Raw genomic sequence first — 72,089 nt, 5'->3', positions numbered from 1 at the left:
ACACTGCTCAAAAAAATAAAGGGAACACTTAAACAACACAATGTAACTCCAAGTCAATCACACTTCTGTGAAATCAAACTGTCCACTTAGGAAGCAACACTGATTGACAATACATTTCACATGCTGTTGTGCAAATGGAATAGACAAAAGGGGGAAATTATAGGCAATTAGCAAGACACCCCCCAAAACAGGAGTGATTCTGCAGGTGGTGACCACAGACCACTTCTCAGTTCCTATGCTTCCTGGCTGATGTTTTGGTCACTTTTGAATGCTGGCGGTGCTCTCACTCTAGTGGTAGCATGAGACGGAGTCTACAACCCACACAAGTGGCTCAGGTAGTGCAGTTCATCCAGGATGGCACATCAATGCGAACTGTGGCAAAAAGGTTTGCTGTGTCTGTCAGCGTAGTGTCCAGAGCATGCAGGCGCTACCAGGAGACAGGCCAGTACATCAGGAGACGTGGAGGAGGCCGTAGGAGGGCAACAACCAAGCAGCAGGACCGCTACCTCCGCCTTTGTGCAAGGAGGTGCACCGCTAGCGCCCTGCAAAATGACCTCCAGCAGGCCACAAATGTGCATGTGTCAGCATATGGTCTCACAAGGGGTCTTTTTTTTAATCCTGTGTATCTTATTTTCCATAATTAGCTATTAATATTTGTAGTAATGTAGGCAATTTATACAAAGGATTTTACCTCTCACCAGTCTCGCCATTACCAAAGTTACATTGTTGCAGGAAATCATTATATTAGCAAACAAATATTGTGAATAATCCTATATTGTCCCTAACATCCTATACTACCTCGCAACAGTTGTGAGATACACCCACACACTCATACACACTCAAACCCTTTCCCACACACAACCATAGGCTCACATTCTCAACAGTTGCACCATCCCAGAGCCCAACTCAAGAAAGGTCTTGATTTACGAATGCATATACAGTTGCAGCTGAATGAGAAGGCATGCAAAATTGTGCAAAAATAGGGAGATTTTATTAACCATTGGCACGTCCTAGATGATGGAGGTCAGATGTACCCCTTTCCCCTGAAACACCCACAATATGGTCCCCCGTGTTGACCATATTCCCAAGCATCTCCATGCAGTCAGACCTTTCATTTTGTGCCACCAGGGCCACAATAATATACCCCCTCTCTGAATGTCCGAGTGTGACCCCCTCCCCATGGGTTACTGCAGCTAGTGTTGCCAGCACTGTCACTGCCTGGGTGTGGGCACTCCACCGGAATCCCCACCGGCTAGGTACAAGGTCGTCATGGTTCTCATTAGCAGCTTTGAGAATTTCCTTGTATATTATGCTCTCCCTTTACGGGGCTTTGGCTTTGCAGGACCAACCCTGCCAAGCAGGCTCAGGATCTTGAGGGGGCAGTGCTGCTCTAGGTCTCTGACTGCATTTCGCTGCATACAGACTGCTTACAGCAGGCCCATAAAACAGTTAGGGACTTCTCCTTAGTATCTGAGTCATTCAGGTGGGTGTCTAGGGTATAGGGTTGTGGACCGTTTCATCAATATAGGATCATAAATTAAATAAATTAGATGTATAATTAATTTTAAAAATGTAGTTCCCCATGATAGGACAATAAAAAAATGATATGTATAATTTAATTGTAAAACGCTCTTCCACCATGATAAGACAGTAAATAAATAAATAAGATGTTTAATTCATTATAAAAAAGTATATCCATCATCTGAACAATATTGAAAGCTCTCACAACCCCTGCTCACAGCAATACATTGGTTCTGCGATATGCAACCATTTCCTTTCTCACTCAACACCAAGCACCAAAAAACACACACCACACCAACACATACTGTGCCTTCTGTTTACTGAGTTTTTATCTTCACCATGTTGAATTAGTGCTTTTGTATTCCAATTTGTTATATTTGAAGATATATAGAAAAGCTATATTTTTTGTTGTATTATTACTATCCATAACCGGGCTAGAATTGTGTTTTTCATTATTTTCCTCGTCTATAAGAACTTTGTAATTTTTAAAATAGCCATGGAGTAGTCTTTGTGTCTCTGAACAACTGGTTATCAATATACAGTTTTTCGACGACGAGAGATACTCGTTTCCCTTTTAATCTATTTTCTTTGAAAATTGGATACAGAACTTTACGCCGTTCTGCAATTTCCTTCGGGAACTGATTATTCATGCCAATTTTCATGCCAGAAAGTATTTTACCCAGGCTTTTAACCATTATTTTATCTTTAAAGAAAGCAAATTTGGCAACGATTGGGTGTTCATATCTTTTCCCTCTCTGTCCAAAGCGGTGTACACGTTCGAGTTGGATTTTGTCGATAGCTTCGCATGGAATCTGAAGCGCTGTAAGGAGGAACTCTAACTACAGATTCAGGAACTTCTCCTTTCTCTTGGATCCCTGTAAGTACGAGATTCTCTTTCATGGATCTAGTCTATATGTCAAGTAAGGCTCATTAACTTCGGTTTCAATCTTATTGACTGTCCCTTTAAGCTTGTTTGTGTCTGTCTCCAATGTCGCAGCTTTTTCCTCACTCATCTCGAGGCTTGCCTTCAACTCTTTTATATCCTTACTGGCTAGTTCAAGTATACCCAGCTTGTCGTTTTTTGATTTTAACCGATTGGTTTTGACCTTTACCATTCCCGGTGGTGAAAATATTTAATTAAATTTAGTTTTGAAATCGGTTCCCCTGTCTTACTCTCCGTCTTGTTTGGGTGTTGCTTGATTTCGTAATATTTGTCGATACATTTCTCTAGTCTTAAGATTTGTTTTGTGTTGTTATCCAGATTGATTGTTATCACCCACCAGATTGTGTAGTGTTAATATTTAGTCTAACTTACCGATATTGAATATTACGTTTTTATCTTGAGGTGCTCTACATAACTACGTTCAGTCCGCCATCTTCCTTCCTGGTGTTGCAACTGCCAACTGGAATGAACATTTAATAAATAACTGACAGTAAACAAACAAGGACAGAGTCTGGACTGTGGAAACATAACAACAATAATGCTGACACGGGGATCAAACTGAGGAACAGACAGATATAGGAGGGGCAATCAACAAAGTAATGGAGTCCAGGTGAGTCCAAAGAAGCACTGGTGCGCGTAACAATGGTGACAGGTGTGCATAATGATGTGCTGCCCTCGAGCACCAGAGAGGAGGATCGGGAGCAGGCGTGACATTTGTAGGTCTATTTTTTATCTGCAGAATAACTACATTACCCATAATGCTCACTGGACATTCCAAATCACCATGGAAATTATGCATCACAATAGTAATATTAATTTATGCAGCATTCCAGAGCGAGGGTATAGAAGTTACTGTATCAACTACACTGCTGCGCGTGTAGTCTATGGGCCTGTGCATAAAATCTTCAATGGCATATCGCATAGCCTGGCCTTTCGCAATATTTCAAAATACAATGGCGGAGGAAAACACTTAAAAAGCAAAGGGCTACTGTTGAAACGAGAAGACTTTAATATGTCTGCAGTTAGGCTAACAAAATATTGTATCAACTCCCAATATTGAGCGAGCAGCATTATTTTACAACGTATTTTGAGAGATAGGCTATTGACACTCACATCTGCCAACAGAAGTGAGTGCGCATATTCAATATTTTCATAATTGGGTGATTCTGCTAGGTAAAGTCCCGCCTTATCTCTGCTTGCTGGTCACCATAGCAGTACCCACCCATAGCACGTGTTCCAGCAGGTATATCTCACTTGTCACCCCTTAAAGCCAATTCCTCCTTTGGCCTCCTCTCCTTCCAGTTCTCTGCTGCCATTGACTGGAACGAACTACAAAATCTCTGAAACTGGAAACACTTATCTCCCTCACTAGCTTTAAGCACCAGCTGTCAGAGCAGCTCACAGATCACTGCACCTGTACATAGCCCATCTATAAATAGCACCAAACAACTACCTCTTCCCTTACTGTATTTATTGATTTATTGATTTATTTAGCTCCTTTGCACTCCAGTATTTCTACTTTGCACATTCATCTACTGTCAAATCTTCCATTCCAGTGTTTTAATTGCTATATTGTATGTATTTCGCCACCGTGGCCTAGTTATTGCCTTTACCTCCCTTATCTCACCTAATTTGCTTACATTGTATATAGACTTATTTTTCTACTGTATTATTGACTGTATGTTTGTTTTACTCCATGTGTAACTCTGTGTTGTTATACGTGTCGAACTGCTTTGCTTTATCTTGGCCAGGTCGCAGTTGTAAATGAGAACTTGTTCTCAACTTGCCTACCTGGTTAAATAAAGGTGAAATAAAAAAGTCAGTGTCACTGGAATGCTTTGTAGGGCTAAACATCCTCATCATATTGTACAATCTGTGTGTGTCAGTGTGCCTTTAGGCCTACAGTTTTTTTAATACACTGAGTTTACCAAATATTAAGACCCCCCCCTCATCCGTTTCTTGCCCTCAGAACAACCTCAATTCGTCGGGGCACTCTACAAGGTGTCGAAAGCGTTCAACATTGATGCTGGCCAACGTTGACTCCAATGTCATGGAAAGAGCAGGTGTTCTTAGTGTTTTGTATACTCATGTATACTCAAGTGTATGTGTAAGGTGTGGATATAAAGATGAGATGAACAAGTTCTGTCTTCAATTACTAATATTTAGTTTCCAACTGCTAGTTCCACATAGAACATGTCATACATTGAAAGGCTAGTTCAAAGACAACCCGGGAACATGTATGAAACCCAGTAAGTATTCCATAGGGTGATTCTGCCCTCTCCTGGCAAGGAGTGATTAACAGTACATCACTTTCTACAGTATGTACCATCCCTGCTCAAAAAAGAAACATCCCCGTTTTACAGTTACTTATAAATGTAGAAGTAAAAAGACCGTAAAGCATGAGAAGAACATGTTACCTTAGCACAGTTAGTTGTTAGAGGATAGAACATGAGAGTAATCCACATTGTCACTAGACTGTGACTAGAATGTCAACACAGAACACTTTCAAATAATTCAGACCAACAGAATAGAGATGTTTTTCACACCCCTTTCACTTTTTTTTGTGACCAGACAGGGAGATATACACTGCTCAAAAAAATAAAGGGAACACTTAAACAACACAATGTAACTCCAAGTCAATCACACTTCTGTGAAATCAAACTGTCCACTTAGGAAGCAACACTGATTGACAATAAATTTCACATGCTGTTGTGCAAATGGAATAGACAAAAGGTGGAAATTATAGGCAATTAGCAAGACACCCCCCAAAACAGGAGTGATTCTGCAGGTGGTGACCACAGACCACTTCTCAGTTCCTATGCTTCCTGGCTGATGTTTTGGTCACTTTTGAATGCTGGCGGTGCTCTCACTCTAGTGGTAGCATGAGACGGAGTCTACAACCCACACAAGTGGCTCAGGTAGTGCAGTTCATCCAGGATGGCACATCAATGCGAACTGTGGCAAAAAGGTTTGCTGTGTCTGTCAGCGTAGTGTCCAGAGCATGTAGGCGCTACCAGGAGACAGGCCAGTACATCAGGAGACGTGGAGGAGGCCGTAGGAGGGCAACAACCCAGCAGCAGGACCGGTACCTTCGCCTTAGTGCAAGGAGGTGCACTGCCAGAGCACTGCAAAATGACCTCCAGCAGGCCACAAATTTGCATGTGTCAGCATATGGTCTCTCAAGGGGTCTGAGGATCTCATCTCGGTACCTAATGGCAGTCAGGCTACCTCTGGCGAGCACATGGAGGGCTGTGCGGCCCCACAAAGAAATGCCACCCCACACCATGACTGACCCATCGCCAAACCGGTCATGCTGGAGGATGTTGCAGGCAGCAGAACGTTCTCCACGGCGTCTCCAGACTCTGTCACGTCTGTCACATGTGCTCATGTGCTCAGTGTGAACCTGCTTTCATCTGTGAAGAGCACAGGGCGCCAGTGGCGAATTGGCCAATCTTGGTGTTCTCTGGCAAATGCCAAACGTCCTGCACGGTGTTGGGCTGTAAGCACAACCCCCACCTGTGGACGTCGGGCCCTCATACCACCCTCATGGAGTCTGTTTCTGACCGTTTGAGCAGACACATGCACATTTGTGGCCTGCTGGAGGTCATTTTGCAGGGCGCTGGCAGTGCACCTCCTTGCACAAAGGTGGAGGTAGCGGTCCTGCTGCTGGGTTGTTGCCCTCCTACGGCCTCCTCCACGTCTCCTGATGTACTGGCCTGTCTCCTGGTAGCGCCTGCATGCTCTGGACACTACGCTGACAGACACAGCAAACCTTTTTGCCACAGTTCGCATTGATGTGCCATCCTGGATGAACTGCACTACCTGAGCCACTTGTGTGGGTTGTAGACTCCGTCTCATGCTACCACTAGAGTGAGAGCACCGCCAGCATTCAAAAGTGACCAAAACATCAGCCAGGAAGCATAGGAACTGAGAAGTGGTCTGTGGTCACCACCTGCAGAATCACTCCTGTTTTGGGGGGTGTCTTGCTAATTGCCTATAATTTCCACCTTTTGTCTATTCCATTTGCACAACAGCATGTGAAATTTATTGTCAATCAGTGTTGCTTCCTAAGTGGACAGTTTGATTTCACAGAAGTGTGATTGACTTGGAGTTACATTGTGTTGTTTAAGTGTTCCCTTTATTTTTTTGAGCAGTGTATTTATATTTTACCATAGGTAGTTTTATTTATTTTTTCATTTCCCCCCCTTTTGTCATTAAGCAGTCATAGTCTATGAGCCACCGGGACTTCGGTATAGCGCGGCCCCTGCGGGTCGTGTAAGGTGCAGCAACAGTGGCACTGCACGGACTGTCCTGAGCAATATCCACGAGCGTTGCAGCCTGATGCAAAGGGGAACGGGCAGGAGTATCAGGGGCAGGACGAAGGGGCAAGGTCCGGTGCCCTGGGGGAACTCTGGGGGAGTGCTTGAACTCTCACATGAGTAGCTAACAGTGGGGTTGCCTGTCTCAAACCATGTCCGTGAGATAGTGGGTAACGGAATGGTATTGCCCCTGAGATGGCAGTGAGTGGGGGCGTATGGGAAGGTACAGAACCTTGCTGACTCTTGTGGCTGCCTACGGGAGGTGTGAGATGCTCTGCGTTGTCCCCATAGAGTGGTTTCAATCTATTGTGATGGATATCTTTTGGGGTAGTTTGAGGTGATTTCAAGTCCAGTACCCTATATGTGACACCAGGCTGTCTATCTGTGTCAAACCAATGAAGGATTTTGCATGGGCCCTTCCAATGTGGGGCTAGTTTACAGTGCAGCTTGGATAGATCTTTCATGAAAACCAGATCACCATCTTCAAATGGTTTGAAAACTGTTCCCATGTCGTATTGCTCCTTCTGTTCTGTCCGAGCTAGCTGTAACTGGGAGTTGGCATCAAAGGCCAACAGTAGTCTGGGTTGTACAGAGGAGGCACACTGTGATAGGGACTTTGAGGAGATGTCAGTCAGGTTCCCTCTCACCTCCGAACAGTACATTCGCAGGCAGTCTTGGCTCTCGTCCGTGGACAAGAAGGAAAGGTGTGTAACCTGCATGGTTGAAAAATACATTTATAATAAAAATAGATATTTTAAACACAATAAAGAAAATCAATTATAGGTCAACATCTAAATATTGATCCCAGCGTTGATCAAAACTCAGAACACTTATGTTCTTGATCTGACTGAGTTCTAATCGCGCCTGCCTCTTTGCGAATGAGTGGAATTATGAACAGTGGTTTGTCCATTATGTTCCCCGCGTCCCCCGGATTTGCCTCCTGGATTTGCCTTTTTAGCAGCACCTTCGCCACCTTCTCAAACGGCTAACTCTGCCCTCTCGCAGCACAGGCCAAGGGCCTGAGACGTGAAACAAACTACCCCAGCTCAGAGTCATAGGCAAAACTAGAGACAGTGTTTGCGAGATGCTGGACAACCACTAAACAAACAAAAAACGACTCTGGTTGTCGCTTATAGATACTGTATGTCAGTCAGTCAGTCAGGTGGCTAGCTGCTGACAGAGACTTCTATTGCAGTAGCGTTGAAGGGCTCTGACTAGTATTACTTAGCCAGCTAGGAGGGTGATGTAAGAAGCTAACGTTAAAACAGAGACTACCCCAGCAGGAGCAAAAAAAAAGCTACTAAGTTCTCATAGCTTTGCTTTACAGAGAGTAGGGTGCTGAGACAGACAGTGATGTGGCATTCAGAGGTGAGGCTGAAATGCATGCAAGAGGAAGAGAGCGAGAGCGAGAGAAAGCAGAGAGAAAGCAGAGAGAGTGGTTCCAAAAGCTTGGGGTCCAATATAAACATGACATGGCCTATCATCCTTATAGGCCTACATTAAAATGCAATCCAAATGCAAACAAAACAGTTCTAAAAATGTCATAGATTTTGTTTATAGGGGTGGATGTTCGTCTTATCCATTACCCACCTTTTTTACCACTACATCACTGATATTAATACATAATCATAAGTAATATTCTAATAATTCATGTTAACGTGATAATACGATCGTCTGTGTGCTCAATTGATGTCTGTTTGTGCAGAGCTTGATTACTAATGCTTAGAAATACAAATAAGAACGCCATGTCAAAAAATTGAATCAAATGTTATTTGTCACATACACATGGTTAGCAGATGTTAAAAACTTCTTATGGCTGCAATCCCGTTAACGGGATGATATGACAACAGCCAGTGAAAGTGCTGGGCGCCAAATTCAAACAACAGAAATCTCATAATTAAAATTCCTCAAACATACATGTATCTTATATCATTTTAAAGGTACTCATGTTGTTAATCCCACCAAAGTGTCCTATTTCAAATAGGCTTTACAGCGAAAGCACCACAAACGATTATGTTAGGTCACCGCAAAATCACAGAAAAACACAGTAATTTTCCCAGCCAAAGACAGGAGTCACAAAAAGCAGAAAAAGAGATAAAATTAATCACTAACCTTTGATGATCTTCATCTGATGATACTCATAGGACTCAGAATGTTTTCTATCCAATATTAATAATAATATGCATATATTAGCAACTGGAACTGAGGAGCAGGCAGTTTACTATGGGCACTCTGGGCACCTTTCATACAAGCTACTCAATACTGCCCCTGCAGCCATAAGAAGTTAATGCGAGATGCTTGTGCTTCTGGTTCCGACAGTGCAGTAATATCTAACAAGTAATCTAACAATTCCCCAACAACTACCTAATACACACAAATCTAAAAAGGGGTGAATGACAATATGTACATAAAAAATATATGGATGAGCGATGGCTGAGCGGCATAGGCAAGGTGCAATAAATGGTATTTGATACAATATATACATGTGATATGAGTAATGTAAGATATGTAAACATTATTAAAGTGGCATTGTATAAAGTGACTAGTGATCCATTTGTTAAAGTGGCAGTGATTGGGTCTCCATTTAGGCAGCAGCCTCTCTGAGTTAGTAATTGCTGTTTAGCAGTCTGATGGCCTTGAGATAGAAGCTGCTCTTCAGTCTCTCGGTCCCAGCTTAGATGCACCTGTACTGACTGTACTTCTGGATGGATGGTAGTGGTTTGGAAAGGCAGTGGCTCGGGTGGTTGATGTCTTTGATGATCTTTTTCGCCTTCCTGGAACATCGGGTGCTATAGGTGTCATGGTGGGCAGGTAGTTTGCCCCCGGTGATGCATTGTGCAGACTGCACCACCCTCTTTAGAGCCTTGCGGTTTAGGGCGGAGCAGTTGCCGTACCAGGCTGTGATACAGCCCGACAGGATGCTCTCGATTGTGGATCTGTAAAAGTTAGTCAGAGTTTTGGATGACAAGCCACATTTCTTCAGCCTCCTGAGGTTGCTGTTGCGCTTACTTCACCACACTGTCTGCATAGGTGGACCATTTCAGTTTGTCGTTGATTTGTACGCCGATAGACATTCCACTTTCTCCACTGCTGTCCCTTCGATGTGGATAGGGGGGGGTTTTCTCTTCTGTTTCCTGAAGTCCACGATCATCTCCTTTGTTTTGTTGATGTTGAGTAACAGGTTGTTTTCTTGACACCACACTCCGAGTGTCCTCACCTCCTCCCTGTAGGCTGTCTCGTTGTTGTTGGTAATCAAGCCCACTGCTGTTGTGTCATCTGCAAACTTGATGATTGAGTTGGAGGCGTGCATGAACACACAGTCGTGGGTGAACAGGGAGTACAGGAGGGGGCTGACCATGCACCCTTGTGGGGTCCAAGTGTTGAGGGTCAGCGAAGTGGAGATGTCGTTTCCTACCTTCACCACCGGGGGGGGGGGGGGGGGGGGGGGGGGGGTCAGAAAGTCCAGGACCCATTGCACAGGGCGGGGTTGAGGCCCAGGGCTTCCGGCTTGATGGTGAGCTTGGACAGTACTATGGTGTTGAATGCTGAGCTGTAGTCACTGAACAGCATTCTCACATAGGTATTCCTCCTGTCTAGATGGGATAGGGCAGTGTGCAGTGTGATGGCGATTGCATCGTCTGTGGACCTGTTAGGCAGGTATGCAAACTGAAGTGGGTCTAGGGTGGCCAGTAAGGTGGAGGTGATATGATACTTGACTAGTCTCTCAAAGCACTTCATGATGACAGAAGTGAGTGCTACGGGGCGGTAGTCATTTAGTTCAGTTATCTTTGCCTTCTTGGGTACAGGAACAATAGTAGCCATCTTGAAACATATGGGGACAGCAGACTGGGATAGGGAGCGATTGAATATGTCCGTAAACACACCAGCCAGCCGGTCTACGCATGCTAGGCCTTGCTAGGGTTAACACATTTAAATGTTTTACTCACGTCGGCCACGGAGAAGGGGGGGGGGGGGTACAGTTCTTGGACACAGAAAATCAGGATACCTGATGGCACTCTGATAAATGCAGAAAATAACTAATCGAAATAAACGTTTTACCACAGCAATCATGTTATTTTTAGTAAGCATATTTGATTCTGAGTTCGGTCATTATAACGTTTGTATGTGAAAACTACTTCTGAGACGCGTACATTCAGTTGTTCTGAAATTACCTCACGTTAAAGAGGGAGGTTCGATCGGCTGGTGCTAGCACATGCGCAGATCATATACACAGCTGGAACACCGATTAAGGTGTTCGAAAGATTGCTTAGAAAACCAGATATTTTAATAGGTGTAACAGTATAACTTGAGTCCGTCACCCTCGCCCCGCCCCGGGCGCGAACCAGGGACCCTCTGCACACTTCAACAACAGTCACCCACGAAGCATCGTTACCCATCGCTCCACAAAAGCCGCGGCCTTTGCAGAGCAAGGGGAACCACTACTTCAAGGTCTCAGAGCAAGTGACGTCACCGATTGAAACGCTATTAGCGCGCACCACCGCTAACTAGCTAGCCATTTCACATCGGTTACATAGGTGTATGTTCACTTTGATTTTGACCTAAGATAAACAGAGTACGGTGTTTACATGACTATTGCATAATCTGCCTACTGCCATAATCAGTTTCATATCGAATTATTACTGTGCACGTAAACATACTCAGTTTGAATAATTTCTCATATTTGAATTGGTTTCTCATATAACATTACAATTGTAAAGCTAATAGGCTATACAGTATGTTTGTAGATCGACTGAGCCAAAGTGATAATGGCTGGGGTCAGTTTTGCTTGTTTTTTCTGTTCTCCAAATAGCATTTTATGTAGGCCTTATTTTGTTGTTGTATGGAAATGCAGTAAATTAGCTTCATTAAAAAAGAATAATCATGCTAATCATGCTAATTTTGGGGGGGGAATTATATTTGTGTGTCTAACTTTCTCACTCATCACGATTCATTCAGGATTATCCGTAATCATGGTAGCATCCACATTAATGTAGAAGTGTTTAGATACATATTCTATTCTTATTTACAATAAAAAAGTGACTCCAGACCACAGCTCGTCTCATCAGAGGAACCGCTCCCCTAGCCGCCCTAGGTACATAGAACAACGTCATTCACCCCAACCATATGGTGTGTCCAGGGCTCGGAGGTCTGTTGTAGCCATAGCTGCTGAAGGCCCATTCCTGACGTCCGCCATTGTTATAACCTCCACCAGGAGAGGGAGAGCACCGTCTGTAGCCTTGGGAAGGTTTACCATAGCCAAAACATTGTCCACCATAGCTATCACATTGTCCATATGGTTGGGGTGAATGACGTTGTTCTATGTACCTAGGGCGGCTAGGGGAGCGGTTCCTCTGATGAGACGAGCTGTGGTCTGGAGTAGGTGAGCAACCTGCTCTGCCTGCAGAGTAAGAAGAAACCTGTCAACTTGGACTGCCTTTTGAATCATGGTGTGGATCATCCTGCCTCTGTCTTTGCATGGACAATCCCCGTTCCATCACCTGTTGTTCTTTACGTAGTCCGGAGAAAGTCACTTCGCACTGCTTACATGACGGTTGTAAGGTCCTCTATTATTTTCATGAGCCGTTCATCACATTAAGTGGTGTGTGTGGTTGCAGCACCTGCGTCTGGCACGAGGGGTTAGATGTGGCAGACATGTTAACCATTAGACTTGGGGGGTTCAAATGCATTTTCTTCTGTGCTCGCTCCCATTGGCTAGCAATTACAAATGCCTGTGTCAGAGTAGCAGCCCCATGTTCATGGCATGTAGCCTGAAGCACTGGGTCCAGTCCAGCTTCAAAACTTCTAAAACGTTTAATTTGGATGGCAGCATCATTGTAGGCTGGAAAAGCTTCCTGAGTTAGACGTGTGATTTCAGCTGCTTCATATTTCATTTCCAATTGCTAGTTCCACATAAAACATCAAAAGGCTAGATCAAAGACAACCTGGGAACATGCATGAACTCCAATAACCTTTTCCCAAGACAAGTATTCTATGAAATTATTACATCCTCTCCTGGCAAGTAGACATTAACCATATACATCACTTTCTACATTGAGATAACATGGTTTCATGGTTGGCCTAGCAAAACATTGAATTTTAAATGCTCCGGAGTTGAGAATATTGCTAGCCTATATTCAGAGGCCAAAAAGTTTAACAGGTTAACTGTAAAGATATTTTATCAAGGTTTAAGATAAATGATTAAATAATTCTACCCAGAAACTTAACCATTAGGATTAGAGGTTATGTAGCATGGACAAGGGGTAATTAAAAATGATAACCATTGTGGAAGAAAGGAATGTATGTGTGTGCCGATAGGAAAGCAAAGAGACTCGTTAACCTATGTTTGAACCGACCCAGCTATAACTCTGTGGAGATAAAATAAGACAGCGAGAGCCCCTCCAGGTTTTCCGTATCTGGGGGGGACTGGAACTGTCAGCTGAGTGGTAATAAACTGTGGTGAGACTTCAGGGGATTATCCAAATGTAGTGTGTAATGTATGTGCGTTAGTTTAAGAGAAGGGATAAAAAGTATGGTTTTGTATATGCACGTCAGAGCTCTCGAGAATAAACGCTATTGATTAATTTGGTGGCTGGTCTCTGTCCATTTTATGCAAATAAGAACCTTACAAATTCTTAGAAACGGACAGAGTGTTTGCTTTGTTTTAATTGAATTGGTTAACGAACACATAGGAAGTAAATTCCTCTATCAAACACATTTTACATTTTCAGGAGGGGGAATTGCACTAAATCAAACGATAAATTAACAATATTTCACAATATTACTGTATAGTTTTATCGACTTCATTGTAAACCTCAACACACACTATGTCCCTTCACTCAAACATTATCACTATATCACCATTAACAATATCACTGTGAAGGTTGATCTACTTCATTGTACACCTCAACACACACTATGTCCCTTACATTTTTACATTTTAGTCATTTAGCAGACGCTCTTATCCAAAGCGACTTACAGTAGAGTGCATACATTTTATTACATTTTACATACTGAGACAAGGATATCCCTACCGGCCAAACCCTCCATAACCCGGGCGACGCTATGCCAATTGTGCGTCGCCCCACGGACCTCCCGGTTGCGGCCGGCTGCGACAGAGCCTGGGCGCGAACCCAGAGACTCTGGTGGCGCAGCTAGCACTGCGATGCAGTGCCCTAGACCACTGCGCCACCCGGGAGGCCTATCACTATATCACCATTAACAATATCACTGTAAAGGTTGATCTACTTCATTGTACACCTCAACACACACTATGTCCCTTCACTCAAACATTATCACTATATCACCATTAACAATATCACTGTGAAGGTTGATCTACTTCATTGTACACCTCAACACACACTATGTCCCTTCACTCAAACATTATCACTATATCACCATTAACAATATCACTGTGAAGGTTGATCTACTTCATTGTAAACCTCAACACACACTATGTCCCTTCACTCAAACATTATCACTATATCACCATTAACAATATCACTGTGAAGGTTGATCTACTTCCTTGTACACCTCAACACACACTCTACATGGTCTCTTCAGTCATATGCTGATTATTTTGTAACCGCACAGACCCAAGCCTGGGTTTGCCATAGAGACAGATTGGTCCTATATCAGTGTTGTGACAGTCAGGAGGACAGAGAGCAGCAGGGTCACCAGGGAGCCAATCTGACCTGGGGCGCCACTCACTCTCTCTGGTATTGGAATCCACATATCTGAGGAGAAATCAAAACAGATCAGAGATCAGTTAGTCCAAAAAAGAATAGTACTGAACAAAATAGTAATAATAATAATACATTTAATTTGTATAGCGCTTTTCATTACATAGTTATCTCAAAGCTCTACTGAGGAAAAAAAAAGAATAATATAGAATAAAAACAAATACATTTAGAATCAAGGCAAGTAAAATAGCAATAGTGAGCTTGGTGCTAAATACATTTAAGGGTGGGTTAAGGCCCGTTATAAAAGTCCGGAGTGATGGAGAGAATCTCAGACGGTCAGGTGAGGGGCAAGGGAGCAGAAGGCTCGGTCCCCCATAGTTTGGAGACATGTCTTCGGGACTTGAAATAGTAGAGAGTGGCTGGAGCGGAGAGTGTGAGGTGGCTCGCTGATTGAGATGAGGTCACTGATGTAGTGAGGCTCAATCCATTTGAGGCTTTAAATACAAGCATGATCATTTTTAAGTTGATCCTGTAGTTGACTGGTATCCAGTGGAGTTGGGCGAGGATCGGGGGGTGTGGTCTGACTTCTTGGCACTGGTCAGGAACCTGGCAGCACTGTTCTTGATTAGTTTGAGCCTCTAAAAATTTGGCTGGGGGGGCACCTAAACAGCGCATTGCCGTAGTCGATCCGGGAGACGATGTACACTACCGTTCAAAAGTTTGGGGTCACTTAGAAATGTCCTTGTTTTTGAAAGAGCACATTTTTTGTCCATTAAAATGACATCAAATTAATCAGAAATACAGTGTAGACATTGTTAATGTTGTAAATGACTATTGTAGCTGGAAACGGCAGATTTTTAATGGAATATCTACATAGGCGTAAAGAGGCCCATTATCAGCAACCATCACTCCTGTGTTCCACTTTGTGTTAGCTAATCCAAGTTTATCATTTTAATATGCTAATTGATCATTAGAAAGCCCTTTTGAAATTATGTTAGCACAGCTGAAAACTGTAGTTCTGATTAAAAAAGCTATAAAACTGGCCTTCTTTAGACTAGTTGAGTATCTGGAGCTTCAGCATTTGTGGGTTCCATTGCAGGCTCAAAATGGCCAGAAACAAAGACCTTTCTACTGAAACTCGTCAGTCTATTCTTGTTCTGAGAAATGAAGGCTATTCCATGTGAGAAACTGCCAAGAAACTGAAGATCTACTCCCTTCACACAACAGTGCAAACTGGCTCTAACCAGAATAGAAAGAGGAGTGGGATGCCCCGGTGCACAACTGAGCAAGAGGACAAGTACATTAGAGTGTCTAGTTTGAGAAACAGACGCCTCACAAGTCCTCAACTGGCAGCTTCATTAAATAGTACCCGCAAAACACCAGTCTCAACGTCAACAGTGAAGAGGCGACTCCGGGACGCTAGCCTTCTAGGCAGAGGTCCTCTGTCCAGTGTCTGTGTTCTTTTGCCCATCTTAATCTTTTCTTTTTATTGGCCAGTCTGAGATATGGCTTTTTCTTTGCAACTCTGCCTAGAAGGCCAGACTGATGTTTTGTGTGTATTATTTAATTAAGCTGCCAGTTGAGGACTTGTGAGGCGTCTGTTTCTCAAACTAGACACTCTAATTAGAATGGTAGTGTAGGTGTGGATGAATTCCTCTGCATCTGGATGGGAGAGTGATGGTATGACCCAATTATGTTTTTTACATTTTTTAAATGTGTGCATCGATGGACAGAGACGGATCAAACTTGACTCCTAAGTTGGAGATGACAGAGGACAGGTGGATGGCCTGGTCGTTGATTGTAAGGGAGATGTTTCCAGTACTGGTGACCTGCTTGGGTGTCCCAATAAGCATAGCCTCAGTCTTGCTACTGTTCAACTGGAGGGGGTTCTGTTTCATCCATGCCCTGATGTCCTTTAGGCAGCTGCTGAGACTTGCTAGGGTCAGAGATGGTGTCTAGTTTTGTGTTGTAAACCTTGTTTCGTCACTGTAGCAGTGGAAGTTGATGTTATAATATCTGAGGATTTGGCCAAGAGGGAGCATGTAAATTATAAACAGGATAGGGACCAGCACTGACCCCTGTGACTCTAGACTCCTCTGATCTGGACTCTCTAAAATATATGTATTGTTTCCTATTGGAGAGGTAGGAGGAGAACCAGTTCAGAACTGTTCCAGAGACAGTAGTATGCTCTCTGATAAGCCGCAGGAGGATGATGTGGTCTACGGTGTCAAAAGCAGCACTGAGATCTAAGAGGAGGAGGATGCTGATCCATAATCATCAGTAGGTCGTTGGTAACTTTATCCAAAGCTGTTTCAGTGCTGTGCAAGGGCCGGAAGCCAGACTGGAAAACTTTGTACAACTGGTTAGATGACAGATGTGATTGAAGCTGGTTTGCAACCACTTTCTCCAGTACTTTTGATAGGAAGAGGAGGTTGGAGATGGACCTGTAGTTGGATAGGATGTCCTGGTCAAGGTTGGGTTTCTTCAGTAAGGGGGTGACAACAGCTGTTTTGAAAATCGATGGTACTTCTCCGGTCAGCAGGGACTTGATGATCAGGGTGGTGACAAACATAAGCAGGCTAGATGAGCAGTTTGAGTAGGGGTGTAGGGAAAGGGTCAAGGGTCAAGTGAGCAAGTGGTGGCCTTCATTTTTGAGATGATTGAATGCACAGCAGCAAATGTGACTTTTGTAAAGTTGCTGACGGGAGGGGCAGTCTGTTTTGGTGACTCGGGACATGGGGTGTAGGCCGTCTTTGACACCATCAAATATAATGGCCTCTATCTTTTTCTTGAAAAAAATCTCAGAAGCGATTGCACTGCTCAGAGGAGGCTGCACGAGAGCATGAGTTTGCAGGGTTGAAAAGGCGGTTAATGGTAGGGTTAACTTTGTCATTGTCGATCGTGGCAGAGTAGAAGGCTGATCGTGCTGTTTTTAAGGCAGCAGAGTAGCTTGCCTTGTGGTCTTTATAGGCCAGTAGGTGGACAGTGAGGCCATCCTTCCTCAGATGTCTCTCAAGCTTACTGCCATGAGTCTTCATTCTGTGCAGTTCATAAGTGAACCAAGGAGACGAGCGTTAGAATGTTACTTCACATGTTTTTTCAGGGGCAAGGATGTTCCTAATATTACTCAGTGTGCTGTTATACAGATTGACAATGTCATCGAGGGCCAGCTCACTGCAGTCAGACTCAAAGGTGGGCTGGATGTGTTCCTGAAAGAGGGATGGGTTAAGTTTCCTCAGGTTGCAGAATTGAATGGTCCTCTTTAGGCGGTAGAGAAGTGTTGGAGCGGTTAGAGACAGTGTCACAGCATTGTGGTCAGAGATGCCTAGCTCGATGACATCCAAGTCAGAGCCAGGGACATCGCATTTTCATTGCATTTTGGTTGGTCCACTGTGCTCTGTATGGACTGTATTGGCTTGGAGTGGGCGACGCAATTGCCTGAGGGTCAGCCTGCAGAACTGGCAAGTGATCTTTATTGTCCAACTCCATTGTGCATGCTGTACTGCTCGCACTGCGAGTGCACACAATAGACCTTAATTTGTGGATCAATTTCCTATGGCCTTGTCGTCCTCGCCGTCTGCATGTTTTCCAAAGGATCCCGTATTGCATAAGGCTGTTCTTGAGCTCCTTGCACAGAGTTGTTTTAATCTGTTCAAAACTGTGTAAAATGGAGGAAAGTTTCTGCCATTTCTTAATATTTGATCCTGCCATGCACGATGGCAACGTTCTTATCCCTTGCTTGCTAGTTAGCCAACTAGCCAGGGCTAACACAGTCACGGCCTCTGCAGAATAACAGCAAAGTACTTCCATTTACGTTTGTTTAAAACCTCTAAAAGTGTAAGCTGTTGGGAGTGTACTAACATATGGAATTGTTTTAAGATGGTCATGGATTATTTAGCTATTTGATTTTTGAATTTTAGGACTGCTTGAATTGAATAAGACATTCATAAACGGAAAAAAATACAGCAAAAAAAGAAATCATAAGGAATAAGGTTTTGAAGTGTCTGTCCTATATCTAGGAGATACTGTATATAAAAGCTCAGGAAATATACAGTACCAGTCAAAGGTTTGGACACACCTACTCATTCCAGGGTTTTTCTTTATTTTTACTATTTTCAACATAAAGTGAAGATATCAAAACTATGAAATAATGCGTATTGAATAATGTAGTAAGCAGAAAAGTGTTAAACAAATCAAAATATGTTTTATATTTGAGATTCTTCAAAGTAGCCACCCTTTGCATTGATGAAGGCTTTGCACACTCTTGGCATTCTCTCAACCAGCTTCATGAGGTACTGTAGTCACCTGGAAGTAATTTAATTTAACTATTGTGCCTTGTTTGAAGTTAATTTGTGGAATTCCTTAATGCGTTTGAACCATTCAGTTGTGTTGTGACAAGATAGGGGTGGTATACAGAAGATAGCCCTATTTGGTAAAATACCAAGTCCTTATTATGGCAAGAACTGTTCAAATAAGCAAAGAGAAACAACAGTCCATCATTACTTTTAGACATGTCGGTCAGTCAAGAACTTTGAAAGTTTCTTCAAGTGCAGTCACAAAAACCATCAAGCGCTATGTTGAAACTGGCTCTCATGAGGACCACCACAGGAAAGGAAGACCCAGAGTTACAGTTGAAGTCGGAAGTTTACATACACCTTAGCCAAATACATTTAAACTCAGTTTTTCACGATTCCTGACATTTAATCCTTGTAATAATTCCCTGTCTTAGGTCAGTTAGGGTCACCACTTTATTTTAAGAATGTGAAATGTCAGAATAATAGTAGAGATAATGATTAATTTCAGCTTTTATTTCTTTCATCACATTCCCAGTGGGTCAGAAGTTTAAATACACTCAATTAGTTTTTGGTAGCATTGCCTTTAAATTGTTTAACTTGGGTCAAATGTTTTGGGTAGCCTTCCACAAGCTTCCTAAAATAAGTTGGGTGAATTTTGGCCCATTCCTGCTGACAGAGCTGGTGTAATTGAGTCAGGTTTGTAGGTCTCCTAGCTCGCACACAGTTTTTCAGTTCTGCCCACAAATGTTCTATGTGATTGAGGTCAGGGCTTTGTGATGGCCACTCCAATACCTAGACTTTGTTGTCTTTAAGCCATTTTGCCACAACTTTGGAAGTATGCTTGAGGTCATTGTCCATTTGGAAGACCCATTTGTGACCAAGCTTTAATGTCCTGACTGATGTCTTGAGATGTTGCTTCAATATATACACATAACTTTCCTCCCTCATGATGACATCTATTTTGTGAAGTGTGGTCCCGTGTGGCTCAGTTGGTAGAGCATGGCGCTTGCAACGCCAGGGTTGTGGGTTCAATTCCCACGGGGGGACCAGGGTTCAATTCCCATGGGGGGACCAGGATGAATATGTATGAACTTTCCAATTTGTAAGTCGCTCTGGATAAGAGCGTCTGCTAAATGACTTAAATGTAATGTAAATGAAGTGCACCAGTCCTTCCTGCAGCAAAGCACCCCCACTACATGATGCTGCCACCCCTGTGCTTCACGGTTGGGATGGTGTTCTTCGGTTTGCAAGCCTCCTCCTTTTTCCTCCAAACATAACGATGGTCATTATGGGCAAACAGTTCTGTTTTTGTTTCATCAGACCAGAGGACATTACTCCATAAAGTACCATCTTTGTCCCCATGTGCAGTTGCAAACTGTAGTCTGGCTTTTTTATGGCGGTTTTGGAGCAGTGACTTCTTCCTTGCCGAGCGGCCTTTCAGGTTATTTCAATATAGGACTCATTTTACTGTGGATATAGATACTGTGTTACCTGTTTCCTCCAGCATCTTCACAAGGTCCTTTGCTGTTTTTCTGGGATTGATTTGCACTTTTCGCACCAAAGTACGTTCATCTCTAGGAGACAGAACGCGTCTCCTTCCTGAGCTGTATGACGGCTGCGTGGTCCCGTGGTGTTTATAGTTGCGTACTATTGTTTTTACAGATAACGTGGTACCTTCATGCGTTTGGAAATTGCTCCCAAGGATGAACCAGATTTGTGGAGATCTACAATTTGTTTTATGAGGTCTTGGCTGATTTCTTTTGATTTTCCCATGATGTCAAGCAAAAAGGCCCTGAGTTTGAAGGTAGGCCTTGAAATACATCCACAGGTACACCTCCAATTGACTCAAATGATGTCAATTAGCCTATCAGAAGCTTCTAAAGCCATGACATTATTTTCTGGAATTTTCCAAGCTGTTTAAAGGCACAGTCAACTTAGTGTATGTAAAACTCTGACCCAGTGGAATTGTGAAACAGTGAAAGTGAAACAGTGAAATAATCTGTCTGTAAACAATTGTTGGAAAAATGACTTGTGTCATGCGCAAAGTAGACGTCCTAACTGACTTGTCAAAACTATAGTTTGTTAACAAAAAAATTGTGGAGTGGTTGAAAAACTAGTTTTAAGGACTCCAACCTAAGTGTATGTAAACTTCCAACTTCAACTGTACATCTGGTACATCTGGTGCAGAGGATAAGTTTATTAGAGTTACCAGCCTTAGATTGCAGCCCAAACAAATGCTTCACAGACATCTCAACATCATCTGTTCAGAGACTGCATGGATCAGGCCTTCATGGTCGAATCGCTGCAAATAAACCACTACCAAAGGACACCATTAAGAAGAAGAGACTTGCTTGGGCCAAGAAACACGAGCAATGGCTATTAAACCGGTGATAATCTGTCCTTTGCTCTGATGAGCCCAAATTGGAGTTTTGGTTCCAACCGCTGTGTCTTTGTGAGATGCAGAGTAGGTTAACAGATGATCTCTGCATCTGTTGTTCCCACCGTGAAGCATGGAGGAGGAGGTGTGATGGTGTGGGGGTGCTTTCCTGGTGACACTGTCAGTGATTTATTTAGAATTCAAGGCACACTTAACCAGCATGGCAACAACAGCATTCTGCAGCGATACGCCATCCCATCTTGTTTGCACTTAGTGGGACTATCATTTGTTTTTCAATAGGACAATGACCCAAAACCCACCTCCAGGCTGTATAAGGGCTATTTAACCAAGGAGAGTGATGGAGTGCTGCATCAGATGACCTGGCCTCCACAATCACCTACCCTCAACCCAATTGAGATGGTTTGGGATGAATTGGACCGTAGAGTGAAGGAAAAGCAGCCAACAAGTGCTCTGCATATGTGGGAACTCCTTCAAGACTGTTCAAAAAGCATTCCTCATGAAGCTGGTTGAGAGAATGCCATGAGTGTGAAAAGCTGTCATCAAGGCAAAGGATGGCTACTTTAAAGAATCTAAAATCTAAAATATATTTTAATTTGTTTAACACTGTTTTGTTTACTACATGATTCCATATGTGTTATTTCATAGTTTCGAAATCTTCACTATTATTCTACAATGTAGAAAATAGTAAAAATAAAGAAAAACCCTAGAATGAGTAGGTATGTCCAAACTTTTGACTGGAACTGTATATATTATATAGTTTTCTTTTACACATACTTAACCCCATATTTTTGGGGGCAAAAAAACACCTCCATACTTCCATTCATTTGTATGGGTTACCTTCAGACGCGTCCCGTGACACTTGTGGGGTCATATAGCAAGGCGGAGTAGTCTCCCCCATAATGAGGAAGGCCGACATAGGCGGATGCGGTGGACTGAGACTCAGCCCACGCAACAACAAAAAACGGATATCTCTATCTTAAATTGATGGATTTTGATGGGGATTATTTGATTGTGTTACTTAGATTGACGCACGGGTGTGTCAATCAGTGGATGCTGCTGAGGGGAGGATGGCTCATAATCATGGCTGGAACTGAGCAAATGGAATGGCATCAAAGACACGCTCCAGCCATTACCACGAGCCCGTGCTCCCCAAATAAGGTGCCATCAACCTCCTGTGGCATCAATAGACTCATAAGGATTAAGCGGTTTTCTATCGACATTCATTTGGAGACATCCATAACAATGAGCTGATGATGCCCAATTTTGCCTGGACACTCGTCGACACTGGTCATCGCTGTTTATCATCTATGCATAGTCACTTCACCCCTACCTACGTGTACAAATGACCTCTAAATTCATGTTCATCACTCACCACGTTATGTCATCAGATGCTCCAAAAAAATATGTCTCTGCAAAAACAAATCAATTGCTAGCTAGCGAGCTACGTTTTTCTTTGTTGGACTTGCATTTATCCAATTTAGTTTTGTGTGGTTGTTGGTTTAGCTTTCTGTAACTTTGTAGCAAGTACGGTCTGCATGTGTAGACGCATATTGCGTCATGATTGCAAGGCGTCCCGATATCTTTTCCAACTGTCCCAAAATCTTTTCCAACTGTCCCGTTATCTGGTTTTAATGTCTATTCTAGAATGCCCTTCTCGCCATTCAGAAACGAGTATTCAACAATGCTGTGGTTATTTTCAATTTGTGCAGTTGGTACGGTATACCATATTGTGTACTCTGTTTAAAATATCATATTTTAAGGCCAGAAATACACAGTGATAAATATTACCTCTGTCTCTTCCATTCAAAACAAGAGGTCCCATGGAAATGGCAGCGCTGTCGTGGAAGGACACATCCCTGCGTCCTCTGTGGTGGTACCCAGTGTAGCAGTGCTGCAGGACACAGAAACAAGATGGCAGACTGTATTACCATGTTTAGGCTATGGACCACTAGAGTTTCCTCCAAATGACTACTGTTTGTAAACAAGTTAAACTTATCTAGGATGATTCCATAACATATTTTTACATTTAACTATTTGTAAGTGGTTGTCTTGGCTATTTGACATTAACTCACAAAAGTGAGAGGATTATCTAACATCAGCTGATTTTGGAGAAAAATGTCAAAGTTCAATAAATTAAAAAAATCCATATCAAAGGCATCAACAGGATGCTTGACTTCCGGTGTGCGGAGGGCAGACCTGGGTAAATTAAAAAATAAGATAATTTAGTTCCATTTTAAAGGGGCAATCTCCAGCTGCTACATCCATTTTATGATTAAAAAATGAATGATATGTACCCATTGATTCTTTACAAATATCACTTATTAATGCCTCATGAGATTAGTTAAACTGTTCTACCCCATCAGAACCCCAAAATGTTTTTGTACACCAATTTTCTTAAACAAATTAAATGTAAAAAAAACACTGTATAGCCTCAAAACATGGTTAAAAATATAAGTTTCATATCATGGATGGTCAGTACTTGCATCCATTGCTCTATTTATCAATTTGAGTGTTTACATTTCTTCAGCCCCATCCCTCCGCTTTTTACCGAAACAGTGTCAGGGAAAACACTTTGATATTGTTTCAACTACGGATTGCCACTTTAATGTAAAGCTTTGAGCTTGCCTGGTACAATGGAATCAACAATGGAATAGTTGCAAAAGAGCAAACCACACACATCTGGCACTCCAGACAGGCTCAATTAAATGCCCAAAGTATTTGAAAGTAAACAAATACTCTTTTAAACCTGGAACCTGTTTAATTTGTGCCTTACACAATGTTTTCAAACGTTTTGCCAAATGAACATGGCCCAGGTGTGTTGGGGAGGAGACTCACAGTGGTGCAGTCGTTGAGGTGCAGCAGACACAGGTGGACCTGACAGTGCAGGAAGACACTGGAGGAGTTCCTGGTGAAGGTGAACATCCGGAAGGAGAAGTGGGACGATGTGGAGACGCCATTTTGGATAAGCTCCACCGTGCTGTCCTCAGGGTTAGGGCACCTGGAGTAAACAAGGAAGCAGGGGAGGAAATGGGAGGAGGAAGTGAAGGAGGAAGTAAATGATAAATGATGCTGTTATTTTCACTTTCTAAATTAAATTTAGGTGATTACGTGTGATTACATTAGGATGGTTTAACAGTCAAGCATTTATCAATATCTCAACTATTTTGTTCCATCAAGTGTATTTTCCTTGTTAAATAAATACAATTTTAATTGACCAGGAAATGACAACCTGTCGAACTGCGCGGTTGTTTTGGACCTGGTACCGATTGCTAGAGTCATTTTAAGATGTCTGGCTTGAAAATCAGCAAGCCACTACCCAAACTAGATCAAACCAGACTCATCTGGCCAAGTCACATCATGTGATATTCTACTACGATCTAGTGGATGAATTGAGAATCAGACATGAGATCTGATTACATCAGCGAAAAGGTTATGACTAAAGCGTCTTCTCACATGTATATAATTCCTGTAAGGCGAAAATGAAAGCATGGGACGTTGCACAAGTCCCACACTTTTAAAATGGCTGTCTACCCATGGGAATTTGAGCATGTTTAGAGCACCACCCATAGCTGCTGGGTTGGGTTGCTCATTTCTGATTATTCAGGACCCCTACTTCCCGTAGCTATGGCGCCACCATAAGGTAAAAGTTAAGACCATTTTTGTTTTGATCCTTTTGGAATGGTAATTGGTAACATTTTTTAAATATCAAATCTACACTTTCAAATATATTATTCCCAACATGGGGACAATTTGTGGCTCTGAACATGCTAACATTTCCCTGGTAAACATAATGTCTCCATACTCTCTAGCAATAAGATTCCAGCGGACGGCGTAGCTTGGGTCGTTCACAGGCGTGGCCCAACAGGAGTCCAGCACAGTGGAGATCTGATGACCGTCCACTCCGTCCACCTGCACGGCCACATAGATCTGCTGGTCAATCTCCACGTTGATGTGAGAACCGGATAACGGGTAGCGGAAGCCGGCATCCTGGTACGGGATCATCCGTATTTGGTAGTGGCCCTTGCCGGAGGGAAGCTTCTTGGTCACAATGCTATGGAGAAGCGGAACAAAAGGTTATTCAAATAACTAGACAAAACTCGGGTTGAAGATTTTAAAAATCCCATGACTGAAACAGAAGTCGATCTCAAACCGATTGTCTGAGGGGCCTAGTTAACCTCCCCTGCCATGTAAAAAAGTAATGACCATCATACTTTTAGGGAAAGAGTACATGTATTGTACATAAACTGCAAGTTTGACCTATTCCAGTACCCTTGCTTAGGGGGTTCCAGGTTCCTCCTCTGGGAATTTTTTTATGTAGACGGTCTGAGAAGCTCAGTTCTGGTGACTTTTTAGAAGTAGTTTCTACTCTAAAATGAATGAAAATAAAATATAATATAATTTCCACCTCCAGAAATGAGCCCAATAACATTGGTAAAAACGATTATTTTTCGACATATTGGACAATGCATATAGCCTATGCATGGTCTGTCTATATTATCACATGTGCTATTAGCAATAAGCATTATTACCTGAACCCAACTGGTACTGCATAGTCGCTATAAATACATATGCTGAAGCATGGGGTTTGTCCATATGCATTTACCCCATTGGACACAACATCCTGATTGTTATTATTATTAATTATACACTCAAAGTTATATATATTTTTTTTGTTTCTATTACGAAGTATGCCATTTCCCTTTTAAGATGACATTGCCTCTTTAAGAGCTCTGTTGCACAGTTGTGCCTTAAAACCACAATATTTAACTTTTCTGCGACCAGACCAAATTCACATAGAAATGTGAGCTAGATATCTGTCATTCTCATTGAAAGCAAGTCTAAGAAGTGGCAGATCGCTTTTATATGCGCTATTTCTATGCTTCTTGTTCTTAAGTTATGTTTTTGCATCTGTTACTTTCGGTTTTGTACAGCAGCTGCAAAGAGCGGAAAATATGATATTTTTGGTTATGGATAATATATTTCACAGCTGTTTAGATGGTACAATGATTCTCTACACAATGACTGCTTGTTTTTCCCGCCGAAAAAGGCCAAAAATAAAGGTTATTTGTAGAGCACATTTTATACAGGTAAAGCACAAGCCAAATTGTTGTACATAAAAAGTATACTTTTATAAAAGGATTATAAAAAGATACTTTTAATATAAAAGGATAATTTGGATAATAGGATAACATGAGCATAAAACAGAGTTTCACGCACTGACTACAGAATATTAACAATGATATACTGTACTAGCACAGCCTCTTGTGCCTTAAATACATCTTCCAGCTATGTTTTTTACATTTCCTGTAGAAAAGCGATAAATACAGTACACACACTGAAGGGTAAAAAAGTTGTGTTTTTTGACACAACTGCAAACTTTAAGCGTTCAAGTAGTTGGTCTGATGGTCAGATGTGATGCCTTTGCTTGAGATACAACTTGTGCCATATCATGTCTGACCTGAACCACCTATTGATATGTGTCCTTTGTTAGGTAAATAAGGTGTTACTTGAGGTGAAAAGGAGACTGGAGGAGACTCTTGAATGCTAAAATCAATTCAATTCCAGTCATAGGCTGTTTTGAGAGGGTGCTCTGACCTCTCTAGAGGGTTGAGGTCCATGGTCATGGACAAGGACTGGTAGAGGGGGTACTCGCAGCAGAAGCGCAGGTTGAGGTGCCTCGCACGGCTGATGACCCCCGTCACCCCTCCGTGGGGTTCCACCTCACCCTGGATGTAGTTCTGATAGATGAAGTGAGTCCCGTTGCTCTGCGGAGAAAAAAAACAACTAAATAAGAACATTTGTCTCGTTCCAAAGAGTCTCATTCCAAAACGCTCTATGTCCCTTTTCTGAAATGTTGGTAAATTAGCTTATGAAAAAAAAAAAGTGTGTTTTTTCACTATCTAATCATGGCATGGGGTTGTTCAATGACAGACATGTATTTGTTTGATATCTATCAGAGACAAATAAGCATGTTTTTTTTGGCAAAACGCTATATACAGTACAGTATCTGTCTCACTCTCAGAGAAATAAGTAGTACTGCTAGGTTTTACACAGTTAAATGTGACAAATAACAACATTTTTTATAAATAACTGTACAAATGACACATTTGTGACGTCATCATTAAAACAAATCTATGTAGTAATATGAGATCTGCATGCAAAACATTTACATTTGACATTTTAGTCATTTAGCAGATCTTATGATCTCATCCAGAGGGACTTACAGTTAGTGCATTGATCTTAACAAAAAAACATTTGAATACACATGTGAAATCAATGAATAAAAAATAAAAAAATCAGTAATCAATAAGAAAAATTGGTGGATATAGAATATTATAAATAAAATCTTCACTTGATGAGCACCTACTGTATGTAAGGATTTCATAGCACATTCATAAACTACAGTATACTCCATTTATGCAGTAAGAAGTCAACCCTTGACAATGAAAAGTTGACAAATATTTATAATATGAATCATTATTTGGACTATGATTTGTATTTGTTGAGCCTTTTTTGAGCATTGGGTTGTCTGTGAAGTGCACTGTGAGACTACATAATCAAAGTGATAATATCATGATTGAACTGTGAAAATACAGTACCGTAAGAGTTGTCCCACAGAGTTCGTTGTCGAAGTGGAACTCCAGGCGTCCATCCCGGACAGATCCGTTGCAGGTGGAGTCAGTGAGGTGCAGGACGTGGGGTGGGAAACCGGCTTCAAATAGCTGGCACCGGGACAGAGACATGATGCCTGAACTGCTGGAGCAAGACGTGACCGAATCTAAGGGCAGAGACGAGCAAAGACCACGGATGAATCTCTAAAGTCCGTCTTCAGTTTCTCGTATCCTCTATACTCATCCTTCCTTCTTTTCGAAACATCAGAGGGAAGTGAATTTGCACAGGAGACGTGGGTTTCGGACGACGTCGGTCATATTGGCGAAGTGCTAGGGAAGTCTTACCGTAGGTGTCGTTGTTGGGCCGATGGTGGTTCTCGTCACAGAAACAGCCATAGACGCCGTCCTGATCCCCACACCACTCATCATCAGTACAGTCCAGATCATCGCAGGGGTCCGACTCCGCTAGAGAGAGAGAGAGAGAGGGAGGGAAAGAAGGAGAGAGAGTGATAGAGAAAGAGGGGAGAGGGGGACAATTGGCAACAGTAACGACTACAGGGTTAACTATAAATAGTACGGACAGACATTTGGAAAAGAACACTAATGCCTACTAATTGCCAATTTCTCAATTTTTTAATTTAGACAAAATGCCCCCAAAGACACCCGAACACTCACCACACAGCAGACCCGCTCGCCATTCTGGGATATCGAGACCCAGGACGGAACAGGATGCTTCATAGGCCGCCACGGCAGAACACAGCATCCCATTGGCTGGAGTGTATAAGCAAAGGTCGTAGACACAGGAAGTGAAGTAGGGCTGGGGGTCAGAGTGCAGATGGCAGGCACTGAAGGGGCCGGTAGTGTTGGTGACGATGCTACACAGGTCAGTGTATTCCACATTGAAGGGACAGTCGTCTCCACCGCCTCTGTTATCAGAAGCCCCACATCTGGAAAAGGACACGTAGTTAGTTAGTTATTTACTTGGTGAGTGAGTGGCTACATTACGATTCTGTACCCTTCTCCGACTAGTGTGAAGAATATGGTTGATACTTCCTCCAGCCATGCTTGCACCAATCCAATGCTTTTAAATTCATGAGGGCGAGTGAACGAGAGCACACTTCTGGAGAAGGGCAGAGAGTCGGAAGGCAGCCAGTGACTGAGGTGAGTGACTGAGGTGAGTGAGTGAATGAGTGAGTGAGTGAATGAATGAGTGCGTGCATGCATGAATAAGTATAGTACTTTATTATCTGTTGGGAAATAATGAAAACATTGGAGGAGAATAACAGTCACTGTACTGTACAATCATCTAATCCATTGTGTTTCCGTTATGGACAAGTATGTATTTTCATTCTGCTAATAACTTTGCTTCTGAATAATCTTCTTACGTTTTTTTAATGAAATTTTCATACTATTGCATATTTTGAATAAACTGAATTTCAATAGAGGTTGTTTCCCCAGAAGCCTTAGTTGTTTCACAGCCTGACAACAACAGCAGCAGCTCACCCTGGCTGGCTAGTGTCTGCCTTCCAACCGTCACCAAAGTCGTTGTCACTCCGCGCCGGCGTGCCATTGGGCAGGACTTTGTCATCTTCCGGGTCACCGTTGAGGTTGCCACACATCCCGCACACTGCACCGTGGTGGCTCTGGCCCAGCCTGACCATCAGGGTGCTACGGCCGTCGAACTGGACCGTCAGGTCACTGGAGTTGAGCATCACGAAGCCCCGCTCCCGCACCACTCCGGCAATGGAGCCGATGGAGGAGGGGATAGAGACCTCGCTCCCGTCCACCTGACCCAGAGAAAAGGGGGAATGTCGGAAAGAGATTTGAGGTTAATGGAAAAGACCTCAGGCCTAGACTTGACTAGTTTGATAGAGGAGAGTTGACAACAAAGAGACCTCAAGAAGCTTTTGTCCTTTGTAGGTAGTGTGAACAATGCAAAAGCATGAGGGCAAAAACTTGTGGTTGGGGAAGGCTTGGCGACTACCATCTTGAAGGGCTCTATAATAAAAGTCTCTGTAATAAAAGTCTCATATCATTGTTAAAAACGGACAGATTTGTACCTAACTAGTCACATTTTCATCAACTATAAGAGTGTTTTTTGGATTTTAGTGCATTTACCATCACGCTCTGTCCAATGGAGACATGGGTCTCCTCCCCTCCATGGGACAGCCACACATCCACCAGCGACACAAACGAGACACGGTTGTTGCCACGGTGACGGTTGGTGGCCACCACACGGAACGTGAGGCCATTAATGGAGTGGTTGGAACAGGTCCTGGCGATGTCATAGGAGCAGGTGCCCTGGAAATGGGCCACGGCCCCGTCAAAAGTGATGTAGTGGGGGTCGCCCCAGACCGTGCAAGTGGACAAGGCGTCGAAGCAGCCCAGGTGGCCATTTTTTATGGCGCACTCCTGGGTGGGGGTGCAGGATGCGGCAGAGCAGCGGAGGTCATTTGGGGCGTAGCACTCACAGTGTTGTGAGCAGCCTTGGGTCCAGAAAGACTCACTAACCTGAGGTACAAAAAACAGTGTGGATGCGATGCAAAATATAGGCTACAGTACACCATGTTCATATAACAACGTCTCTACAGGTACACCTAGCTGTTACAATTTATAAAGGGATTAAATCAAAGAGAAAAAAACGGTTTTAAAATAATGAAGTAGGCCTACTTACATCAAATAAACGGGACATAAAAATACTTACGATTTCTATCTAAACTTTCGAAAATGTAGCAAGGTACTGCTGTTTTTATGTTGATTCGGCAGTGATCTAACGGACTGGCCTGGGTCAATCCGGTCACAGCTGCTAACTCGTGTTGTTTTTAGCATTTGCTGCAGCATAGAGTGCTATGCAACTTAGCATGTTAGTATACTAGCTATGCTGTAAGCTATTTCCTTTGGTAAAACGAGCAGTCATTGTATTCTCACTGGTCAGACACTGACTGAGGGATATATGACTTTATTATCCAACAGGCACGGATGCAATTGAGACACTGAACTGAAAGCCTGCTTATGCAGGCATGGTACTTTTTCTATTTGAAAATGACAAATGTTTTTTTATAAATGCATTTTCATATCATCTTGTGTACATATTACACTGAGTGTACAAAACATTAGGAACACCTGCTCTTTCCATGACAGACTAACCGGGTGAATCCAGGTGAAGCTAAGGATCCCTTATTGATGTCACTTGTTAAATCCACTTCAATCAGTGTATATGAAGGGAGACAGGTTAAAAAGGTATTTTTAAGCCTTGAAACAATTGAGACATGGATTGTGTGTGTGCCATTCAGAGGGTGAATGGGCAAGACAAAAGATTTAAGTGTCTTTGAACGCGGTATGGTGGTACTGTAGGTGCCAGGCGCACCGGTTTGAGTGTGTTAAGAACTGCAATGCTGCTCGGTTGTTCCACACTCAACAGTTTCCCGTGTGTATAAAGAATGGTCCACCGCCCAAAGGACATCCAGCCACCTTGACACAACTGTGGGACACATTGGAGTCAACATGAGCCAGCATCCCTGTGGAATGTTTGACACCTTGTAGAGGGCCATGCCTTGACGAATTGAGGCTGTGCCGAGGCCAAAAGGGGGTGCAAATCAATATTAGTACGGTGTTTCTAATGTTTTGTACACTCAGTATATGTGGTGTATGTAACTTGTGGTGCCACGCATGCATTGAATGTGCACAATTATTTACTTGATCTTGACTTCTGCTCTAATGGGAGAATGTGCAGATGTAATTGAGACACAATGAACTGAAAGAATGTGGTTTTATATTTCTGTACCTCAATATGCAGGCAGGAAAAACTCAGATCCATCAAGAAAGTCTTTGCGGTGTCACCCTGGATCCTTACTCTACATACAACACAGAGCGACACCTATTCCACTGGCATAAACTATGAGATGAGTAACTCACATCGTAGTAGAAGCCATCGTACTGGCAGCCACAGCTCTCTGCGGGGACACAGTGCCTCCCGCTCCTGAGGTAACCGTTGTCACAGAAGCATCCCTCGGAGCAGCTCTGCTCGCAGCTGGCATCAATGCTGCTGACACAGGTGTTTCCACAGTCTGTTCCACAGAGCTCATAGTGGCTATTTGCTGGGCACTCAATATCTGCACATGCAGAGAGAGAGAGAGAGAATGAGAAAATCACCTGGAGACTACATAAAGTATTTAGTCATACAGTTGCAATCACTGAAAACATTCCACACTGCGTGATGTTGACAAAACAATTGTTACAATGCGTGGTTAACTGCACGATCAGCCATTTCTTTTAAGTGTTGGAACTTATGTGATACATTAAAATAGGTGTGATATTTTATTGTCCCCAATGTACATTAGATAAATACCAGACATTCTACAAAATTGTTGATGTGAAAGCTTCACAACTTGTTATTTAAACTCACGGGGCTGTCTTTTAGAATACAATCCAACTTGCAATTGTGCATGAAGTACATGCTTCAGAAAAATACTAAATCATGAAACTGTATGAGGCTTTTCACTCTACATAAAATGCAGAATGACGTATATACAGTACTGTATGAGGTCTTGGGTCCTACCGCATTACCACAAAGGTTACACCACAGAATATGTTAGGTCCTATCTACCAATCTAAAGTGAAGACAATTTGTCACTCACTGCAGGTGGTGTTCTGTCTCCAGGGGTAGATCCTGACGTTGGCTGACTGACAGGCGCTCACATAAGTCTGGACAGCCCTGCAAAGAACATGCTGCTCTCTGTTCCCCGACAGACACACGTCAAACACGCAGTCGCGGAAGTAGGGCTCGGGGTCCACCTGGCCGTGGCAGAAGCTCAGGGGTCCCTCAACGTCCCTGATGACCTCACACCGGGCGCGGGCGGGACTCGGGTTGTGGCATTGTGGACAGGAGGCTCCACAGCCATCGCTGCAGGTGTAGTTGCCCTCCACCTTCCAAGAATTCCCAAACTGGGAGGGAGTGGACGCCAGCGTTCCGGAGGGGGTGAGGAAGTCGTCGTTGCGATTGCCATTAAAGTTTCCGCACAGGCCGCACGTCATTCCGCTATAATGATAATAGTGATACAGTGAATCACAGATATAAGAAAGAACTGTTTAAAGCGGTTAAAAACAAACATTTCATTTGTTAGGTTTTATTACGTACTTTACCCTGACTTAAGAATTTTAAACATCAATCCGTTTATTAGACAAATGATGTGTGCACTGATTGCAGAGATCATAATGGTTTTACATTCGCCACCACTACCACCAATGTGTACCTAACACACACCTGTAGTTGGAGGGGACAGAGATAGACACCACACTCGAGCCGTCGTAACTGACACTCAGGCCGAAATCGGAGTTGACAAACGTGCGGAGTCCACTCGCGTAGATGGACACCCGTCCACCATGCAAAAGGATAGGCAGGTTGCTGGTCACGCCATCAATCTGAAAAGACAATGAAAGTAATCTGTCTTTCGCCATTGTTTACAATGTGGAAAAACAGCAATAGTATTTCTCAATGTTGTTCATCATCACCTCTGGTATTTGTCAAATAGATGATGAATGTAATCAACAGAGATGTGGGAGATAACGTTTTGTATTCCCCATGGCCATGATAACACCTGAAGTGAATACCTAACTTCATCATGCCTTTGTTCAAGTATTTCTGCTGTTCTGCTAGTCTGGGTAAAAATACATGGTACTCTTTCAAAAAAAGAAGATAACACAACTTTGACATGTTTCAGTTCATAGTACTATCTTTTGAAAAAGCTGATGCGTTTCAGGGAAAAAAAAGAAAAAAAAAGAGTACCACAAACTGAAAAATGTCATTTGACATAGTCTTTATCAAAGCTCAGGTTTTTTACCTGTACCACTCCATGCCTCTCCCTGGAAATGTGCACCCAGTGGCCCAACACATTGACAAACACCTCGGCTGTGATGGAAACTGTCAACCCGTTCCATGGCTCATTCCTGGCCTCCACCAAAAAAGGCTGCAGCCCTCTCGTGGTGTTATCACACAGGGTTGCTAGGACGTAGCGGCAGGTGCCCTGGAAATCGAATGCCCCGCCATCAAATGTGAGGTAGTGGGGGTCTCCAGAGGCGGAGCAGGTGCCATGGGGGTTGGGGTGGCATCCGTACTCACCCTCCACCACACGGCATGACTCCTGGGGGGTGCAGGCATATGGGGAGCAGCGGACTGCTCCAGTGGTGCCGTTACAGGTGCACAGGCTCTGGCACTCCTCACCTTCCCAGAAGCGCTCACCGCCTTGGAGGTAGCGTCCCTGGTGGTGGCATCCGCAGGCCACTGGCGGAACACATTGATTGGCACTGAGTAGGTAGCCATCGTTGCACTGGCATCCTTCCTGGCACGCAGCGACACAGAGGAAGGGGAAGGAGAGGCTAGGGCAGGAGGCGGGACAGGAAGTGCCACACAGCTCGTAGTGGCTGTTGGGGGGACAGGTTTGTTCTGAGGGGGGAAAAAACGTGCATTTCATTGAAGAACCCTTTCAGACACACTAACATAATACCATTTATAGGCTATAAAGCTGAACCATATCATGATTGCACACATGTATTATAGCTGAATCTCAAACCGAACACTTGGCCTTTATCGATTGGCCACTTGCCGTTGTGTACTATAGTGATCACTCAAGTCTGCAACTGTTTTGGCCAAAATTTGCATTGAGACGATGCACACTCGACGCCCCAACTGCCACTTATAAATATTCTAAAGTTCGAAAACCATTTGCGAGCACCGTCGTTCACAACCTGTCTTGGGGCATGACTCGCTTGCTATGAAACACGGGCACTGGAGACTTGAGGCAGACACAGATACTCCGATAGACAGTGAGAAACTTGTAAAAAGTGCAAGTACTGTATAACGGTTACCAGTGATTTCATCAGCTGGTTTTAGCTTGTTGTAGCCTGCCTGCTGCTAGCTAGAATCACTGACAAACACAGGGATGGAATTTGAACTAGCACTAGCTAAGGATGTTGGGCATTGCACTGATAAAGGGCAATGCCCTAGTTTGCTTATGGAATGAGCATTGTATTTAACGCAGGGGTAAAAGCTACAAACAAAAAAATTCTATGACAGAAACTTAAGTCGATCTCAGATTGATTATCTGAGGCCAACTCGCGCAATTGAAGGTGTAGAGAAAATACTGTGGTAGCAATAGAAAACTGCTTTCAAAAGCATTTTCCCGTGATTGCATTAAGAATTGTTGTGCATTGACTGCTTGTCAGAATACACGTTTCCCTCCCTATGGCTCTCGCAATTTGAATGCACCTCGAGAGGAATATTTATCTCACATAGAACACACAATAACAAGCTGACTAGGTAAATAGGTAAACTAACCTACTATGGGGTTGTCTAACAACATTACATGGCACTGGAAAGTTGCATCCTGAGTAATAAACTTTAGGCTTTGAATTACTTTGCCAAGAGCTACAGTACACTGCTGTTTGAATTGAGCGCATTATAGACTATCGTTATGGATTATTCCCTTCTTCTGAACATAGGAGTGTAAGCAACAATCGTGCATGTCAGTTCAGCGCAAATATTTCGTAGAACAGACATGCTTCTGTATTAGGCTGTCATCTCTGTGAAGGATGGTTTTGTTCTCTTTTTAACAAAAATATATGCCTTCTAGAAATAGGACATGTTAATCAAAAAACATAGTGTGTTGCTAACCCAGCTATTATAGTGTTGCACAAACATAGCGGGAATGCAGTAAAGCTGTTGCTAATCTAGGGTGTCGACTGTGCTAACCACAAGGTTGAGACAAGATGGGGAAATGCTGAATAACAAGAAAACAGGACCTGAGGAATGTGTAGCCACCGACAACTCAGCTCAATCTTCACAACAAACACTTCCGGATATCTGGATCCTGTGTGCTGTGAGGCTGGGACCAGCCTGGGCACCACCGATAGGCTAGCAAGTTTAAACCACGCTAAGCCTCTACTGTGACAGGCCAACTCTAAAGTTGGAACTACCTCTGTCACAGTATAAAAGAAGATGTCTGTACTATTTCAGTCAATTCTCTGCTTTACCCTGCGTGGTGATACAGTGAACCCGTATATACGAAAATTGCATTCACCATTTATCGCTTGTGTTAAATAAAAATACTTAAAGTATATTCGGTGACTCTGAATCACATTTGATCCTGATACCAGATTCGATTGACACAACCCTTTACATCTCCAAACCCAATCCCCCTGAGATTTTTTATTGCGATCTACACTGATCTCAAAAAACGACCTCTCCAGAATCCATATGACAGAAATCCGTCACAGTGACAGAGAACTTTAACCCCTGATTTAGTGTTGCACTAGCTGGTTGGTTAGTTTCTCTTACGTTTCATATGAAGTGACTGGCTCAAGCTTAGCTAACACGTTAATAATAGACAAGCTTCAGAAACATGAAACTCCTCAGCTAGATTTAAAATTGCGCGACTGAGACCTCCTCCAAATCAAACTTCAAAATGAATTACAGATTTCTTGATTTATCTTGATTAATTCAGACTATTTTTAGGGTGACGTAGTAATAACTGTTCTTGCTAGTTAACATGCTAAGATTCATGGGAACAAGTTGCTTCCAAGGGCGCTGAGTCGCAATAGGATGCCCACTCGATAAATAGGCTTCCGAAGGGCGCAGTAAGATTGACCTGATTGAGTCATGAACGCTCATATCGAGTGATTGTGTGATCGAAGTGCTCGTTTTGAGATTCAGACTATATGTATTATGCCCGTCAATGCTAGTATTCTATACTTAATTATACCACACTATACTTCTTATACTATGCTGGCGTTGAAGGGCATAATGAGTATACATGAACCAGCTTGTGATACATGTGCATTTTAATGTAGGGGTTCAGCTGACGTGCAGCGTATGCAATAATGCTACTGGTGCTCACCACAATCAGTGACATCTCTCCAGTTTCCCACTGTGATGCCACTCTGTTGGCACATTAGGGCGTAACCACGAAGAGCCTCACACAGGACCCCTGGGGCCCCGCCTGCTTCAGTCAAATCCTCCACACACTCTTCCACCCGATCCCGTGGGCCCACCCTGCTCTGGCACAAAGAGAACGGCCCACCAGGCAAAGCCATTAGGCCACATGACTGGTTAGAATAGTAAACAGTGGTGTTCTGTCCAATAGGTGGCAGCACCCTATTTTCTGTTTCCACACAATGCGCCGAGAGGGACCCGTTCCGCCAACTGTCTCCAAAGAGTTGCGAGTTGTTGACCAGAACACCGTTCGGGGTTTGAAAGTCGTCGTGCCTGTGGCCGTTGTAGTTGCCACACAGACCACTGAGGGAGCTGTTGTAGGTGCCTGGTGTGGTGACCCGGACCAAGTAAGGCCAGTCAATTTGGACGGTGACATCAAAGGAGGTATGGAGGACGATGCTGTTGACACTGCTGTGGAAGACCTGGATGTGGCCGGACTCGGTGCTAAAGGGCAATCGAATCAGCTGACCGTTCACCTATGGTGGGATTCAAGGGGATCAATTCGTTAGGAAATGTGGGATCTGAGATTTGACAAAAAACTGGAGAGTTAAAGGGATTTGTAATTTGGGTGAACTATCCCTTTAAAGGAATTGAGTACATGAAGGAGGTGTTAAAAGCTTATAGATTAAATCTCTCTCCCAGTAAAGTATTTAAAATACAATTGTATATATAAACTCAGCAAAAAAAGAAACGTCCTCTCACTGTCAACTGCATATATTTTCAGCAAACTTAGCATGTGTAAATATTTGTATGAACATAACAAGATTCAACAACTGAGACAAACTGAACAAGTTCCACAGCCATGTGACTAACAGAAATGGAATAATGTGTCCCTGAACAAAGGGGGGGTCAAAATCAAAAGTAACAGTCAGTATCTGGTGTGGCCACCAGCTGCAGTACTGCAGTGCATCTCCTCCTTATGGACTGCACCAGATTTGCCAGTTCTTGCTTTGAGATGCTATCCCACTCTTCCACCAAGGCACCTGCAAGTTCCCGGACATTTCTGGGTGGAAAGGCCCTAGCCCTCCGATCCAACAGGTCCCAGACGTGCTCAATGGGATTGAGATCCGGGCTCTTCGCTGGCCATGGCAGAACACTTTCAGGAAATCACGCACAGAACGAGCAGTACCAACCATTCCAGTGTTATTTTTTTTACTTGCTATATTGTATTTACTTCGCCACCATGGCCTTTTTATATATTTTTTTATTTATTTATATATATATTTTGTTTGCCTTCACCTCCCTTATCTCACCTCACTTGCTCATATTGTATATAGACTTATTTTCACTGTATTATTGACTGTATGTTTGTTTTACTCCATGTGTAACTATGTGTTGTTGTATGTGTCGAACTGCTTTGCTTTATCTTGGCCAGGTCGCAATTGTAAATGAGAACGTGTTCTCAATTTGCCTACCTGGTTAAATAAAGGTGAAATAAAAATAAATAAATAAAAATGGATGGTGGCATTGTCGTGCTGGGGGTCATGTTAGGATGAGCCTGCAGGAAGGGTACCACATGAGGGAGGATGTCTTCCCTGTAACGGACAAATCGATCCCGCTCCAGAGTACAGGCCTCGGTGTAACGTTCGTTCCTTCGTCGATAAACACGAATCAGACCATCACCCCTGGTGAGACAAAATCGCAACTCGTCATTGAAGAGCACTTTTTGCCAGTCCTGTCTGGTCCGGCGACGGTGGGTTTGTGCCCATAGGCGACGTTGTTTCCGGTGATGTCTGGTGAGGACCTGCCTTACAAAAGGCCTACAAGCCCTCAGTCCAGCCTCTCTCATCCTATTGCAGAAAGTCTGAGCACTGATGAAGGGATTGTGCGTTCCTGGTGTAACTCGGGCAGTTGTTGTTGCCATCCTGTACCTATCCTGCAGGTGTGATGTTCAGATGTACCCATCCTATGCAGGTGTTTTTACACATGGTCTGCCAATGCAAGGACGATCAGCTGTCCGTCCTGTCTCCATGTAGCGCTGTCTTAGGCGTCTCACAGTACGGACATTGTAATTTATTGCCCTGGCCACATCTGCTGTCCTTATGCCTCCTTGCAGCATGCCTAAGGCACGTTCATGCAGATGAGAAGGGACCCTGGGCATCTTTCTTTGGTGTTTTTCAGAGTCAATAGAAAGACCTCTTTAGTGTTCTAAGTTTTCATAACTGTGACCATAATTGCCTACCGTCTGTAAGCTGTTAGTGTTAACAACCGTTCCACAGGTACATGTTCATTAATTGTTTATGGTTCATTGAACAAGCATGGGAAACAGTGTTTAACCCTTTACAATGAAGATCTGTGAAGTTATTTGGATTTTTACGAATTATCTTTGAAAGACAGGGTCTTGAAAAAGGGATGTTTATTTTTTTGCTGAGTATATATATATATATAAAATTAAATCATACATCCGGGAGACAAAAGCAAAATCTGATATATCTGATACATTTGAGCAGTGTCATGACTCATGACACATTCAATACACATTCTGGTTGGCAAGTTATCTGTAGTTACATTGTATTACTGAGGAATGGCACTGACCTGCACTCTGCTCCCACCTCCCATCTCAATTGACACCTGTGTCCCCACCGCTTCAAATTTCAGCACCTGGGTGAAACCCTGCTGGCCTCTCGGTACTTTCTCTGCCGACACCACAAAGTGAGTGTGGGGGGACCACCCCATGACCCTGGCCAGGATCAGCCCACAAGCCCCGGGGTACTGGAAGGTCACTCCGTCAAAAGTACGGTAGGACCTGGGTCCTTCCACCCAGCATGTGGCGTAGCTGGTTGGTCTGCAGCCCCTCTCCCCATCCTCCACGCTGCAGGCCTCAAGTTCTCCACACCCATGGGAATAACAGGCCATAGAGCCACGGCTGCAGATGCAACGCCTGCCGCAGTCCTGGTCCAGTACGACGGTCGCTCCCGAGCTGTAATAGCGGTTTTCGAAGGTGCAGCCACACTCGGCGAGGGGTACGCACACCCCAGCGCTCAGGACGTAACCAAGGTTACAGATACAGCTCTCCTGGGAGGGGAGGGGGCAGCCATGGGAGGCATTGAGGTTGCTGCAGGTGGCAGGACAGCTTGTGCCCTGGGACTCAAAGTGACTGTTGGCTGGACAGGAGATTTCTGATGGAATACAATGGATAGAGAAATGGTGAAAACATATGTCAGTTGAATTTTTATGATGCAATTCGTTGGAACAGAGACCATGGTTACAAGACTGATTGGCACATACAGTACATACCACAGAAGCCTTGCCTCCTCCATAATCCCGGCTGTATGCCATGCTGTTGGCACTGGGTGGCATACACGTTGAGGGACTGGCACAGAATGGGCTGGTACCCTCCCCCCACGCACAGATCATAGACGCAGCTCTCCTCATAGGTCTGGGGGGGCAGCTGGTCGTGGCATGGTGCAAATGGTCCAGACGGGTCCTGGAGGATACCGCAGTGAGCTGTGTTGCCATAAAGGCTCCTCTGGGAGGTGGTGCAGACGGCACAGTCCAACCCAGCACACTGGACCCTCTCACAGGCCGGGTCGTCGTCCCCAGACGCCTGCCAGCTGTTGGCAAAGTCAACGTCGGAGGTCAGGATCTGTCCCGTGCGAGAGCGGAAGTCATCCTCGCGGTGGTTGTTGAAGGTTCCGCACAGACCGCAGGTGGCGTTGAAGTAGTTGAAAGGTACACTGATTCTCACATAGTGGTTGGCGTCATACATCACCAGCAGGCCAAAATCGGTGCTGATTGCCAGGGAGAAACCAGACTGGTAGACCTGGATGGTGCCATTACGGAGGGAGAACGGGGTGGAGGCAAAGCTTCCGTTGACCTGGATGCGCAGAATGCGTAGAAATCATAACATTGAGGGGTATGAGAGAGAAGGACATAATTAGAACACTACACTATATATACACAATAGTATGAGGACACTCCTTCAAATTAGTGGATTCGGCTATTTCAGCCAAACCTGTTGCTGACAGGTGTATAAAATTGAGCACAAAGCCATGCAATCTCCATAGACAAACATTGGCAGAAGAATGGCCTTACTGAAGAGCTCAGTGACTTCAACGTGGCACCGTCATAGGATGCCACCTTTCCAATATGTCAGTTTGTCAAATTTCTGCCCTGCTAGAGCTGCCCCGGTCAACTGTAAGTGCTGTTTTTTTTAAGTGGAAATGTCTAGGAGCAACAACTGCTCAGCTGCGAAGTGGTAGGCTACAGAAGCTCACACAACAGGACCACCGAGTGCTGAAGCACGTAGCGAGTAAAAATTGTCTGTCCTCGTTGCAATACTTACTCCAAACTGCCTCTGGAAGCAATGTTAGCACAACAACTGTTCGTCAGGAGCTTCATGAAATGGGTTTCCATGGCCAAGCAGCCTCACACACAAGCCTAAGATATGGAGGGGTGTGAAGCTCGCCGCCATTGGACTCTGGAGCAGCAGAAACACGTTCTCTGTAGTGATGAATTACGCTTCACCATCTGGCAGTCTAACGGACAAATCTGGGTTTGGTGGATGCCAGGAGAACGCTACTTGCCCGAATGCATAGTGCCAACTGTAAAGTTTGGTGGAGGAGGAATAATGGTCTGGGGCTGTTTTTCATGGTTCGGGCTAGGCCCCTTAGTTTCAGTGAATATAAATCTTAACACTACAGCATACAATGACATTCTAGACGATTCTGTGCTTCCAACTTTGTGGCAACAGTTCGGGGAAGGCCCTTTCCCGTTTCAGCATAACAATGCCCCCATGCACAAAGCGAGGTTTCAATACAGAAATGGTTTGTCGAGATTGGTTTGGAAGAACTTGACTGGCCTGCACAGAGACCTGACCTCAACCCCATCAAACACCTTTGGGATGTATTGGAACGCTGACTGTTAGCCAGGCCTAATCGCCCTGCATCAGAGCCCGACCTCAATAATGTTCTTCTGGTTGAATGGAAGCAAGTCCTTGCAGCAATGTTCCAATATCTAGTGAAAATTCTTCCAAGAAGAGGTGAGGCTGTTATAGCAGCAAAGGGGGGACCAACTCCATATTAATGCCCATGATTTTGAAATGAGATGTTCAATGAGCAGGTGTCCACATACTTTTGGTCATGTAGTGTATATCATAAAAGTAAAAATAATACTTCCTACAGCATTATGAAGAGACAATTTAGTGAAGTGCAAGTTAACATTTTTGTGAACTATGTGCAATGCAATGTGAAATCAACAGTAATAAACATCAATCTTGCTTGAGCGACAAAGAAACTCTTACATGTGTACCAGCACTGACCTTTGCTTCGGCTTGGTGACCTTTGACCAGCTCTATCTCCACGTCGTAAACAGATACCCTCACCAGACGGGTCCAGGACACCTGGGTGCTACCACGGTTCTCGTTCTTTCCCTCTACACGGTAGTAGGGCAGTCCATTGCCACACTCCTCTGACAGGACATAAGTGCAGGTGCCCTGGAAGTGGAACATTCTTCCGTCAAAGGTGTAGTAGTGGGGGTCGCCGGAAACGGTGCAGGTGCTGCGTTCAATCGTTTGGCAGGAGAACTGGAAGGCGTCGGGTTGACAGATTTGGGAAAAGGAGCAGGGTTGGCTCTGGCACTGAATGCCTGTACTGGTGCAGGTGCACCTCTGTCTGCAGCTGTTGTCACTCCAGAAGGAGTCACCCAACTGGACAGGAGAACCTGAAAGAGAGTGATATGTTTCATGCAGCCAATGTTATGGGGTAAGAACAGAAGCCTGGACAAGATGTAATTAATTTAAATTTAAACCTAGGCAGAGTCTCTCAGTAAAGTGATGCGCAACCATCACTTTAAAAAAAACATTTTTAATATAGTTTGTCTATTTAGGAAAAGAACAGTAATTCTTAACACAAATCAAAATAAATGGGGCTCCTATGTTTTGTATTTATAGTGTTGTTCTCACCATTGAAAGTACAGCCTCTTGATCCATGGTCTGTGCGAAAGGCCCAGCGACCTGCAACATTGACGTTACTGGTGGAATTGAACGTTGTAAAATTGCTTTGAAATGATCCAGGGATCGAGAAGTGGTAGGTGGAGTTGATTGTGTCATAGCCAGCCTAGTAAAAAAAATAGACACAAATGTATTTAAAAAATTGAATGATGAAAAAACAAAATTTACATCACCAGACAATATATATTTTTGTTGTTGTTGCAGAAATGCCTTCTTGAACATGAACTTTCATGTGCCTTAATTACAAACTTGTATGGGATCAGAAAATATTGAGTTTTGCCAAGGAGAAAGCACAGAGCTATATAGGGAGAAAGACAGGATCATTTCTGGCTAGCCATGATTGGCTGAGACAATGGAGAGGTTGACCATGTTGACGGTTGGCCATGCCGTCATGTGAATTCTTAAAGAGATGGGTGGATCTATGGCTTAAGAGGGTGTGAACGATGCTGAATGCTCGTAAACAAAGAAGTTCTCTCCAGCACTCAAAATCTTTCAAGGGTATTTTCTCCTACTTGTCTCCTAAGTGGGATAACAAGTTTACCAACTTTTTAAAGTAGCATAACTTTCCCATGTTTCCTCCAATCACAATGAATTATATACAAGATCTGAATCTAAACTTTTGTAAATAAGCCCCCTTTGGGATAGACAGTCACAATTATGCATTCATTCTTCTGACCTGAATGCTGCGTTGTGATGGTGCAATCTGCCCATAGTTCATCAGGACAAAAGAGGATGAGACACCAGCAATCAGAACCACTTGGAATGTGGTTTCCTTAAATTAAGTAAATGAGAGAAAGATTTTAATACATAGCCTACTGTATAATGTAAAAATATTGCAATTATGTCATTTCTATTTCATATCATTGCTTCACAGGTGTTGTATCGATTGCCTTTACAATATGCATTACTTTTGATAGATATAGAAGAACAAGAAAAGTCTTACTGTTCTTGAATTGGGGTAGTAGGCCACCCTATCCCACGTAGCAATGAAGACCAAATTAGCAGAGAAGACCAGGTTTGGGAAGTACTGATTGATATCTTGTGTGGCCTGTTGAAGAACACTACCGCTGATGTACTGCTGGTAAAAGATGTTACCATTCTCTCGGTTGTCCAAATCGGTCCAAAATGGAGCTATGAGATCTATTGTGGAATGTGCAGGAAAACTGTATGGTGTGAAGCTGGACCATGCTTGGTTGAACGTCAGGTGTCCATTGTGGTTAACCTTAAATCAAATGAGTTAATTGAAAAATGGCAAATGATTACACAATTATTTTGTTTATTTGTACTGTATATCAGAACAGGTTTTGAATTGCTTAAAGGAGTAGTTCAGGCTTTTACAACTTGATGTTAGATGGTTCCTCACCCTGAAAGTAGTCTATGGATAAGGAGAAACTGTGTTTTGTATATAAACACAAAACTGTGTTTTGTATACATTTCGAAACTCTAAGGTTGGAATAATACTGTGAAATTATGAAAATTCGGATAATGTCCTTAGTGTGAGAGCTGTTTGAAAAGACCACTTGAAATTTCAACCTGTTTTGATGGGATGGAGTTTTGGTCTGCCTGGTGACATCACCAGGTTGTAAATTAGTTAATAGACTAATAAGGAGAGTTCAAAACCTCTCTGCCTATAAGAGCTACTCCAGGTGGCATCCCAGCATACTTTTTTGGGGCATGCAACATCTTAACAGCATATTCTGATTGTAAAGTGGTATACTGGTTGAACAGACATCATAGAACCAGATGACATCTAGGTAAACAATGGCATCTTGATTTCTCACAACCAATATTCAACCTGACCAGCAAAAGAAGTCATAATGCATTGCATACAGATTTGCCCGCTAGGATATTCAAAATACACAACAGGTTTCATGCAACAGATAAATAAATATACATTTCTACCCACATATATCTGGTGGTACGTGTTTCCAAAATAGACAAATGGCCGGCTCAGGGGTATAAGAGGGGAACTTCCATCATCTGATCTGGAACTCATGGTGTCTCCAGCCCCAAATGGATAGAGTGGTCCTGAGACGAACAAAATGTCCCATTATCATAAAAAAGTAATTATCCAGCAATATTTGACCACACTGGCAATTATTTCAAGTGAGTTATTCAATCACCAACCAGTGATCAGTTCAGCAAAGTACACTGCTCAAAAAAATAAAGGGAACGCTTAAACAACACAATGTAACTCCAAGTCAATCACACTTCTGTGAAATCAAACTGTCCACTTAGGAAGCAACACTGATTGACAATAAATTTCACATGCTGTTGTGCAAATGGAATAGACAAAAGGTGGAAATTATAGGCAATTAGCAAGACACCCCCCAAAACAGGAGTGATTCTGCAGGTGGTGATCACAGACCACTTCTCAGTTCCTATGCTTCCTGGCTGATGTTTTGGTCACTTTTGAATGCTGGCGGTGCTCTCACTCTAGTGGTAGCATGAGACGGAGTCTACAACCCACACAAGTGGCTCAGGTAGTGCAGTTCATCCAGGATGGCACATCAATGCGAACTGTGGCAAAAAGGTTTGCTGTGTCTGTCAGCGTAGTGTCCAGAGCATGCAGGCGCTAGCAGGAGACAGGCCAGTACATCAGGAGACGTGGAGGAGACCGTAGGAGGGCAACAACCCAGCAGCAGGACCGGTACCTCCGCCTTTGTGCAAGGAGGTGCACTGCCAGAGCCCTGCAAAATGACCTCCAGCAGGCCACGTGGTACACACACACAGTTCACAGTTCGCATTGATGTGCCATCCTGGATGAACTGCACTACCTGAGCCACTTGTGTGGGTTGTAGACTCCGTCTCACGCTACCACTAGATTGAGAGCACCGCCAGCATTTAAAAGTGACCAAAACATCAGCCAGGAAGCATAGGAACTGAGAAGTGGTCTGTGGTCACCACCTGCAGAATCACTCCTGTTTTGGGGGGTGTCTTGCTAATTGCCTATAATTTCCACCTTTTGTCTATTCCATTTGCACAACAGCATGTGAAATTTATTGTCAATCAGTGTTGCTTCCTAAGTGGACAGTTTGATTTCACAGAAGTGTGATTGACTTGGAGTTACATTGTGTTGTTTAAATGTGCCCTTTACTTTTTTGAGCAGTGTATAACCTGTCCATCAAAGTGGATCAACAATAAGCCAAGATAACTATTCTTTTTTTGGTACTATTAATAGTAAAAAAAAAACATGTTACATTTGATTTCACAAAGCATATCTAATTGTATTATATCTGGTAGGAATATAAGAAATATTTGGAGGAATTATTCAAGTGTTAAATCACTCAGAAGTCTGGTTCTTTCACTTTTTAAATGCATGTGCCAATCAACAGAAATGGCTTCACTGGTTGGCAACAATCAATGCACACAACAAAGAGGACATATATTTAGCCTGATAGCATCATCCTCATATTTCTAGCTAATCACATACTGTACAGCAAATTACCTGAAGGCCCACCTATTACCAGTAAGTCAAATGTTTGCAGAATTCATTTTCCTGGTGGGCAATGAAGGTTGATAAGTGAACAAAAGCATTGCAGGTGATTTAGCAAATGACCTCTTCATTGTCAGGGGACATTTAAAACCTAAGGATCCGCCCCTTTTTCCCCCATTTTCGACTAAAATGACATACCCAAATCTAACTGCCTGTAGCACAGGCCCTGAAGCAAGGATATGCATATTCTTGGTACTATTTGAAAGGAAACACTTTGAAGTGTGTGGAAATGTAGGAGAATAATAACACAATAGATCTGGTAAAAGATAATACAAAGAAAAAAACAACCGTTCTTTTGTATTTTTTTGTACCCTCTTTGAAATGCAAGCGAGGTAATAATGTATTATTCCAGCCTAGGTTCAATTTAGATTTTGGCCAATAGATGGCAGCAGTGTATGTGCAACGTTTTAGACTGATCCAATGAACCATTGCATTTCTGTTCCAAATTTTGCGTCAATACTGTCCAAATATGCCTAATTTGTTTATTAATAACTTTTCATGTTCAAAATTGTGCACTCTTCTCAAACAATAGCATGGTCTTCTTTCACTGTAATAGCTACTGTAAATTGGACAGTGCAGTTAGATTAACAAGAATTTAAGTTCTGACAATATCAGATATTTCTATGTCTTGGGAAATGTTCTTGTTACTTATAACTTCATGCTAATCGCATTAGCCTACTTTAGCTCAACCGTTCCGTGCACAGGACACCGATCCCTAAGAAGTTTAATTAACATAAACATATTTAGCATCTACTGGCTTCCACACGGTCTACAAGCTGATGCATACCTTTGGAACATCTCAATTTTAAAAAGTTTAATAAATCCATGTAATATAGCCTAAACCTTTAGACAGGTCTAAAGAAACATGAAGAAATTGTAGACTATTTCAGAAGAACAGAATAGCATACTCCGCGTTGTCCTTATGTTAGGTCCTGATCTGGCTATGCCAAATGGCTGTGGGCTAGACTAGTTCATTTAGCAGACAAGAATAATTCCATGGCATTATTTTAATAGTATGAAGAATACAATTTAACAAAGCTGAATCAAATTTGAGGGAGTGCTCACATGCGGCTATTCTGTGTTGAGCGGTTAACAAAGAAGTAGGTACTCCTATATGCTTAATTTAGAGTTATTCATGTAACTTTAGTTGTACTACAAATGTTGGGCTATATGTTTAGATTTTTTTACCACCTTTTTCTCCCCAATTTCATGATATCCAATTACAATCTGCAACTCCCCAACGTGCTCGGGAGAGGCGAAGATCGAATCATGCGTCCTCCGAAACATGACCCGCCAAACCATGCTTCTTAACACCCACTCGCTTCACCCGAAGTCAGCATGCAGGCGCCTGGCCCGCCACAATGAGTTGCTAGAGCACAATGAGCCAAGTAAAGCCCCCCTAGCCAAATCCTCCCTTATCCTAGATGACCCTGGGCCAATTGTGAGCCACCTTATGGGACTCACACAGCTTGGGATCGAACCCCAGGCTGCAATGATGCTGCAACACTGCAATGCAATGCCTTAGACTGCTGCACCACTCGGGAAGCCAATGTTTAGATTATTGAAATACATTATAAGCCTGCATGATGCAACTCTAATGATGATTTGAAAATAGTCGGTTGAAAGGAATGAGCTCTGCTTTATTTTTTTTGCGTAGACTGTACAAACTGCATTAGTCTCTCATTCACAATTTGACAAGCACTTGCTAATGCCTCCAATTTCCTGGCGGCATCCCCTTTGTGTGGCCGTAATGCACCATAAAACAATCCATGCCTTTTTCGGCCAGTGGCCATTGTGCCCTTGGCCCGGAGTGCTGCGTTGTGCCCTTCTCCCTGAGTGCTATGTGATCCGAAGCACCTCTCACTCACATGGCTCTCCATCACGTGATCGGGTCTTTCTTACAGGCTACAAGTGAAGACAGACTGTGATAAATTACAGGATCATGTTATAAATACTGTTATTGCATCAAATGGTTTGTTTAATGCAACAGAATTGGGGGTTCTTAGAACACTCATCTGTGTGTTTTCTACTGAGAATGGGCCTCTGGGGGCTTAATGCTGACAGTAGATTTACGATGCCGTAGGCCACATTCCATTCATGTAAGGGAGATTGCTCCGGTTTGACTGGAAGGTACCAGGGAGAGATGGCTTGGAGCCAGGCCCTGGTTTCTACACAATGAGAACGGTCTTTACAGCAGATACGGTCTGATGTGAATTATTAGTATCTTTCATACAAATATTAACCTTGTGACCCATTCCATACATCTATTGTTTGTCATGAACATTCAGGAGGATGTAGTTTGCTATAAAAAGGTATTGTATTCTCTGTCTCAGGGCTCTCAACGAATCATCTGAGGGTAATTTGTCGACCAGCCCACATTATCGCAGAGCACTCAATCGATTCACTTTGTATGTGTGTGCTGTATTGACCTGCTCCCTTATTAATAAGTGAATAAATATTTAGTTTAAGTATAACTCTGACTTGTGTGATAAGTTTGTCTCTCCATATTGATAGTAAAGAAATTAACCGCCCCAAGACACATCGGGGACGCAACTGCACACGTCCTTATCCAATTCCGAAGTGCATATTGAAGATATTGGAAGAACTGTCCACATTTACTTTTTGTCAGCCAACAAGATGTGTAGGCTTAACGAACAACAAAAGCACTAGCCTATGTCAATCTACTATCCCCCATAGTACAAAAGTTAACCTATTCTATTCTGTGAGGAAACAAATATTCCAAACATAGTCTGGGACAGTTCTGGGATGCGATAGAGCCCAAACTAATACAAACACTTTTTTTCCGCAATGTGGCTGATGGAACAGATCAGAATGTTTAGTTTATCAACATTTTAAACTATTTGGCTAATACATGGCAGTAAGCTATATGTGCGAATATTCCCCAAACTTGAAACTCACGCGCTGCTTATGTATTCTAGTCAGGCCCTTATAAAGTGGATTAATGTTATTTGGCCACTTTAGTTGTGAAACAAATCTTATCAAAACATATAGGCCTATGGGCTAGGCTACATGAGGTGTGCGACTATGATTCAAAAAAGTTTGGGGAAATTGTTTCTTGCCTTACGCTGGGCATCATTCACAAGAGATAATATATAATTCACAAGTGATAGGCTAATATTGTCACACATCAGACTATTCTTGATTTAATATTGTCGTTACATATACCAAATAATATATATGTGACATTTGTTTTGATTTAGAATGGATCATTATCATGCACCTGTCTCGAAACAGAGGCAGGGGAAGAAAATACATGTCACCTAAGCATTTAAATAGCAAATGGAGGACGCTTTTCCCGTGGTTAATTTTCATGACAGCCAGGTAGGCTATACTTCTGTTGTAAAGATAAGCAATGTGCTTAGTATTAGGAAAGTTGAAAAATAAATATAGTAGGCCTAGCCTATAGAAAGCTGGGAATGGGAACCCTCCTATTTTTAATAGAGGCCATCACACTGTTTTCTTGCGCAATTGCATAATGGGCTCTCATGAAGTGTTTGATTAGATTTTCGATTACATTTGCAATAATGTCAGTTGGCAAGTGACTAAATGGTCATATGAAATTTGACTGCCTTCGTGACTCGTGAACGCCGGAGTGGCGGTAATACGGTTACCAAAACAGCCCTCGTCTGACATGAACTGAAAAGAAGAATGACCCAGGGATGTGTTTGGGGACATTTAACAGAATGTGACTGGCAGATCGGGTGCTGTATTTGAATAATCAACCCGGAGGGAATGGCTGCCGTTTTACGGGCTCCCAACCAACTTCGCTGTTTTGTTTGCTTTTTCGCATTGTTTGTACCTTATTTTGTACATAATGTTGCTGCTCCCGTCTCTTATGACCGAAAAGAGCTTCTGGATATCAGAACAGAGATTACTCACCTCGATCTGGACAAAGATTTTTTCTTTAATGAGTCCAACGCAAAGGATATATTGCTTCCCAAAGACCAGGCCCAAATCCCTGTAATTCGCATGAAGAAAAGGTGGAAATACAGGGGGCGGAGATCAGGGTGCCTTGTGAGATTTCGTCGGCAAGTGGGTAAAACGCCTCTACCATCTGTTCTATTGGCCAACGTGCAATCACTGGGAGATAAATTGGATGATCTCCGTTCTATATTATAGTAACCAATAAAGTATTAAACAAATGAAAAAATATTTTAGATTCTTCAAAGTAGCCACCTTTTGCCTTGATGACAGCTTTGCACACTCTTGGTATTCAGTATTCTCTCATTGTTTTCCAACAATCTTAAAGGAGTTCCCACATATGCTGAGCACTTGTTGGCTGCTTTTCCTTCACTATGCTGTACATCTCATCCCAAACCATCTCAATTGTGTTGAGGTCAGGTGATTGTGGAGGCCAGGTCATCTGATACAGCACCCCATCACTCTCCTTCTTTGTCAAACAGACCCTACACAGCCTGGAGATGTGTTGGGTCATTGTACTGTTGAAAAACAAATGATAGTCCCACTAAGCACAATCCAGACAGGATGACGTATCGCTGCAGAATGCTGTGCCTTCAATTCAAAATAAATCACCAACAGTGTCACCAGCAAAGCATGCCCAAACCATCACACCTCTTCCTCCATGCTTCATGGTGGGAACCACACGGAGATCATCCGTTCACCTACTCCGCGTCTCACAGCGGTTGGAACCAAACATCTCAAAATTGGACTCATCAGACCAAACAACAGATTTCCAACGGTCTAATGTCCATTGCTCGTGTTTCTTGGCCCAAGCAAGTCTCTTATTCTTATTGATATCCTTTAGTTGTGGTTTCTTTGCAACAATTTGGAAATGAAGGCTTGATTCACGCAGTATCTTCTGAACAATTGGTGTTGAGATGTGTCTGTTACTTGAACTCTGTGAAGCATTTATTTGGGATGCAATTTCTGAGGCTGGTAACTCTAATGAATGTATCCTCTGCAGCAGAGGTAACTCTGGGTCTTGCTTTCCTGTGGCAGTCCTCATGAGAGCCAGTTTCATCATAGCGTTGATGGTTTTTGCCACTGCACATTAAGAAACTTTCAAAGTCCTTGAGATTTTCCGCATTGACTGACCTTCATGTCTTAAAGTGATGGACTGTTCTTGCTCTTTGCTTATTTGTGCTGTTCTTGCCATAATATGAACTTGTTATTTTACCAAATAGGGATTTCTTCTGTATACCACCCCTACAGTGCCTTGCAGAAGTATTCATTGTTTCCAAAAAAAATTACAATTTTTAAATGGAAAAGTGATGCGTGCATATGTATTCATCCCCTTTGCTATGAAACCCCTAAATAAGATCTGTGGCAACCAATTACCTTCAAGAGTCACATTATTTAACGAATTAAGTCCACCTGTGTGCAATATAAGTGTCATATGATCTGTCACATGATCTCAGTATATCTACACCTGTTCTGAAAGGCCCCAGAGTCTGCAACCCCACAAAGCAAGGGGCGCCACCAAGCAAGACCCCATGAAGACCAAGGAGCTCTCCAAACAGGTCAGGGACAAAGTTGTGGAGAAGTACAGATCAGGGTTGGGTTATAAAGAAATATCTGAAACTTCGAAAATGTCACCACAATAAACCTGCCAAGAGAGGGCCGCCCACCAAAACTCACAGACCAGGCAAGGAGGGCATTAATCAGAGAGGCAACAAAGAGACCAAAGATAACCCTGAAGGAGCTGCAAAGCTCCACAGTGGAGATTGGAGTATCTGTCCATAGGACCACATTAAGCCGTACACTCTACAGACCTGGGCTTTACGGAAGTGTGGCCAGAAAAATGCCATTGCTTAAAGAAAATAAATAAGCAAACACGTTTGGTGTTCGTCAAAAGGAATGTTGGAGACTCCCCAAACATATGGAAGATGGTACTCTGGTCAGATTAGACTAAAATTGAGCTTTTTAGCCATCAAGGAAAACGCTATGTCTGGCGCAAACCTCTCATCACCCCGGGAATAACATCCCCACAGTGAAGCATGGTGGTGGCAGCATCATGCTGTGGGGATGTTTTTCAACGGCAGGGACTGGGAAATTAGTCAGGATCGTGGCAAAGTACAGAGGTCCTTGATGAAATCCTGCTCCAGAACGCTCAGGATCTCAGACTAGGGTGAATGTTCACCTTCTAACAGGACAGCCCGCTTGGACAGACATTTACATTTACACCTGACTTCTGAGTGATTTGACCATACTTGAGTAATTCTTCCAAATATGTCTTCCTACCAGACAAAATAAAATGAGATATTCTTAGTGTAAAGAACTTGCATCATGTTTTATCATTGATAAACAGTTCAATATACACAACAGCATGTATGATGTGTAACTATTTGTCATTTTAAAGTGTTTTTCATGGTTGCAAAGGTGAGTGATGCAAATGCCAACGCAATTCAGGAACGACCCATAAAATAAGATATACTTCATTTTCAATTGTCACGTGGACATTGAAATCTGTATTTTTCCTTCATCCTGAACACACAAGGACACAGACATTCACATGGAGAGGTTGGAGGAGGTGCACCTTTGGCAGCCATTACAACATCAAGTCTTCTTGGGTATGTTGCTACAAGCTTGGCACATCTGTATTTGGGGAGTTTCTCCCTTTCTTCTTTGCAGATCCTCTCAAGCTCTGTCAGATTGGATTGAGGGCGTTGCTGCACAGCTATTTTCAGGTTTCTCCAGAGATGTTCGATCAGGTTCATGTCCCGTCTCTGGCTGAGCCATTCAAGGACATTCAGAGACAACTCCTGTGTTGTCTTGGCTGTGTATTCAGAGTTGTTGTCCTGTTGGAAGGTGAACCTTCACCCCAGAGAATCTTGTTTCTCATGGTCTGGGAGTCCTTTAGGTGCCTTTTGGCAAACTCCAGGTGGGCTGTCATGTGCCTTTTACTGAGGCACATGACAGCAAACTTGGAGAATTATGGAGGCCACTGTATTCTTGGGGACCTTCAACGCTGCATAAATCTTTTTGTACCCTTCCCCAGATGTGTGACTTGAAACAATCCTGTCTCAGAGCTCTAAGGACAATTCCTTTGACCTAATGGTTTGGTTTTTGCTCTAACATGCACTGTCGACTGTGGGACCTTATATAGACAGGTATGTGCTTTTCCAAATCATGTCCAATAAATTGAATTTGCCACAGGTGGACCCCAATCATGTTGTAGAAACATCTCAAGGATGATCAATGGAAACAGGATGCAGTTGAGCTCAATTTAGAATCTCATAGAAAAGGATCTGAATACTTATGTAAATAAGGTATTTCTGTTATTATAAAAAATGTTGCTTTGTCATTATGGGGTTTTGTGTGTAGATTGATGAGGAACATTTATTTATTTATTCCATTTAAGTATAAGGCTGTAAGGTAACTGTCACGTTCTGACCTTAGTTCCTTTGTTATGTCTTTATTTTAGTTTGGTCAGGGTGTGAGTTGGAGTGGGCATTCTATGTTGTTTTTCTATGTTTTGTTCTATGGTTATATTTCTATGTGTTTGGCCTAGTATGGTTCCCAATCAGAGGCAGGTGTCAGTCGTTGTCTCTGATTGGGAGCCATATTTAGGTAGCCTGTTTTCCTTTGTGTTTTGTGGGTGGTTGTTTTCCCGTGTCTGTGTTTTCACCATACGGGACTGTTTCGTTTTTGTTTTGTATCATTCACGTTGTTATTTTTGTATTCTTAGTGTCCAGTTATTAAATTTAATATGGACACTTACCACGCTGCGCTTTGGTCCTCACCTCATTCCAACGACGAGCGTTACAGTAACAAAATGTGGAAAAGGTCAAGGGCTCTGAATACTTGCTGAAGGCATTGTACTGTCCCGCAAATTACCTGAAAGCACATATATTACTAGGAAGTCATGCCTTCTTGGCAGTCTTTCAGCTATGTTTTTGGCAAGATTAAGAATGTGTCACAACAAGGGGTGTGTCACACAGGTTCTTTTAACAGATTATTTCTAATTGTTGAGATTAAAATACAGTATCTTTGACAACAGCAACCTGGCCGAATGGGTTGGGCAAACAAAATATTTGCAGACTTCTTTTGCCAAGAGGGCAATGAAGGTTGGCAAGTAAACAAAAGCATTGAAGGTCATTGTCAGGGGACATCTAATACCATTGAATGAACACCTGCTATAACAAATAAACACCTTTGGCAATAATCTTTTCAGTGGGTAGTTTGAATGCTAAGTATTGTGGTGTGATATTATACAATCAGCTGTGGACACCCCGGCACTGTTTTGATAAAAAAGTTGAGGGATGGGTTTGGAAAAATGTAACCAAGCTCAAATTAATAGACAGAGCTATGGATCATCCATGAGATCACAAGTATAATTTTAACTATGTTTGAGGCTATATATTTATTTTTACAATTACATTGCTTACAAACAATGGCGTAAAACAAGCTTATATGTTGGGCTCTGGTGGGGTAAGACAGTTGAACTAAACTCATGAGGCATTGTCATGACTGTTCTTGGGGGAGTATCATAGTCCCTGGAAGGGACCCTCTCTCCCTTTGGATATGCAGTACTGAGAACAAAGAGAGACTTGGTCAAACTCCTAATCCCCAAAATGGGAGAATTAAAAAAAATATATACTTTTGTGAATGTGGGAATGGTCCGTGGACACGTCAGGGACAGTTATGACGAGTGTGTTTCATTTGGTGATCTCACGAAAGACAGGAAAGACACATAACTGCATCTCTTAAAGTGTACATTTCCCAGTTGTCAGGTTTAAATCTAAATATTGTGAAACGTATATGTTTAAACATAAAACGATTTGTGAAAATATGTAATGTGATGTTAACCTTCTAAATGAGAGTATGGATTTTCATATAAAGATTAACTAGTCAGTGGCCACACCCCCGGGAGCCAGACATCACATTAGTTGTCATAGAACCGCCTTATTTTCCACAGAGTATTAAACCTACTTCCTACAAAATGTACATTAAGTCAGAGAAGGCCGGGACATGAATACAATTCTATAGGCCACAGAGACCATACATCTGTAGTTTTGGCTACACAGCTGGAATGGTTCAACTTTGAGACTATCGATCACTACAGAATAAGAGCAAATCTTAAAGGTACAATTACTAGTCTGCAGCTAGAAATTTCGTAGATTTAGTACGAGAACACCGACAAGCGCCGAAATATCTATTCTATGAGAATATTTCCTAATGGTACTCTGAAGTAGAGGTCGACCGATTAATCGGAATGGCCGATTAATTAGGGCCGATTTCAAGTTTTCATAACAATCGGAAATCGGTATTTTTGGGCGCCGATTTGCAGATTTTTTTTACATTTAATTTACACCTTTATTTAATCTTTATTTAACTAGCCAAGTCAGTTAAGAACACATTCTTATTTTTCAATGACGGCCTAGGAACGTCCTGCCTCGTTTAAGGGCAGACCGACAGATTTTTAACCTTGTCAGCTCGGGGGATCCAATCTTGCAACCTTGCAGTTAACTAGGCCAATGCTCTAACACTTGATTACATTGCACTCCACGAAGAGCCTGCCTGTTACGCAAATGCAGTAAGCTAAGGTAAGTTCCTAGCTAGCATTTAAACTTATCTTATAAAAAACAATCAATCAATGACTGTCATTGCTCCAATGTGTACTTAACCATAAACATCAATGCCTTTCTTAAAATCAATACACAAGTATATATTTTTAAACCTGCATATTTAGCTAAAAAAATCCCAGGTTAGCAGGCAATATTAACCAGGTGAAATTGTGTCATTTCTCTTGCGTTCATTGCACGCAGAGTCAAGGTATATGCAACAGTTTGGGCCGCCTGGCTCTTTGCAAACTAATTTGCCAGAATTTTACGTAATTATGACATAACATTGAAGGTTGTGCAATGTAACAGGAATATTTAGACTCATGGATGCCACCCGTTAGATAAAATACAGAACGGAATAAACGTTTTGTTTTCGAGGAGATAGTTTCCGTATTAGTGAAAGGTATATGGTTTAGAGAGAAATAGTCGTCGACGCGTTATAATTCGTGTAATAACTTGCGGCTGAACTTGAAAGGGGTTCCTTCGTTATTTTACCTTTCTACATCAAATAAGGTCTGTGTTTCGTGCAGGCTTAAACCGCCTCGGCGTTTTGATACCCGTGTAAATCTCACTAGGATAAGGTAACGTTTGTCAACATATTTTCATAAATCCACTCTACAAAAAAAATGGTCTTCGCTTATATTTAGCCAATATTGATCAGAGTTACCTTGTCCTATGGATATCTACACAGTTATAAAATTGGCAAGGTGGTGTAAGCCTACACGAAACACAGACCTTATTTTAAGTGAATCTAAAAATATCCTATGGAATAAATGAAGGAAACGCTTTTCAGATTTTGCTAGAAGGTGTCATGGGAATTATGACTCGCACTTTCTTACCATGCCCATTATTAAAATAGGATTTCCTGCATATAGAAATTACAGTTTTTGTTTTCAACATTCATCACAGGTAACTTAAACTATATTTTTATTCAAACAGTTGAGAGTATTTGTCTCCTAAGCAGACTCTTCAGTATCATTGTCACTTCAGAGCTGTGTGCGTGTGTGTGTGTGTGTGTGTGTGTGTGTGTGTGTGTCTATTTATGTGTTATATTAAGTTAAAATAAAAGTGTTCATTGTTCATTCAGTCTAGTTGCAATTGTCATTATTACAAAAATGTGTGTGTGTGTGTATGATATATATATTTTATAAATCGGCCGATTAATCGGCATCGGCTTTTTTATCTTCCAATAATCGGTATCAGCGTTGACAAATCATAATCGGTCGACCTCTACTCTGAAGTATGCATTCTAACCACCTACAACCACAAAAGACATTGTGACTTCTGGGAAAGTTAACCAGAGACTCTGCTGAACTCTCCAGCAGATGGACCGGATTCCAACAGAAAAGACAACAATGACATACGGGCATAAATATATGCATTGCAAATATTCTCGAAAGGATTAGCATTTCAATTAATATAATTATAGACTGTGTGTAGTGAATCCATTTAGTCATTCCCGCTCTTTCTCAATCCCAACCCATTTCCTTTGTCTACCAAGCTGTCATATCGGCTTAGCCCACTAGGGACTTTTCTATCATTGTTAGTAACCAATATCTACTGTTTGTTTGTCATGTATTTCTGTGATTATTTAGGTTAGTTAGTAAATCAATTATTAATACAATTTGTATATTGCTGATTCATTATGGAAAGTAGGGTTCGTGCAGATATCCAAGTGTTTGCGACATTCAATAATGAGAACTGATGAGGTATTAATATTTCATTTATATAAGACTAATCGATCATATATTAAAATATCTGAAGAGTTATTTTCTGAAAATTATAACTCTGTAAATCTTAACATTTTCCGTGGTGCCCTGACTTCCGAGTTAACTTATGTTTACATGGTTAGTTTCATCACGTAATATTTCAACCTAGAGAACTGATTTGATATAAATAAGTCTTCACATTTAATGATAGTCAAGACATGACACTGTATATTCTTTAAGGAATCAATGGGTATATATTACACATTTTCAACATGGCTCTACCAATCACAGAGTTCCCTTTTAAAGGTGATAAGTAATTGAGTAAAAGATTTATATCAATAATTGCTACACAAATATGACTTTCTTGACAAAGTAGAAACAAATCCTGATGTAGCTATGCTCAGTGTAATGTAAAGCATGCCAGTAACTGGAGGGTTGTCAGTTCAAATCACTTACACTGAACCCAAACCGGCATCGAGCACCATCGTGCATACATTTATTTTGTTCCCCTACACCAAACGCGAACACGACACGCCGGTTAAAATTGTAAAACAAACTCTGAACCAATTACATTAATTTGGGACCAGGTCGACAAGCATTAAACATTTATGGCAATTTAACTAGTTCGCTTGCACTTGCTAGCTAATTTGTCCTATTTAGCTAGCTTGCTGTTGCTAGCTAATTTGTTCTGGGATATAAACACTGAGTTGTTATTTTACCTGAAATGTACAAGGACCTCTACTCCGACAATTAATCCACACATAAACCGGTCAGCCGAATCGTTTCCAGTCATCTCTCCTCCTTCCAGGCTTTTTCTTCTCTTGACTTTATATTGCGATTGGCAACTTTCATAAATTAGGTGCATTACCGCCACTGACCCCGTTTGTCTCATTGCACTGCTCATTGCAAGCCAGGTATCTACGTTCTTTATCTACGTTCTTCCTCACAAATATCATAATACATTTGCTAGAATGTTACATCTTCATCCCATAATATTGAAGGCAGTGCGATGTTTCATCTGATTATCTTTAGACATACAGCCAGTAGCCACCCAAACCCATCTGAAATCTGAAAATGATCAATCAAATCGGCAGATATGCACATGCGAACATGCATTCACAATCAGTGCACAAATGTAGCCTGTCATTTTGATACATTTTCTAAACGTGAGAAACAAACTGTTATATACCTGCATTTGGAGCTGTAAGTCAAAAAATGTACGGAAATTATATCACCACCGAAAATGGCACTTTTCCAAATACTTCCAACAAACCATGTACTGAATAGAGGCATGGTGACGACCTTACGAAATGTTCGGATACGGTCTCTTTTCAGATATTTTCTTTTGCCCGGCATATGATGTCAAAATTGGAAAGCTGTTCTGACTTTGTAGCTGTGCTATCTAGTGGAAATCGCTCTCATTTCCAATTTCCTGGTTGCTAAAATTGAGAGAACAAGCACTGCATAGTGTAGGGAAAAATATCATTTTTACAGCTGTTTAAAGCTGGTGGATCAACACCGAAAGTAAAAGGCTGAAGCGTGTATGTAGAATAGCAACCAGCGATTTCCACTCGATAACACAGCCACAGCTTTCCCATTTTGACAAATCAATAGACGAATATCACAGCCAATCACACCACTGGCGGTAAAATGCTTAACATCCCGCTCGGTCGCGTGTGCAAGCGTAGCAAGAAAAAATCACACAAACGTGACCCAATGGGATTCATTGTTTACCTAGCTAGCTATCTAGCTACATTTCTTAACAAAAGACTAATCTTAGTGTGCCAGAGTGCAGAATAACTGATTAATTTTTGAACGCTCAACACCGGTTGAATATGTCCCGTGTCAGTAAATGTCAGCAACAAAACGTAATTCAATTGTTGCCAGCAGCACTGTTACAGTCACCAACGTTCTGGATAAAATTATAACTGCCTAACCAGGTCTGCTAATGGGAGTGAGTAAAATGGTCAGAGTGGGGTGTTCTCTCATTATGTGTCTGGAAGAAGCTAGCCAATGTTAGCCAGATAGACTGGGAGCGTGACTGTCGTTGTGAGGTCAGAGCTTTCGGAACAGCCCTACTTATTTGCCAGAGCGTCCAGTGTGCGCTCTGAACGCGAAACGCTCTGAATTTACGAAAGGACAATCTGACAGCACAGTTGCAGTCACCAACGCTCTGGATAACAATCAGCCTAACCAGCTCTGCTAGGGCGAATAGTGTTCAGTGAGCTGCTCTCTCTCTTAGATGTCTGGAAGTAGCTGGCAAGTTAGTACAGAACGCACAGATCAACCCTTAAAGCAGTCCTTCTCAAATAGTGCTGGCCTACCTGAGTGACATATTTGGAAAGCTAAATTAACTAAATCTACAGCTTCAAGGTGAAGATAAACACCCCCCTCAGGTCACAGACAAGATCAGCTCTTTCACTCGAAAGCTTGCAATGTGGGGCAGGCGACTTGATGAATGAAATACTGATTCATTCGAGAACCTGCATGAATTTGTTGAGACTACTGACTATGATGCCACCTCAGTGATTCCATATATTAAGGAGCATATTTCATCACTGATGGGATTCTTTAAAAAGTACTTCCCTGAAAACAGTTCCCAATATGACTGGGTGAGAGATCCTTTCAATGCACCAGCTCCAACTGGTTTCAGCTCTGCAGAGGAGGACCAGTTCATTGATATGACGTCTGACTCCACATTGAGACTGAGGTTCATATCACAGACACTGAGTGAATTCTGGCTGAGTGTAGAGAGGCAGTATCCACTCTTATGGCAGAGGGCCATGGACATTCTTCTTCCTTTTGGAACATCTTATCTTTGTGAGACTGGCTTCTCTGCTGTTGCTGCACTGAAGACCAAGTACAGGTCCCAGCTAAACATTGAGCAGGAGCTGAGAGTTGCAGTATCATGCTTCAAACCCCGCTTCGAAAAGCTGTGCTCTGCAAAACGTGCTCATTGTAGCCATTAATCCTGACTGCCTCATTTTGATTTTAAAAAATCAGCACAAATTGTTTTATTCATTTTTGTTTTATAGGTCAAAGTGTTTCATATCTTGTGCTCCTGAGTTAATGTTGCTGATCAATTTGAATGTATTATTATTTATTGATTATATTTAAATGTATTTTTCAGTATCAAATGGTCAAAAAATGTTTACAGTTTAAATAAGGATTATTTTTTTTTTTTTTTTTATTTCAGGCAAATTGATGCACTTTAAGTCTTTTCTGTTACAGACTAAAAAACAATGTTAATAAAGTTATTCTTTGTTGTAATTACATTAAAGAAAAGAAAAAAAGAAAAAAATATAGATCAACTTGATCTATCTTTTTTTCTTTTTTTCTTTTCTTTAATGTTAATAAGGATACAATGTTATGCAGAGGTGTACTTATAACAATTTTATAGATAAATGATACTATTTACAGTCGCGGCGGAGAGTTGGGAGGCACGAAATGTTTACTTCTTCCTAGGGGGGGCGTGATAGAAAATAATTGAGAAGCACTGCCTTAAAGAGATGGGTGGGGCGAAGGCTTAAGAGGGTGTGAACAATAGTAGTACCAAAACATTGAAAGACGGGTTTCTCAAAAGTGAGTTTACAAGTTGATCAACTTTCAAAGCATAATTACTTTCCCATTGTTGTCTCAGTGTATGATATTCAATTTTGTAGCTCTGAGTCTCTACTTTTATCCAATGTAAAAAAAAACTGAAATTCAAATGTTGCTACAGAAGACCGAATCCAGGTGATGACTCACTACTTGTTGTTCAATAATTTCATCTAACTGCTCGCTCGCTGTCTGCGTAGCCAGGCGCTAAAATAGTTATATGCTTGAAGTGCTGCAAGTTCCACCTTTCCCATCTCCTCATTGGTTTTTAGGAGCAAAATATCCACTTGGGTGATTAAAAATTAACCTTAAAGTTGGTTGCCAACCGCCATATAAAGTCCACAGAAGAAGACTGAAGGAGGAACGGCTACTAGAAACTAACTAGGTTTCTCCTTTTATCTGTTGATTAATTGTCGGAGTAGAGAAGAGACAATTTTGTATGACTCAAAATGTGTAAAAATTCTACAAAAGATCCTGCATTTCAGATCAAATAACGACCCCATTTTTATATCCCAGGACAAATTAGCTAACAGCAGCACGCTAGCTAGCTGAATGTCCATGAATGTTTCATGTGTTTCGACCTGTCCCCAAATTAATATAGTTGGATCAGAGTAGAGGTCAACCGATTAATTAGGGCGGATTTCAAGTTTTCATAACAATCGGAAATCGGTATTTTTGGACACCAATTAGGCCGATTTAAAAAATATATATTTTAAAAAATGTACACCTTTATTTAACTAGGCAAGTCAGCTAAGAAAACATTCTTATTTTCAATGACAGCCTAGGAACGGTGGGTTAACTGCCTTGTTCAGGGGCAGAATGACAGAAGGTTCAAGGTTCTTGCAACCTTACGGTTAACTAGTCCAACGCTCTAACCACCTGCCTCTCATTGCACTCCACGAGGAGCCTGCCTGTTACGCGAATGCAGTAAAAAGCCAAGGTAAGTTGCTAGCTAGCATTAAACTTATCTTATTAAAAACAATCAATCATAATCACTAGTTAACTACACATGGTTGATGATATTACTAGTTTATCTAGCGTGTCCTGCGTTGCATATAATTGATGCGGTGCGCATTTGCGAAAAAGGACTGTCGTTACTCCAACGTGTACCTAACCATAAACACCAATGCCTTTCTTAAAATCAATACACAAGTATATATTTTTAAACCTGCATATTTAGTTAATATTGCATGCTAACATGAATTTCTTTGTGTCACTTCTCTTGCAACAGAGTCAGGGTATATGCAGCAGTTTGGGCCGCCTGGCTCGTTGCGAACTGTGTGAAGACTATTTCTTCCTAACAAAGACAGCCAACTTCGCCAAACAGGGGATGTTTTAACAAAAGCGCATTTGCGAAAAAAGCACAATCGTTGCACGATTGTACCTAACCATAAACATCAATGCCTTTCTTAAAATCAATACACAGAAGTATATATTTTTAAACCTGCATATTTAGCTAAAAGAAATCCAGGTTAGGAGGCAATAGTAACCAGGTGAAATTGTGTCACTTCTCTTGCGTTCATTGCACGCAGAGTCGGGGTATATGCAACAGTTTGGGCCACCTGGCTCGTTGCAAACTAATTTGCAAGAATTTTATGTAATTATGACATAACATTGAAGGTTGTGCAATGTAACAGGAATATTTAGACTTATGGATGCCACCCGTTAGATAAAATACGGAACGGTTCCGTATTTCACTGAAAGAATAAATGTTTTGTTTTCGAGATGATAGTTTCCAGATTCAACCATATTAATGACCTAAAGCTTGTATTTCTGTGTGTTATTATGTTATAATTAAGTCTATGATTTGATAGAGCAGTCTGACTGAGCGATGGTAGGCACCAGCAGGCTCGTAAGCATTCATTCAAACAGCAATTTTGTGTGTTTTGCCAGCAGCTCTTCACAATGCCTCAAGCATTGCGCTGTTTATGACTTCAAGCCTATCAACTCCCAAGATTAGGCTGGTGTAACTGATGTGAAATGGCTAGCTAGTTAGCGGGGTGCGCGCTAATAGCATTTCAAACGTCACTCGCTCTGAGACTTGGAGTAGTTGTTCCCCTTGCTCTGCATGGGTAACGCTGCTTTGAGGGTGGCTGTTGTCGATGTGTTCCTGGTTCAAGCCCAGGTAGGAGCGAGGAGAGGGACGGAAGCTATACTCTTACACTGGCAATACTAAAGTGCCTATAAGAACATCCAATAGTCAAAGGTATATGAAATAAAATCGTATAGAGAGAAATAGTCCAATAATTCCTGTAATAACTACAACCTAAAACTTCTTACCTGGGAATATTGAAGACTCATGTAAAAAGAACCACCAGCTTTCATATGTTCTCATGTTCTGAGCAAGGAACTTAAACATTAGCTTTTTTTACATGGCACATATTGCACTTTTACTTTCTTATCCAACACTTTGTTTTTGCATTATTTAAACCAAATTGAACATGTTTAATTATTTATTTGAGGCTAAATTGATTTTATTGATGTATTATATTAAGTTAAAATAAGTGTTCATTCAGTATTGTTGTAATTGTCATTATTACAAATAAATGTAAAATATAGTCCGATTACTCGGTATCGGCTTTTTTTGGTCCTCCAATAATCGGTATCGGTATCGGCTTTGAAAAATCATAATCGGTTGACCTCTAGTTCAGAGTTAGTTTATATATTTCAACCTGCGGGTCCTGATCGCATCTTTTGTGGATGGACAAAATCAACCCACTATCATTCCACTATTAGCACCAGATATGTTATGGAGATACTTCTGAAATTACAATGCAAAACACCCCCCAAAATCTATGCATAGCACCTTTAAATTAAATAAATTCATAATGTATTATTCTTCAACTGTTCCTCACATTGCCGTAAATCCTCTTTTTGCCTGCATCGTGCTGCGCTGAGAGCACTATAAGCAACAAACACAATGGCAAGTTACTTTTGCTTCTAATAATGCAAAGGAAATCAAGTGAGTTCGGATATCAAAGTCAAATGATGCGGAGATTTTATGGTAGAATGTCGGGTACATTTATTTTGCATCGGGACATTGAGGAAACTTTAAAACCACCTCTAATATATGCCCATTAAATGTCAGCAATGCCTTCATGTGAACTGAGACATAGAGATTGATGCTGTTTGCTAGCTAGTGCAGTATTTCGAAATCGTTTTTTGTACCAGGCAACAGCGAGCAGCGGTCTTTCATCATTGCACTAAAACTAGCACTGTAGCAGTTACATTAAAACTAGCATTGACAAAATTACTGTCTATAATCCTCATCTCAGGGTCCAGTCAGCATCATCCCAGGGACTGCGTGGGCTGAGAAACACTGAGCTAGAGTTCAATCAGAGAGACAACCGATGATAGCATGTGGCACTGAAACATTTGCTCTACCTTAAGGCTGGTTTACAGTTGGCCTATCGACATGTCTGTAGACAGTTGTCACGGTGACATCATGAACATTCTATTGTTGTCCGACTTGTCGTTGTCATTATGAAAAAGTATAAACACAAAACGACAGCCTCTGAATGGCATCAGCAGCCCAGAGCTTCAAATGGCATGCTTGCTCTATTTTAACACCAATAAACCCATATGTTTAAAATTGTATTTAGTAAATGTCAACCTATACCAGCTAGCAAGGCAACTGAAAGCAACTTTCTAAACAATGTTTTGGTTTCTTTCAATCCTTAATATTGCTGGACCCCAATTGGGATCCATAATAAAATACAAAACATGTCATCTAGCTAAAATTAGCTGGCTAGCCAGTTCAAATGATGACCTAAGTATAGCTGACAACGTCTTCATTTTACAGGAAAATTATTAACATTTACAAAGTAATGGCGAGCATACAGAAAATAGCTTATGGTTGTGAGTGTGACTAAATAAAAGTAGGTCATTCTATCCGCCCAGTAACCTCGACAAGGAAACCAGAAGTCGCAGCAACGGTCCACAGTCATTCCACCGGAGTATAAATTAAATATAGTTTTGATCAGTGTCACATTCTAACTATCTACAGACCAAGTATAAACTGGCCTTTTACCCAATCCTTGCATTGTCTACACCTTGTCATAATGGATTTTTGCCAAATAAGATAAAACAATGACTATTACGAAGCATTCTGCCAATTCAGAACAACATTCTCTTACTGAAGCAAATTTTGACTCAATCTTAATTGTTTTCTTACAGGAGTTTTATAATGATTAAACACATTTATGTTCCAAAACATTTCATTCAAAGTCAAACACAGATTTTCTTGAGTGATATTGTTGCAATATAAATGTAATCGAACTGTGTGAGCTATTTTAGGGTGACTATTCATACATGAAGTAAACTATGACACTGTAGGCATAGTTTACTTCACAGGACATTCCATAGAGCTCGTATTAAAAATATGATACAGTCGCATAACTCCACCCAAGGTAAGAAAACAATTACGACTAGATCTTCATTTTGAGAAACTATCCCTTAAATTAAAGGGAATTGTTTGTTTTGCTAAGTGGGTTGAAATCAGTTATTAGAGATGGTAAACTTACCAGAAACAGCATTGGTCACCCTACCTGTTGAGATACCAAAGATAAAATGTTCACGAAAGGGAAATTAATATGGGAAAAGAAGTTGGTTTTATAGCCTTATAGACTAAATAGAAGTGGGGACAAAGGTAAACGTGTGCAATTCAACACCAGCTTATCTCATCGGCTTCATACTGAGAAGAGACGATACTTACTCATCATCAACAAAAGCAGCACCAAAAGCATGGTTTGATTCCCCATTGTCACTAGCTCAATGGCCAAGATAATTCAAATCTATGAGAAAAGATGATCATAATCATCATTACCACAATCGTCAGAAACCATTAATATTATTATCCCATCCTTAAAATGTATTTCATGCACCTTTTACATGTTGTATTAATGAGCTCACCGGTTTCTCTGGATTCACCCTCATGTATGTGGTACAATTGGACACTAGGCTTATATACTGTTCATTTCTGTGGTGGAATGCACCTGGATCGAAAACTCTGCAAACCGGTTGTCTCAACAGTTACAATAATTCATTGACTATTTCTGTGAAACACTCGCGTGACAAAGGCAAAAACAAATTGCTTCCTCATATGTGTACTGTATGAGAACAACGGCTTTCTTGTAAGATTGAAAAAATATTCTATGGGGTTAGATTTGTTTCTTTATTATGTAAGAATGTCTATTGAACATAACTCAAAGAAAACTATGATCTGTGAATATATACAAATATTTCACAAAGTAAACCATAATCCGTGAATACAGTATGTAAAAATAAATCACATATAAATCCATAATCTGTAAATATATTCAACATAGCTCACAAATAAAATTACAATTTGAATAAATGTAAAACGATTTGTGAGCAAATATTCAGAAATCCCTAACATTTACAACTGTGGAATGTGAATTTGCTTATTCAAAAAGTGCTTGTGGATCTGTATTCCGTGCTTACAGAATTTTCGGACACATTTTCCACCTGACGTATTTCTATCCACAAATATGTGGTTTAAGATGAGTAGTCTATGTCCATTCATTGAGATAATCTTTGTGTCACATTACTTTCTAACGCTGGTTTTTAGGGGCAGTGTAACGTGTGCGCTGGGAGTCGGGAAGCAAGTTCAAGGAGTGAATCGTTTAATAAATTAATTAATTAAAACAAGAAACACGAACAACGCACAGACATGAAATAGAAACAATGACGACTGGGGAAGAAACCAAAGGGAGTGACAAATAAAGGGCAGGTAATCAATGAGGTGATGGAGTTCAGGTGAGTGTCATTATGTGCAGATGCGCGTAACAGGTATGCGCCATAACGAGCAGCCTGGTGATCTAGAGGCCAGAGAGGGAGCACTCGTGACAGTACCCCCTCCGCGATGCACGGCTCCAGCCGCAGCACGCCGACCAAGATCTCGGGGATCAGGAGCGGACTGGCCACCTCTGCTAAGGCGCGGAAACCTGTCGATCCGGCTGAGACGCGGAAGCATGACGACCTGTCGATCCGGCTGAGGCGCGGAAGCATGACGAATTAGAGCGCCGGAGAGCGAGCATTCGTGACAGTACCCTCTCCCCAGCACGTTCGGCTCCAGCCGCAGGACGCCAACCACAGGGACTGTAGTGATAGTGTTGGTACTGTTAATAATGTCACTCATCAGCATCGCTTCACGTCTCTCCTCTTTACCATTAGCAAGCTTGTGGAATGTCATTCCCCTGAAAGTCAGCCTATGTGCATGGCACCCTAAGGCAATTCCACCCCGCTTGCCTATTAACCTATGAGTTCACTCATGCTATAATCACTTCCCTTTCTTTCAAACAATGGACATACATCTACGGGAGTATTTATACTGTATGTCAACTCACCCCTTGTGTCTCTCCCCTGCTGTTTTGCGTCCTCAGTCTATCAACAACCTTCCACCTCCCCACCACCACCAACTGATGGGTAACCTGTTATCAGCATCTGGTCTCCGAGGCGCATTTGTTAATTGTGGTGGGAAATTATATCTCACGTGCCGCTTCAGAATCAGAATAAGTGTTCATTTGGATTGAGATCTGGTGACGGAGATGGCCATGGCATATGGCTTATATTCAGGGTTGGGGAGTAATTTACTACATGTAATCTGGAGAAAAAACGAACTAATCAGTTACGTTACCAGCTAAAATATTGCAATCAGATTACAGACGCTAGAAATTGTCACGTTCCTGACCTGTTTTCTGTTGTTTTGTATGTATTTAGTTGGTCAGGACGTGAGCTGGGTGGGAATTCTATGTTGTGTGTCTAGTTTGTCTGTTTCTATGTCAGCCTAGTGTGGGTTCTCAATCAGAGACAGATGGTAATCATTGTCTCTGATTGAGACTCATATATAGGAGGCTTGTTTTGTGTTGGGTTTTTGTGGGTGTTTGTTTCCTTTCTCTGTGTTTGTTCTGCACCAGATAGGACTGTCTCGGTTTTCACGGTTTGTTATTTTTGTTTGTTTGTAGTGTTCACTTGTTATTATATTAAACATGTTGAGCACTGGCTACGCTGCATTTTGGTACTGTCCTTCACCCCTGGAAGAAAACCTTTACAGAAAAACCCACCAAACCCGGACCAAGCAGCGTGGCAACGGGCAGCAGCAACAGCAGCAGCGGTGCCAGGAGGAATGGTCATGGGAGGAAATCATCAACGGAAAAGGACCCTGGGCAAAGGTGGGAGAGAATCGCCACTCTTGGGAGGAGAAGGAGGCAGCCACAGCCCAGGAGCGCTGGATGGAGGAGGCAGCACGAAAGAGAGGCTGGAAGCCCGAGAGGCTCACCCAAAACCAAAAATTTCTTGGGGGGGGGGGGGGGGCTAAAGGGGAGTGTGGCGAAGCCGGGTTGGATACCTGAGCCAACTCCCCGGGCTTACCGTGGAGTGAGAGGGCGTCGTACTGGTCAGACACCGTGTTATGCGGTAAAGCGCACGGTGTCCCCAGTACGCGTGCTTAGCCCAGTGCGGGCTATTCCACCTTGCCGCACTGGGAGGGCTAGGTTGGGCATCGAGCCGGATGTCATGAAGCCGGCCCAATGTATCTGGCCTCCAGTACGTCTCCTCGGGCCGGCGTACATGGCACCAGCCTTACAGTTGGTGTCCCCGGTTCGCCTGCATAGCCCAGTGCGGGCTATTCCACCTCGCCGCACTGGCAGGGCTACGGGGACCATTCAACCTGGTAAGGTTGGAGAGGCTCGGTGCTCAAGAGCGTGTGTCCTCCTTCACGGCCCGCCCCAGCCCAGTACCACCAGTGCCTACACCACGCACCAGGCTTCCAGTGCATCGCCAGAGCCCTGTTCCTCCTTCCCGCACTCGCCCTGAGGTGCGTGCCCTCAGCCCGGTACCTCCAGTTCCGGCACCACGCATCAGGCCTATAGTGCGTCTCAGCCGGCCAGAGTCTGCCGTCTGCCCAGCGGCGCCTGAACCGCCCGTCTGCCCAGCGGCGCCTGACCCGCCCGTCTGCCCAGCGGCGCCTGAACCGCCCGTCTGCCCAGCGGCGCCTGAACCGCCCGTCTGCCCAGCGGCGCCTGAACCGCCCGTCTGCCCAGCGGCGCCTGAACCGCCCGTCTGCCCAGCGGCGCCTGAACCGCCCGTCTGCCCAGCGGCGCCTGAACCGCCCGTCTGCCCAGCGGCGCCTGAACCGCCCGTCTGCCCAGCGGCGCCTGAACCGCCCGTCTGCCCAGCGGCGCCTGAACCGCCCGTCTGCCCAGCGCCGTCTGAGCCGTCCGTCTGCCCAGCGCCGTCTGAGCCGTCCGTCTGCCCAGCGCCGTCTGAGCCGTCCGTCTGCCCAGCGCCGTCTGAGCCGTCCGTCTGCCCAGCGCCGTCTGAGCCGTCCGTCTGCCCAGCGCCGTCTGAGCCGTCCGTCTGCCCAGCGCCGTCTGAGCCGTCCGTCTGCCCAGCGCCGTCTGAGCCGTCCGTCTGCCCAGCGCCGTCTGAGCCGTCCGTCTGCCCAGCGCCGTCTGAGCCGTCCGTCTGCCCAGCGCCGTCTGAGCCGTCCGTCTGCCCAGCGCCGTCTGAGCCGTCCGTCTGCCCAGCGCCGTCTGAGCCGTCCGTCTGCCCAGCGCCGTCGGAGCCGTCCGTCTGCCCAGCGCCGTCGGAGCCGTCCGTCTGCCCAGCGCCGTCTGAGCCGTCCGTCTGCCCAGCGCCGTCTGAGCCGTCCGTCTGCCCAGCGCCGTCGGAGCCGCCCGCCAGTCAGGAGCCGCCGGAGACGCCCGCCAGTCAGGAGCCGCCGGAGACGCCCGCCAGTCAGGAGCCGCCGGAGACGCCCGCCAGTCAGGAGCCGCCGGAGACGCCCGCCAGTCAGGAGCCGCCGGAGACGCCCGCCAGTCAGGAGCCGCCGGAGACGCCCGCCAGTCAGGAGCCACCGGAGACGCCCGCCAGTCAGGAGCCGCCCGCCAGTCAGGAGCCGCCCTTCAGTCCGGAGCCGCCCTTCAGTCAGGAGCCGCCTCTCTGTCCTGAGCCGCCTCTCTGTCCTGAGCCACCTCTCTGTCCTGAGCTACCTCTCTGTCCTGAGCTACCTCCTAAATCATGTGGGGGGCCTTGGGGAGGATTCTTAGGCCAAGGTCGTGGGCGAGGGTCGCCACTCAAAGGACGCTAAGGAGGGGGACAAAGACAGTGGTGGAGTGGTGTCCTCGTCCTGCGCCGGAGCCGCCACCGCGGACAGATGCCCACCCAGACCCTCCCCTTGAGTTTTAGGGGTGCGCCCAGAGTTCGCACCTTGAGGGGGGGGGGGGTTCTGTCACGTTCCTGACCTGTTTTCTGTTGTTTTGTATGTGTTTAGTTGGTCAGGACGTGAGCTGGGTGGGAATTCTATGTTGTGTGTCTAGTTTGTCTGTTTCTATGTCAGCCTAGTGTGGGTTCTCAATCAGAGACAGATGGTAATCATTGTCTCTGATTGAGACTCATATATAGGAGGCTTGTTTTGTGTTGGATTTTTGTGGGTGTTTGTTTCCTGTCTCTGTGTTTGTTCTGCACCAGATAGGACTGTCCCGGTTTTCACGGTTTGTTATTTTTGTTTGTTGTTTGTAGTGTTCACTTGTTATTATATTAAACATGTTGAGCACTGGCTACGCTGCATTTTGGTCCTCTCCTTCACCCCTGGAAGAAAACCTTTACAGAAATACTAGATGATTACTTCTTGGTTTGCTTTTAAATTCAGAAAGAATGTTTAAAAAATATATATAATACATTATGACACCATTCTGTTTTCTTCTCACTGACATTCAGTTCAGCACTGACAGCACTGAGTCGGGTCTCAATTTACTGTTGAAAGTTAGAATACACAATGTGCAATTTCGAAACTTGGATGTGCATCAGCAGTTTTCCTCTAGTTACTGTGTCACTCACTGACAGTCGCTCAATTAGCCCGTGTCGGTAAAAAAAACGTGATTAACTAGACTAATTTATCAGTCTAGACAGCTATTTAAACTTAAAAAGATGCACTATGCAAAAATCGCTCCGCTATTTTCTCGTTGCAAAACATGTTAATAATAGTTTTCCTAATTTCAGTTTGTGACAAAACAAGGAAGTATAGTGTAGAGAATCATTGTAACATCTAAACCGCTGCAGAATATATTTCCCATAACCAAAAATATTGTATTTATCTGTTTGAAGCTGGTGTACGAAACCCGAACGTAAAAGAGGCAAAAACTAAACTGAAGACCGGGGAGCATAGAAATAGCGCATATAGAACAGATCTACAGCTTCTTAGACATCCATTCAATGAGAATGACAGATCTTTAACTGGCATTTCTATGTAAATTTGGTTGGTTGCCCAAAAAGTTAAGTATTGCAGCTTTAACAGTGTCAACGCCCTGTAGGTAGACTGAAACTATAAAGAAATGACCAGTAAGTGACATAATAATTACTTAACTACAGTAATGAAATAACAACGACAAGGTAACTACCAGCTACAAGCAAAGATCCAAAGGGTAAGTTTGGGGTATCCTCCCCATCCAGTAAATTTGAAGAAAGTTTAAGCTAATTTACTGCATTTCTATACCATTTAAAAACTGTTAAATGCTATTTGGAGAACAGCAAAAATTACCCCAGCCATTATCACATTGGTTGGTGTAGCTTCATTCACCTCAGTTGATCTATAAACACATAACATTACATTACATTTACATTTAAGTCATTTAGCAGACGCTCTTATCCAGAGCGACTTACAAATTGGTGCATTCACCTAATGACATCCAGTGGAGCAGCCACTTTACAATAGTGCATCTAAATCTTTTAAGGGGGGGGGGGGGGCAGAAGGATTGCTTTATCCTATCCTAGGTATTCCTTGAAGAGGTGGGGTTTCAGGTGTCTCCGGAAGGTGGTGATTGATGGTGGTGATTGGTGATTGACATAAGCTATACAATTACCCACTACACATTAAGCTACTATGTTCATGAATGGAACTTAATTGTTAGTGTAAACGGTCTGTGCCTATGTATAAATGCGCTGACTACTGCGTTCTGGCTTCGGTTTTGCATTGTGTTGTGGTGCATGTAGACAAAAGGGACACATTGTTGCCGTTTT

The 72,089-nt window shown here is 42.8% G+C and overlaps 1 protein-coding gene across 1 annotated transcript; it reads right to left on the bottom strand.

Moving 5' to 3' along the window:
- Window positions 1–13,428: 13,428 nt before the first annotated feature.
- LOC129854637 (alpha-tectorin-like) lies at window positions 13,429–65,844 on the bottom strand. Its single transcript, XM_055921894.1, has 24 exons — window positions 65,764–65,844; window positions 65,573–65,596; window positions 44,609–44,730; window positions 43,646–43,924; window positions 43,379–43,474; window positions 42,655–42,808; window positions 42,013–42,413; window positions 39,990–40,569; window positions 39,288–39,871; window positions 36,658–37,228; window positions 33,607–34,208; window positions 33,030–33,187; window positions 32,404–32,804; window positions 31,682–31,878; window positions 29,885–30,277; window positions 29,270–29,553; window positions 28,442–28,713; window positions 28,112–28,231; window positions 27,755–27,933; window positions 26,751–26,920; window positions 24,958–25,206; window positions 23,991–24,153; window positions 22,944–23,046; window positions 13,429–14,516 (listed from the first exon to the last, which is right to left on the bottom strand). The coding sequence occupies exons 1-24, from the start codon at window positions 65,807–65,809 to the stop codon at window positions 14,410–14,412; spliced, it is 6,255 nt and encodes a 2,084-aa protein (XP_055777869.1). The 5' UTR covers window positions 65,810–65,844; the 3' UTR covers window positions 13,429–14,409.
- Window positions 65,845–72,089: the final 6,245 nt, after the last annotated feature.

The sequence above is a fragment of the Salvelinus fontinalis genome, chromosome 1, assembly GCF_029448725.1.
Source record: "Salvelinus fontinalis isolate EN_2023a chromosome 1, ASM2944872v1, whole genome shotgun sequence".
Lineage (NCBI taxonomy): Eukaryota > Metazoa > Chordata > Actinopteri > Salmoniformes > Salmonidae > Salvelinus > Salvelinus fontinalis.
The sequence above is the reverse complement of the archived record's forward strand: the minus strand, read 5'-3'. Positions and strand labels throughout refer to the sequence as shown.

Excerpts from the sequence above, each read along its gene's own strand:
- LOC129854637 (XM_055921894.1), bottom strand. The coding sequence starts at position 65,809 with ATGGGGAATCAAACCATGCTTTTGGTGCTGCTTTTGTTGATGATGA. Across the intron at positions 23,047-23,990 it reads ACCTCAACGACTGCACCACT|CACTGCTACACTGGGTACCA; the intron begins GTGAGTCTCCTC and ends TGTGTCCTGCAG. Across the intron at positions 14,517-22,943 it reads TTTGAATGGAAGAGACAGAG|ATATGTGGATTCCAATACCA; the intron begins GTAATATTTATC and ends ATTTCTCCTCAG.